The sequence below is a fragment of the Oncorhynchus gorbuscha genome, linkage group LG05, assembly GCF_021184085.1.
Source record: "Oncorhynchus gorbuscha isolate QuinsamMale2020 ecotype Even-year linkage group LG05, OgorEven_v1.0, whole genome shotgun sequence".
NCBI classification, from domain to species: domain Eukaryota; kingdom Metazoa; phylum Chordata; class Actinopteri; order Salmoniformes; family Salmonidae; genus Oncorhynchus; species Oncorhynchus gorbuscha.
This window is the reverse complement of record NC_060177.1, coordinates 17,396,258-17,468,346: the sequence shown is the minus strand read 5'-3', so window position 1 is coordinate 17,468,346 and position 72,089 is coordinate 17,396,258. Positions and strand designations below refer to the sequence as shown.

Here is a 72,089-nt window from a genome sequence, read left to right as displayed (position 1 = left end):
GTGTAGAGTGTCTCCCCCTTTGAAGAGGGGGATGACCGCGGCAGCTTTCCAATCTTTGGGGATCTCAGACGATACGAAAGAGAGCTTGAGCAGGCTAGTAATAGGGGTTGCAACAATTGCAGCGGGTAATTTTAGATAGAGAGGGTTCAGATTTCCTAGCCCAGCTGATTTACAGGGGTCCAGCTTTTGTAGCTCTTTCAGAACATCAGCTATCTGGATTTGGGTGAAGGAGAAATGGGGGAGTTTTGGGCAAGTTGCTGTGGGGGGTGCAGAGCTGTTGACCTGGGTAGGGGTAGCCAGGTGGAAACCAAGCCCAGCCTTAGAAAAATGCTTATTGATATTCTCGATAATCATAGATTTATTGAAGGTGACAGTGTTTCCTAGCCTCAGTGCAGTGGGCAGCTGGGAGGCGGTGCTCTTATTCTCCATGGACTTTTTTTGGAGTTTGTGCTACAGGATGCAAATTTCTGTTTGAAAAAGCTAGCCTTGCTTTCTTAACTGCATGTATATATTGGTTCCTAACTTCCCTGAAAAGTTGCATATCGCGGGGGCCATTCAATGCTAATTCAGTACACCACAGGAGGTTTTTGTGCTGGTCAAGGGCAGTCAGGTCTGAAGTGAACCAAGGGCTATATCTGTTCCTGGTTCTACATTTTTTGATCGGGGTATGCTTATTTAAGATGGTGAGGAAAGCAATTTTAAAGAATAACCAGGCATCCTCTACTGACGGAATTAGGTCAATATCTTTCCAGGATACCTGAGCCAGATCGATTAGAAAGGCCTGCTCGCTGAAGTGTTTAAGGGAGCGTTTGACTGTGATGAGGGGTGGTCGTTTGACCGCGGACCCAATACTGACGCAGGCAATGAGGCAGTGATCGCTGAGATCCTGGAGGAAGACAGCAGAGGTGTATTTAGAGGGCAGGTTGGTCAGGATGAAATCTATGAGGGTGCCCGAGTTTACGGATTTGGGTTTGTACCTGATAGGTTCCATGATCATTTGGGTGAGATTGAGGGCATCTAGCTTAGGATTGTAGGACGGCCGAGGTGTTAAGTATGTTCCAGTTTAGGTCACCTAACATTACAAACTCTGAATATAAATGGGGGGCAATTAATTCACATATGGTGTCCAGGGTGCAGCTGGGGGCTGAGGGGGGTCTGTAACAAGTGGCAACTTATTTCTGGAAAGGTGGATTTTTAAAAGTAGAAGCTGGATAGCATGACAGAACTCTGCAGGCTGTCTCTGCAGTAGATTGGGCACAGACCTGGATAGCATGACAGAACTCTGCGGGCTGTCTCTGCAGTAGATTGGGCACAGACCTGGATAGCATGACAGAACTCTGCAGGCTGTCTCTGCAGTAGATTGGGCACAGACCTGGATAGCATGACAGAACTCTGCAGGCTGTCTCTGCAGTAGATTGCACCCTCTTTGGCAGTTATGTCTTGGCGGAAAATGTATACACATACATAAAGGCATTTTTCAGCTATGATTTTACCACTCAGAATCCAGAATGGATGTGACAATGGGGCCAGCACAGGATGTAATACACCCTTACAACAATCACCTTTTTGTTCTTCTTGACTTGTTATCTGGTAAACTGCTACTTTGTGTCAAGAAAAGAGCCTCAATTAGGGGTTAGTGTACTCCAGTAAAAAAAGGGCTGGTTTATTTGAAAAACTATTGCCCTGTGTCCCTGTTCATATATGGGCATGAGAGACTCGTCAGTGGTAGAATTAAGTTGGCACTTTATTGGCCCAAACACCCATAGACCCACAAGGTCAGTAATTAGTCATACATTTTTTTTGCATTGATGAATTTTATCTTCTAACTGTCCAAGAATAAGATCCAAAGTGTTAGGAAATATTTGTTCCCATAAATACAAAGGAGGATGTCTCTCCTCATACCTCACTTTAGTCAGACTGCCAGACTGTGCACCACAGAGCCAATCAGGAGAGAATACATACAGGTCAACGGTGCCAATTGAAAATCAAGGGGTGTCTGTGCCTTTTGGATTACTCTCTCTTGACAGAGAACCCCTGTGGTTCAAGTCTGCCCTGCACATGTCTGAAAGTGACAGAGCCAGCAGCCAAGAGAGTTTATCACAGTATGGAATAAAAAAGTATTACACTTATGAATGTATGTAAAATGCTAATATGTATTAGATCCAGTACAATGGAATAACTAAGACCTGAATTTGAACGCAGCGTGTTCCGATTCCTCCTTCTCTTTCTGTCCAGCAGGGTCAACCAAAAGCACTTATACTGGGGAAGCAACATAGAAATGTATTGATCCCTTAAATGATTTTACTTTTAAATGACCCATATTACAACCCTCATACCTCTTCACAAAAATGTACCTAAATCAATTTTGGAAAAAGGATTTTACTTACAAAAGATGTAGGAATTTATTTTCCCAGTTAGAAACAGTAGGCCATGCATCAAATAACTATTTTCATCAGAAAAAACGAACCCTCAAATGCAATATTGCATTTTGTAAGTTGTCTGCAGGTGGCTTGCTGTGAATGCACTCAAATATCAAGTCATTATCAGGTTATGTAAACTGCATTCTAATACTCAACGTAGAAGGATTTGTCTTAATGTACAGTATGTGAAAGTGATGCTATAAAAAGGAATCTTTCACGTTTTTCACTGACAAATCACTGCCTATTACTGTGATTAAAAAGAGCATATGAAACATAGTTTTTCATGAGGCCTGCCTGTACACCTTCCTTTAAGCACCTCTGTTCGAACACCTCTCCTGTCCTTGATCCATTCCACATACAGCCATTTGCAGATCTTTTCAGTGTCCATGGCAAAGATAGTTATTGTGAGGATGGAACATTTGTTTACTTAAAGTTTTTTTTAAACACCCATGTAAAATGAAGGCCTGCAAAGCTTACAGGTTTACGTCTAATAGCATGAGATGAAAGTACAAACATCATAGTGTGCAATGTGTAGACCTACTGAGTGGACATTCTGAACCTTGTTTGAAATTACCAGGTCACACGACCAAGGAGCTATTGAAACTTTACATTTGGAAAAATTCATGTAAAATCTTGTGAGATGACAATTGACAAACTAAAGGGTGTGCAATATAGAAGGGTAGTCAGTGGACATTCTGAACCTTGTTTGAAGTAAGTGTGTCACATGACCAAGGAGCTATTGAAATTTGAATGTAAAAAAGGTTTGTACTTTGTTCACGCTCTAACTAATTCAACTAGGAATACAAGAGCTGCTCACATTTCTACATGTTTATTAGCTTTGGAAAGCAAATGAGTCTCTAAATCATGAAAACAAGACCTGTGCAATGTTGTGCGCAATTTTTCCAACATCATGACACTTATTTGGAGTCTGTGGCTCAAGTGGTTTGAAAACGTGAATATCTGTTGAATATCGAACTTGAAACTGTCTTTACCTCGGTCTGAAATCTGTTTTTGGATTACTTCCTTACTTGTATCGCTCATGCAAATGAATAATGGAGGCTGTTAGGTGCGTGATAGCCTAACCTTGCCTGAAACCGGAGACCTATGGTTTAGCTCAGCAGGCTAACACATTCTTGTCAAATTGGTGGCGTGACCCAGATTTTTTTATTTTTTTATTTTAATTTTATTAACAACAAATCAATACATAAAGCACACGAGGGAACACAAGCATACATAGATAACAAACAATGGACAATCGAGCTAGGGGGTACAATATCACATTACAATTACACAAGGACCTTAAAGGACATGCATATAGGGACATTACAATTCTAACAGCTTTTTTGTTAGTAGAGCATTTAACCTTCTTAAAATACAGTTCAATTTATTTTTGTAGGGTACGAAAATGTGGTTTTCTGTTTGTAAATTTACATTTGTGTATATGAAATTTGGCCAAAAGAATAATGAAATGAATTACATAAAAATGTTTCAGCTTATTTCTATTGTATGTAAAGAATCCAAACAGTACATCTCTCCACAATAGTGTACAATCTTCATAAATGTGTTCAATTATAAACCTACTGATGTCTTGCCACAGTTTTCTTACATGCATACAATGCCAAAAAAGATGCAACACTGTTTCTGGGTGGTCATTACAAAAGGAGCCATTTGAGTTGATGTTTTCCTTAAACTTCTTCATATAGTGGTTGGCAGGATAATATTTATGAATCATTTTAAAGGAAACGTCCTTAAATTTATTAACAAGTAGTTATGTGTGTGGCAATATCCAAACTTTTTTCCAAGAGATATTATCAATAAATTCATTCCAATAAGGCATGACATACAACATCCTGCTGAAACAAGGTTCGTATCGCTCTGTTGTTGAATGGACCAAAAGAGAAACAAATCTTTCCTACTGATGAGTCAACAGGGTCAATAGAAGGTAGGCTCTGAGGGTCAGGTCTTGACACGTTCCTGAATAACATAGCAACACCTGAGGGAATGGCATCTAAAACAATTGCAAAATCTTTAGGTGTTACAGGGACCTTGTAAAGTGATAAGAATTCCTTATAACTGAGTAAAAGACCCTCTGCATTTTCCAGTTGGCTCACCAATAGGATATTATTTCGGAACCAATATTCTAAAAACAAAGAAGTATTTTTAAACAATATATCCCGATTATTCCATATATAATATATGTGTGTAGAAAAATTGTGTTTATAAATTAAGAACCATGACAAGAAAACCTGCCGATGAAAAGCAAAAAGTTTCACTGGAACTTTGTCAATATTATAATTGCAAAACAACATGAAGTTAAGGCCACCAAAAGTAGAGAAGACATGATGAGGAATAAAATTCCAGATAGAAGTGGGTCTTCTTAGGAATTGTTTTATCCAATTGATCTTAAAAGTATTCTTTAAAGTAGTAAAGTCCAGAAAATTCAGTCCCAGAAACTTTTTTGGCATTGTATACATGTAAGAAAACTGTGGCAAGACATCAGTAGGTTTATAATTGAACACATTTATGAAGATTTTACACTATTGTGGAGAGATGTACTGTTTGGATTCTTTACATACAATATAAATAAGCGGAATCATTTTTATGTAATTAATTTAATTATTCTTTTGGCCAAATGTCATATACACAAATGTAAATTTACAAACAGAAAACCACATTTTCGTACCCTACAAAAATAAATTGAACTGTATTTTAAGACGGTTAAATGCTCTACTAACAAAAAAAAACGGTTAGAATTGTAAGTATATGCATGTCCCTTAAGGTCCTTGTGTAATTGTAATGTGATATTGTACCCCGTAGCTCGATTGTCTATTGTTTGTAATCTATGTATGCTTGTGTTCCCTCATGTGCTTTATGTATTGATTTGTTAATTTAAAAAATAAATATATATATATATATACAAAAAACCTTGCCTGAGACTTGATAACAGGTAGCGTTAACCTAAGACCTAGGCTTTAGCTCCGGGGATAACAGTATAGTGGAATGCAGAGTAGAAGACATCTAAAAAGTCGATTAGGCAGAAGTTGGATTTTCAGTACTAACCAAATGAACAATAATGATCTATTCCATTCTATTCTATTTCATTTCATATTATACCGGTTATTCTACAAGAGGAACCTTTAATTTCTAGGGTTGTTGGTGGAATGTCTTATATTGAGACAGGATGTGGCGTAACCGAGTTAGACGTGGTGTCGTTTCCATAGAAACGATGGCCGTTGCCAGGGAAGTGAGTGCTGTGTCAGTGTCATGATGAGCCATTTTTACATTTTAAAAGATTAAACATTGACGTTAAACAACCATCAAAACTGTTTAGTTAGCCACATTATAGCAAGCTGACTGGCTAGCAACATGGTAACACTAGCAAAAATGCGGCCACAAATACAACAGACCAACAACAATACAGCCATTATAGGAAGGTGTCTTTCTCCCACGGTAAGAACGACGTGTCCACAATAAATAATCTTTACTTCCTCTCTGTCTTTATAAGGCAAGAGTTAGCAAGCTAGCTAGCTTATCCAGAAAGCGAATGCAACTCTGTAACAGTCACATAAATGATCAAGATTGCTATCTATCTAGCTAAAGTTACAGGGGCTGGGTTGCATGTTGTTGCTCCACAAATGAATGAATATTATCAAGTGGTCTTGGCTTTGTTGTTGTCACCCTATTGTTACAATTGCCAGTCTTAAGTTGCCTCATCCTTATCTGTCATTCCCCACAGGTCAACAGCTATAAACTGCACTTTACAGCAGTGAACTCTCAAATAGAGAGAAATGTTCAGAGACCAGTGAGTTTGCGTTTGTAGGGAGATCCAGAGTGAGGAGTTGTATTTATACTCATGTCCCCATTCCCCAAATGATATTTTTAATGAGACAATGCATGAACATGGAAAGCATGACATCGTGTCTTGAGTGCCCTTTAATTATCATCATTATATATTTCTAAGTCATCAAATGTTTTATTTGACAGCTGGACGTCCGATGGTCTAAAGACTTTACAAAAGAGATAAACATGGACACCATGAAAATGATTCCACCAAGACAAGGTACCACCTGACTAAATTACAAGACACTGTGACCTGTCTCTGTCTTACTATTTACTTTTCTCTCCAGACAGCAGGCCTAATGCACACAGTGGCCGTGGCAGGCCCTGTGCCAGCGTTTGTCAGTGAGTTTACGGGCCCTGAGCGTCCCCTCCTACCCCCAGCTGCTGCTCTACCCAGTGGGCTGACTGGGGACCCGGGGCCACAGCCACACAGAGTGAAGCCTAGGAGAGCAACCCACAGTGCAGGGGCCATCTACTCCCACAGTACCTCACCCCTCACCCTGCCAACTGGTGAGTGGCCGCCCTCAGGATCCTCCCCCTCTCTTCAGCAGTGCCAGCCCCCCTGCTTTTTTTCATGGATCAAAGGCAGTCTAATGGAACATTCTGCTCTGTGCTCAAGTTAAACATTTCTGGACATGTAAATCCTGATTATTATGAAAAATGCTTTTCTGAACAAATGTGTCTTTGTAACAGGACCAGGTGATGCCATAACATTGAGTGAGAATTCTCTCTCTGGTTTTCCAATTGCCTTTTGTTCCTTTGATGATTGTGCTTTGAGTCCTGAGGGAATAGAATTGGACAGGTAGGCTAAAACACTCATGGCTTTGTTTGTTCAGTGGTCTTTGTTGAGTTTCTCAGTACACTGTCATGCAATAGAATGCTACTTTTGCAATTGCTTGGATTAACCAGTAGGGTGCAGCAAAGTCCCTCATAAAGATGATCCTGCCCTCTGATAAGTGCATGTCAACATTGCAGGCATAAAAGAAACACCTGAAACTAGATCCTCTACATACTGGTCTTGATGAGAAGAAGAAAAACTGTCGGGGGAAGTTCTCTTCTGCACTATTCAAGCAATCCAGTAAATTTGGAGGAGGAGTTAAGATGGCGTGTGGCTGGGCACGTTCAGCAGGATTGAATGTTTTAGAACATTCAGATAGAAATAGGCTATGTAGATCAAACTTGCATCTCTGATATGTAGAATAAGGAATCACATCAGCTCTATTCATGGCATTTCTATCTGCAACGTTCGAGAACGTTTGGCAACTGAACAAGTCCTGTCACAGGCTCTCTTTCCAATTCCCCTGAAAACCGGATCATCCGTTTGTTGGGGACTCGGCAGAGACTAGTCAACAATAAACCATATCCATAGCCTCATCCACTTAGAATAATGAGATATCCTGAACCCTGCGTGCCAGTGTTGGCAGACAGTGTGGTATCAAGTGGCATGTACCTTCTTTACTGTGAGCCCTCTCTCCTCTGCATCATAACAAGATAATACAGGTTCATCCTCTCACAGAGTGGTGTTGTTGACAATGCTTTTGTGTTTTGAGTGTCAGGCGTTGTCTGGAGGAGTGTCCCCTGCTGGAGGGCATGGGTAGGCTGCGGCTGCTTAACTTTCAGAACAACCTCATCACGCACTTCCACAATCTGTCTCATCTGCGGCACCTGGCCTTCCTAGACCTGTATGACAACCACATCTCCCAGATGTCTGGCATCTCTCAGAGTGCTTATGCTGGGTAAGAACAGGTTTGTGTTACGTCTCTCCAGCATACAAACAGAACAATAGGATAGGAGCTCCCACTCATTTCAGTGCTTTTACAGTGCATGGTTTGAAGTACAGTTTGAAGGACAGATGAGAAAAATTACTTTTACCCCTTTTTCTCCCCAAATTTGTGATATCCAATTGGTATTTACAGTCTTGTCCCATTGCTCCAAATCCCATACGGACTCCGGAAAGGCGAAGGTCGAGAGCCATGCGTCCTCCGAAACACAACCCCAACCAAGCCGCAATGATTCTTGACACAATGCCTGCTTAACCCGGAAGCCAGCCACATCAATGTGGCGGAGGAAACACCTTACACCTGGCGACCGTGTCAGTGTGCATGCGCCCGGCCCGCCACAGGAATCGCTAGAGCGAGGTTGGACAAGGACATCCCTGCCAGCCAAACCCTCTCCCTAACCCAGACGATGCTGGGCCAATTGTGCTCCGCCCCATGGGTCTCCCAGTCGCGGCCAGCTCAGATGAAAAACTTTTTATGCTGTTTTTTTTAATAAAGGCCTTACCGTAGGGATATGCACATCCTGCTTTTTGGATTAAGTGATACTGTATGACCGCCACAGCACAGCTAACCTATATATCAACCTCCATTGAAAAGTACTTTCCTGCAGGTGCCCAATTTCAGTACAAAACCCTAGCCACTGCTCTCTTTGTGAATCTTACATCTAATATCACCTTACTTTAGAACTAAAGGTCAGGAGGGAGGAAGATTAAAGCCACAAATCATGGCAAATGCCACTGGGATCCCATTGCTGAGGTCTGGTTTTGTTCCAGAATCTGTAAAACCTGACATTTGTCTTTTTAGAACCCACTTTCAGAACAGTCCACGGTACCTTTCAAGCAAAGCATACCACAGATTTAGGTTTCTGATAGAATTTCCAGGGGACTGTAACCTAACTTCCCTAAGTTACGGTTTGGTCTGTATAGACAATTCTGGACGACAGGACAGTGGAAAACAGTCAACTTCCCATCAGTAGAAAATAAATTCCTACCACTCTTTGACAATCCCATTTCCTGTGCCTGGTAACCATTCAGTTAGCAGATGGGATACTAGCTCTTTGTCATAGTAGCATTGTGTTATAGGAGAGCTATCTTGTATAGAATACTAGAGAGGGTGATGTTAATATTATTGTCTGTTTAATGTTTTGCAGAATCCAGAGGATATGCAGTCTGGATAACCTTACTAAACTAGATATTCTGGACTTGCATGGCAATCAGGTACCATGTTTCAAACCTTAGAAAATTATAACTTCACTTACATTCCTTTTTGTTCTCTAAATATACACCCACATGCATTTATTGTCTGTAATGTTGTTTGCAATACTGTGACCATTGGGGGACTGTGATATCTATCTGTGAGGTTCAGTAAGAGCAGAGAGGCACTACCACCTCCCCCATACTGCCGGTTGGTTACTACGTCACTGACTCTGGGCCCCTACAGTTAAGCTCAAGCAGGCTTGGCTGCAGGAAAGCAAACGCATTAGTTCCTGTTGTGAGGCTTTTGAGTACATTCTATATTCAGTCGTGTGAAGGCAGTGAGTTATATTTGTACTTTTAGTTGAAACTCAGTGCTCTCTCAGCCATTGTTACTTGAGTACTTTACCAAATTAAAACATATTTAGGAGCTTACTCCCACACATCCCAGTCTTGCTCTGGGTTACCTTACAGTTCTTCTTCAATTACTGCAATTTCTCTAACAGGCAAGGCTATTTCTGTTCCTTTTACAATGAAGGAAAACTTGATAAAGCTGTTCTGCAACTCATGAATGGTAAGTTGAGTGAAGGCCGATTTGATGAGCTTTTCTCCTTAGATCGGCCTACAGTATGATCTGGCTGCTGTCACAACGTATTAAAAGCCTGTGAAGAGAGGGGATCACAGTAATGCTGGTGTCAAATCAGGATTTTGCCAGCACCTGTAAAAAGAGGATAGGATTGAAAAGTAATCTGTCCGCAGTGCTGGTTGTTTGAAAGGTGCTGCCAGTATATCGCCCACATTGCTCCAGTGAAAGTCAATCCAGAGTCCCTGTGAGACTCCTCTCTCTGACTCCGGCTGCTCTTTTTCATGTGTCTCATCCTCTCATTCCCAATTAAACATTGGTTTCTGTTAATCTACCCAGCAGCCGTTGTTTTCCAGTGACTTCTGACTACGAAACATACCGTGTCTTCCTCTTTCCCTTACCACATTTGTACTTCCCAAAGCACAGCAGTGTTTAAGTCACCTATGTATGACCACAAGTAAGGGACCATTTCTGCCCTTATTTCAAATTACCCCTGCCTGGCCTCTCATTTTACCCAGAAGGGAGATGTGCTCTGGGGATAGGAAGTTGTCGTATTTCCAGTTTGTTGGAAATGTTCAAGAGGAATATCCTCTTTGGGAAGGAAGGACATTCAAGCCCATTGACCAGGTCCTGGAGTGAGAGGATGACATCGTATTGTTAAATAATCTGTCCTTCCATTGGTTGAGTGATGGATTGTGCTCACAATATGATCCTCTGTATCTAGTTGACACTAGCGATAACGGCTGCTATTCAATGAGGACAAGGCTACAACATTTTTAATCCCTTGAGAGTTTTTGAATCGCACTACATTTATTGTATCAGGAATGCAAGTAGTACCAGTATATGATGTCTACAATGAATTACATTAGAAATTCAAAATCATTAATCAAACAGACAATATTTAACTTCATTATGAAACTATTTGAAACTTACAATGCACTTTGCCATTTTTATTTTAAGACATATAAAGGACAGATGTGTCCCTGCCTGCAGAGCAAATGTCCCTATAGGACATTAAGACTTCAACAGTGCCCTGACCTCTCATGTTCCTCCTCTTTGAAATGAGCGTGGAACCACTGTAACATATTTTGGATGTGTGATCCACCCCAACAGAAAGCAGTTCTACAGTTATCTGTAACACAACCCAGTTAAATATTTTCAGATGAGATGATCTAATCTGCCCTGACGAGAGATGTAAAATTACTGTTCAGTGAAAGATACAGCCAGTGTGGAGTGGACCCTCTGGGTTTTTTAGCTTTGCAGAGGATGATGTCCCAGTCCCAGCCAGGGCTGAGATGAGTTTAGCCATGTGCTGACTTGTGTTAAAAGTGGACTTGAGACAGAGAGAATGCTTTTCATTGGAGCCATGGTGGAACTGTGAATCAAAGAGAACACCACTGGGAAGCCTCAGTTGGAATGGAACATTACCTCACTCTGTTGTATTTGTCAGCAGTCATAACAAAAGTTGTTTCAATCTCAACGTCTCTTGCCTTTCTCTCTGGTCTCTGTCCAATAACAACAGTATTATAAGAGGCATTTGGGGGACTTAATACACCTGGGCCTATTGTCAGAACTCCATAACTGAGATACCACCTCTACTATTCACTACTAGCAGCTGGACAACATACGGTACAAATAGACAGCTATAATAAAATGTATTTATAATCAATCAAATGTATTTATAAATCCCTTCTTACATCAGCTGATGTCACAAAGTGCTGTACAGAAACCCAGCCTAAAACCCCAAACAGCAAGCAACGCAGGTGTAGAAGCACGGTGGCTAGGAAAAACTCCCTAGAAAGGCCGGAACATAAGAAGAAACCTAGAGAGGAACCAGGCTATGAGGGGTGGCCAGTCCTCTTCTGGCTGTGCCTTCCAAATAATATAAAACATGGAAAATTAACAAATGTACAGAAAGATCAGTGCGAAGGCCAAATTACAGAGGAATAACTTTTTGAGGCTATTAAATCCTTTCAGTCTGGAAAAACCCCAGGGCTTGATGGCATACCGGTAGACGTACAGTGCCTTGCGAAAGTATTCGGCCCCCTTGAACTTTGCGACCTTTTGACACATTTCAGGCTTCAAACATAAAGATATAAAACTGTATTTCTTTGTGAAGAATCAACAACAAGTGGGACACAATCATGAAGTGGAACGACATTTATTGGATATTTCAAACTTTTTTAACAAATCAAAAACAGAAAAATTGGGCGTGCAAAATGATTCAGCCCCCTTAAGTTAATACTTTGTAGCGCCACCTTTTGCTGCGATTACAGCTGTAAGTCGCTTGGGGTATGTCTCTATCAGTTTTGCACATCGAGAGACTGAATTTTTTCCCCATTCCTCCTTGCAAAACAGCTCGAGCTCAGTGAGGTTGGATGGAGAGCATTTGTGAACAGCAGTTTTCAGTTCTTTCCACAGATTCTCGATTGGATTCAGGTCTGGACTTTGACTTGGCCATTCTAACACCTGGATATGTTTATTTTTTAACCATTCCATTGTAGATTTTGCTTTATGTTTTCGATCATTGTCTTGTTGGAAGACAAATCTCCGTCCCAGTCTCAGGTCTTTTGCAGACTCCATCAGGTTTTCTTCCAGAATGGTCCTGTATTTGGCTCCATCCATCTTCCCATCAATTTTAACCATCTTCCCTGTCCCTGCTGAAGAAAAGCAGGCCCAAAATGCTGCCACCACCATGTTTGACAGTGGGGATGGTGTGTTCAGGGTGATGAGCTGTGTTGCTTTTACACCAAACATAACGTTTTGCATTGTTGCCAAAAAGTTCCATTTTGGTTTCATCTGACCAGAGCACCTTCTTCCACATGTTTGGTGTGTCTCCCAGGTGGCTTGTGGCAAACTTTAAACGACACTTTTTATGGATATCTTTAAGAAATGGCTTTCTTCTTGCCACTCTTCCATAAAGGCCAGATTTGTGCAATATACGACTGATTGTTGTCCTATGGACAGAGTCTCCCAACTCAGCTGTAGATCTCTGCAGTTCATCCAGAATGATCATGGGCCTCTTGGCTGCATTTCTGATCAGTCTTCTCCTTATATGAGCTGAAAGTTTAGAGGGACGGCAGGTCTTGGAAGATTTTCAGTGGTCTGATACTCCTTCCATTTCAATATTATCGCTTGCACAGTGCTCCCTGGGATGTTTAAAGCTTGGGAAATCTTTTTGTATCAAAATGCGGCTTTAAACTTCTTCACAACAGTATCTCGGACCTGCCTGGTGTGTTTCTTGTTCTTCATGATGCTCTCTGCGCTTTTAACGGACCTCTGAGACTATTACAGTGCAGGTGCATTTATACGGAGACTTGATTACACACAGGTGGATTGTATTTATCATCATTAGTCATTTAGGTCAACATTGGATCATTCAGAGATCCTCACTGAACTTCTGGAGAGAGTTTTCTGCGCTGAAAGTAAAGGGGCTGAATAATTTTGCACGCCCAATTTTTCAGTTTTTGATTTGTTAAAAAAGTTTGAAATATCCAATAAATGTCGTTCCACTTCATGATTGTGTCCCACTTGTTAATTCTTCACAAAAAAAATACAGTTTTATATCTTTATGTTTGAAGCCTGAAATGTGGCAAAAGGTCGCAAAGTTCAAGGAGGCCGAATACTTTCGCAAGGCACTGTATATCATGTATTTTTTGATATACTAAAAGCTCCATTGTTAGATTGTTTTAACTACTCCTTTAGAAATGGTAGTCTATCAGGTACCCAGCAGGAAGGTCTGATTTCTCTATTATTAAAACAAGACCCAGATGGCAAATATAAAGATCCAGTCTATCTAAAAAAAAACTGGAGGCCCCTTACACCTCAATGTTGTGATCCAAAAATACTAGCAAAATGCATAGCACTCAGAATTAAATGGGTTTTACCAGGTATTGTTCATCCTGATCAGACAGGTTTTTTACATAGATGACACATTGGAGATAATATACGACAACTAATAGAAGTAATAGAATATCATGAAACGTATAAGAAGCCAGGAATGGTATTTATAGCAGATTTTGAAAAGGCATTTGATTAAGTAAGACTGGATTTTATTTATACAAATCAATTTCGGTAATTCTCTTATAAAATGGGTAAAAATAATGTATAGCAACCCCAGGTGTAATATAGCAAATAACGGCTACTTCTCAGAGAGTTTTGAATTGTCAAGAGGAGTTAAACAAGGGTGTCCACTGTCACCATATCTATTCGTTATGGCCATCAAAATGCTAGCTATTAAAATCAGATCCAATAACAACATTAGAGGATTAGAAATCCAAGGCTTAAAAACAAAGGCGTCCGTGTGTGCCGATGATCCAAGTTTTATATTAAGTCCGCAAGCTAGATCCCTGCAATGTCTCATTGAAGATCTAGATAACTTTTGTGTACTCTCTGGACTAAAACCTAATTATGATTAGTGTACAATATTACGTATTGGATCTTTAAAAAATAACACTTTTACATTACCCTGCAGTTTACCTATAAAATGGGCTGATGGTGAAGTAGCCATACTCAGTATTCATATCACAACAGCTATAAATAAGCTCTCCACAATGAATTTCAATAGAAAACTTGTAAAAATAGACAAGATCCTGCAACCATGGAGAGGTAAATACCTGTCTATTTATGGAAAAAATGCCTTGATTAACTCCTTAGTCATATCTCAGTTTACTCACTTACTTATGGCGCTTTCTACTCCTGATGATTAGTTTTTCAAATCATATGAGCCAAAAATATTTTGCTTTATCTGGGACGCTAAACCAGACAAAATAAAACGTGCCGATCTATATAATGAATATGAATTGGGTGGGTTGAGATTATTAAATATAAAAATACTAAACCTCTCTCTAAAAGCTTCACTAATTCAAAAGTTTTATTTGAACCCTAAATGGTTCTCAAGTAGATTACTAAGAAAAGCTCATCCATTGTTTAAAAATTGCCTTTTTGCCTTTGAGCTGATTGTCATGTTTCATTTTCGATTAATTGAAATTATACTTTTTTCAAAGTATCTCTCTTTTTCAATCAAGCATTGCAGAGCTGGCTACAATTTTAATTTAATCCCCCTGAAAAGACATGACAAATATTACAACAAATATTATGGATGAACTCTAATGTGCTGGTTGATAAAATACCTGTATTTATGCGAAAGATGTTTGAAAAGGGTATTTTGTTCTTAAATTATATTGTAAATTGGAATGGTAGAGTTATGTCCTTCATGGAGTTATCAGAATTGTACGGAAAGGTATGCTCAATCCAAGAGTACAACCAATTGATTACAGCATTGCCCCAAAAATGGAGGAGGCAGGTGGCAGCAGGAGCAGGTAGGGAACTTGTCTGTCTGCCTAATATAAAGGATCAAAACTAGAAGGATTAAAAATAGAATAAATAGGAAAGTATACCAGTTTCATTTGAGGACCAGGATGTTGACAACTGTGCCAAACAGATTGCAAAATAGTTGGGAAGATATTTTTGACGTACTGATTCCATGGTATGAGTTGATATATAAAACAATGCAATATTCAAGACTTTGTGCTTTTCAGCTAAAATGATTATATAGAATTCTTGCCACCCACAAAATGTTGAATATTTGGGGCATAAAATCATCGAAGCTCTGCAGATTTTGTTGTGAGGATACAGAATCAATAGACCATTTATTTTGGTATTGCTCTCAGGTAGCCTGTTTCTGGTCTCAGGTTCAGGAATGGCTGAAAATGCATAGCATTGATCTAGAAATAGTACTAATAGTACTAATAGTTAGGAGATCTGGAGAGACCGGGTCAGTCAATTACTAATATACTGATACTCTTAGTAAATGTATGTATCTTCAACTCGCAGGCTGTGGATTCTATTTGATTAGATAGATTGAAATTGTATGTTAAACATCACAGCATATTTGAAAGATATGTGTTGCTTAGAAACCCGAAGTGGGTGGCCAGCAGAGATAGATGGGATGGGCTGAGGGTGACCAGCAGAGATGGATGGGATGGGCTGAGGGTGGCCAGCAGAGATAGATGGGATGGGCTGAGGGTGGCCAGCAGAGATAGATGGGATGGGCTGAGGGTGGCTAGCAGAGATAGATGGGATGGGCTGAGGGTGACCAGCAGAGATGGATGGGATGGGCTGAGGGTGGCCAGCAGAGATAGATGGGATGGGCTGAGGGTGGCCAGCAGAGATAGATGGGATGGGCTGAGGGTGGCCAGCAGAGATAGATGGGATGGGTTGAGGGAAGCTGAGGGTTGGAATGTGGAATTGGAGACAACTGGGGGTGGAGTTGCTGTGTGAGAGATAGAATGATGGTCAAAGATAAAAGTTAAGTGGCAGTGTTTTTACAACTAATGCCGGTTTGCCTGAGGCTGATGCCGTGCAGGTGTTTATACACATGCATATACACACACTCCCATTCAAATAAACACATAGAAGAACACACACATACATGTAATAGTGCCAGACATGCACACAAACATACAGTTGGCATTGCTGTTATGATTTTAGTTGTCCTTGATGTCCTTTGTTTTAAATACTTTTTTTTGCATTGTTTTTTGCTGTTTTCTTCTGTCTTCTCCTTTTTTCTCTTTAGGTCATTCTCTTGGTTGTTGGTTCATTGGGGGGTTCTTGGGGGTGGGGATTGGAATTCATTTTATTTTTTATTTTTCTTCCTGGGGGGGACTGGGAGGGGTCTCGAATGGTTGAGGGACAGCTATTGGGGATCTTGGAGGGGTCGGATTCACGTTTTTTGGCCTGGTGGTAGATTGGTCAACATGCCCTTGAGCAGGGCATTGACCCTGGATGCTTCTGTGTGTCGCTCTGAATGGGAATTTGTTGGATGACTGGTATGATGTAGTTGTTGAGTGGCTTCACTGCAAGTATATTGTATATTTCGAATATTCAATAAATAAAATGTTTTAAAAGATGTTTTTAAATGGAGCACTATAGGAGAAAGCCCTGCCTCCAGCTGTTTGCTTAGAAATTCTAGGGACAATTAGGAGGCCTGCGTCTTGTGACCGTAACGTATGTGTAGGTATGTACGGCAGGACCAAATCGGAAAGATAGTTAGGAGCAAACCCATGTAATGCTTTGTTGGTTAGCAGTAAAACCTTTAAATCAGCCCTTGCCTTAACAGGAAGCCAGTATAGAGAGGGTAGCACTGGAGTAATATGATCAAATTTTTTGGTTCTAGTCAAGATTCTAGCAGCCGTGTTTAGCACTAACTGAAGTTTATTTAGTGCTTTATCCAGGCTTTATCCGGGTAGCCAGAAAGTAGAGCATTGCAGTAGTCTAACCTGGAAGTGGCAAAAGCATGGATGAATTCTTCTGCATCATTTTTGGATAGAAAGTTTAAGATTTTTGCAATGTTACGTAGATGGAAAAACATAGCATAGCACTGTTACACGAAGAGTGCTTCGGCTATGAAAGCACTGTCTGGTCAAGCTATGAATGAGGAGAGTCAGAGAGAAGAGTGTGCCTCAGTATCACTCATGAAAGAGCTTTAGATGTGGAGAGCAGGCTGTCACCCCCTTCCCTCCCGTAAATGGAAGGGAAAAGTAGAGGCCCTTTTAGCTAGAGCTCTATGCAGCTTCTGTCCTTTAAATGATGTTCACTGTTCATTTAAAGATTCTGCCCTAAGCTAACAACCATACTCAGTCTGTCTTGATTCATGTCTACTTGCATCAAGCTCACTGCAGGAGCCTTTCAACCTTTGACCCCGGAGTAACATGCAGTGTATCATCATCATCAAGGGAAAGGGAACCCCCACAGCCAGCCCCTCAGTAGTAGTTATTTCTGGCTTGTATCCCAAATGGCATCCTATTCCCTATGTAGTGCACTACTTTTGACAAGTGCCATATGAGCCCTTGTCAAAGGTAGTGCATTACATAGGGAATAGGGTGCCATTTGGGAAGCATCCCTGACCTCTTCCTGAAATGGAGAGGACACAGGTCTGAGTGGCACACACCTCACAGCCCCACACTCAGACTGACAGACAGGCAGCAACCGGGGAATCCCCTGGGCCCTGAAGTAGTTTGTTTCATTTTGACATGAGGCCCTACAGGTTCCCCTCAACCAGAATGAGGCCAGGGCCACATTTCACTACTACTGACCCTTTTGGATTTTGGATGCCTTTTGGACTAATGGTTCAAAGAGAATACCGACTTTGTTTTCACATCGAAATTGAGGGTTGAGGGTTGAATTGGATGGTAACATTGTATGTTAAAAAATCAAAGATGTTATCTCCAACTCTTTTGAAGGTATAATTTATTTTGGGCTGTTTTTAGCAAAGAATATGGAATGGCCTTAGGCTAGTAAATCAGGGTACACAGGTGTCTGCTCTACTCCGCTGATCTCAAGTTTTATTTTGCACAACAAACAGAACTGGCATGTCTCATCATTTGATTTAGACAACACAGAGCATATTCTCAACACTGAAAATCACCCTTATGGCCCCTATCACCGCCCCAATATATTTACAACAGCACAGCCTCAAGACAAGCCCCTGAAGGTGTGAGTCTAGTCTTTCATTCATCATGACTTAAGAGAACATTTCACCTGTTTATCACAGTGATGTTTCTGTCTGTGTTTCCCTGTGCCTTCAGATCTCCCAGATAGGGAACCTCTCCCACCTGTCTGAGCTGCGCGTGTTGAACTTGGCAGGGAACTGCATCTCCAGGGTAGACAACCTGCAGGGCCTGGACTCACTGACCGAGATCAACCTGAGACACAACTGCATCTCCACTGTGGTGAGGGGTTAGGAGAGGTGGGGACTTTTTTATTTATTGCCGAGGCCAATGGGGACAGCTAGTCTTACTTGGAAAAATAAATTGCAGACAAAATACTTTACAATTTACACTACTGTTCAAAAGTTTGGGGTCACTTAGAAATATCCTTGTTTTCCATGAAAGCATGCATGAAATGAGTTGCAAAATTAATAGGAAATATAGTCAAGACATTGACAAGGTTATAAATAATGATTTTTAACTGAAATAATAATTGTGTTCTTCAAACTTTGCTTTCGTCAAAGAATCCTCCATTTGCAGCAATTACAGCCTTGCAGACCTTTGGCATTCTAGTTATCACTTTGTTGAGGTAATCTGAAGAGATTTCACCCCATACTTGCGTGTACTATTTAATGAAGCTGCCAGTTGAGGACTTGTGAGGCATCTGTTTCTCAAACTAGACACTCTAAACTACTTGTCCTCTTGCTCAGTTGTGCACCGGGGCCTCCCACTCCTCTTTCTATTCTGGTTAGCGCCAGTTTGCGCTGTTCTGTGAAGGGAGTAGTACACAGCTTGGTACGAGATCTTCAGTTTCTTCATTTCTCAGAACAAGACTGACGAGTTTCAGAAGAAAGTGCTTTGTTTCTGGCAATTTTGAGCCTGTAATCGGTCACACAAATGCTGATGCTCCAGTAGTTTAAGCTAGTCTAAAGAAGGACAGTTTTAATGCTTCTTTAACCAGGACAACAGTTTTTGCTGTACTAACATAATTGCAAAAGGGTTTTCTAATGATCAATTAGCCTTTTAAAATGATAAACTTGGATTAGCTAACACAACGTGCCATTGGAACTGTCATGACTTCCGCCAAAGTCGGTTCCTCTCCTTGTTCAGGCGGCGGTCTTCTAGCCATCGCCGATCCACCTTTCATTTTCCATTTGTTTTGTCTTGTTTTCCCGCATACTTGGTTTACATTCCCTCATTACTTGACGTGTATATAACCCTCTGTTCCCCCCATGTCTGTGTGTGGAATTGTTTCTTGTAAAGTGTATGTGCACTTCAGACTGGTTTGCTACGGCTTATTTCAACCTGTATTTTGTTGTTCTGAGTGCAGTTTGTTTTGCTCATTAAACTGCTCCGGTTGTTACCCAGTTCTGCTCTACTGCGCTTGACTACCCTGCAGCCAGTTACACACCTCTTACAGGAACACAGGAGTGGTGGTTGCTGATAATGGGCCTCTGTACGCCTATGTAGATATTCCATTAAAAATCAGCCATTTCCAGCTACAATAGTCATTTACAACATTAACAATGTCTACACTGTATTTCTGATCAATTTAATGTTATTTTAATGGACAAAAAATGTGCTTTTCTTTCAAAAACAAGTACATTTCTAAGTGACTCAACTTTTGAACGGTAGTGTACATATATTTAAAAACATTAACGTGTGTGTTTGTGTGTACATCTATCAGTTACACATACATGTCAGTATATACACACAACATAGCATACATACTGAGAGCTGCTGGGTTTTGAAATCTGAGGGGCCACAGGCTGGGGTTGGTGGAGGGACTGCAGGCATGACATACTGAGGGGGCTACTGACTGGCTGATGGTAGAGCAGAGCCCTGGCTGTTCTGAACTGAAGCAGCTGGATCGTGTCTAATCCTTTGGGCTCATACTAATGCACTGTGCAGATGTAATGGCTCAGGCCTATAGTGATTCAGATCTGTGCTAAGATCGCAAACAGCTTGGCCCTTCTATCATCACAGTAATGGTTGAAGATGGTTCCCCCCACTCTGCAATATACTGTGCAAGAACAGTATGCTGCTGTGTTGCTAATGCTGCCAATTAAACAGATGCACACATCCAACTGTCGTGGTATGATATTTACACACTCATTGGTATACAGCTGATGGCTTAAGCTAGTCCTCAAGGTGTTGCCAGTGTCTGCCCCCCTACCTTCTCACACATTGAGATTATGATTTTCTTCTTAGATGATGTTAGCTGCAGATCTTTTTTCATCTTATCATCATCCCCCGCTGCTGGCACAAGCCTTTGCATGCTTTCCTTATTTTGATGTTTGTCTTGGTATCACATTTAGAATAATTTCTGTTTCATGTCTCACCAAGAAAAAACACAAAGTGAAGTAGCATACTTTTCCTCCTGTCATGCATTTACGGTGGTTACCAAGGGGAAATAGCAAGCTCATTAACACCTCCTCATGCTGACTCCAGTGGAAATTAAATAGGATATTTTTGAAACAGAAATTCCCTCCCCCTAAGTTTCTATAGTATAGTATTTCTGATCAACAGAGGAGCACAAACAGGCCTAAACAGGTCCTTCATTTGTATACAAGTCTGACATCTCCAAACCCTTCCCTCACTTGGTATGTTGGAAAATTCAACAAGCTCTCAGTCTCACGTCAGAATTAGATGTTCATTCATGTTTCTCAAACATCAAATTTCAAAGTGTTTAGGTTAAGTTTAGGCATTAACTCTGAATTTTTAAAGTTAGGGTTAAGTTTAGGCATTAACTCTGGAATCGTATGGTTAGGTATTAACTCTGAATGGTTAAGGCAGTGGTTCCCAAACTGTGAGGCACGGCCCCGAGCACAGGGATCAAAAATATACATATGCACTACCGGTCCAACGTTTTAGAACCACTACTCATTAAATAATTTGTATTTATTTGTACTATTTTCTACATTGTAGGGAGGGGGGGACTGTTCCCCAATACTGGAGGGGGCCCCGAGTTAATTTTGGGGGGGATTAAGGTTTATATAATTGGATTTAAACATTCAACCTACTTTTGTACCTGAGGCAGATGTTTACTCCCATCTCCCATCCCTGTCCACAACGCCTTAGCAAAACCGAAACCTTGAAGGTAACAGCACTCATGGTTGCCTCTAGTGGCCAGTTTCTATGTCATCTCCCGACATCATCAGACATGGATGGATGTGTAATCCTGACTTGTATCACGTGACCAGGCTGGAAAAATTGTTTAAAAAAACAGAAATGTCACATCTTATCAACTACAGCTTCTGTTTACTCACTTAGAAGTTTTGCTGAAATTACTTTTAATAATCAGATATGTTTTATTGGCCTCACTGGAAAAAATTCTACCCTCCAGCATTTTTCTCAAGGGTCTTTCATTATCCGGATTGCAGGCGCAAACTAAACACAGATACTTTCAGGTGTCTTAAAATGTTTTCCTTTTCATTCTAGAGAGGAATAGAGTGGATATTTGGAAAGGACTTGAAGGGAAAGACAAATACATTGAAGTGCACTTTTCCAAAAAGGTTTAAACCTACACTTAAACATTGGGCTCAGTTACATGGAAGGCCAGTATTTTAGACATTCTGTATGTATAACCATTTGGGTACTGTGCTACATAGAGTACATGTCTGAAAGGTTTGTTTACCCTAGAAACCCATCCTAAATGACACCTAAAATGGAACAGTTTGGAGATGATGGTAACAGAGTAACACTCTGTTTGTGATGAATGGGTGAGATACTGTTCTGTATGGTTTTAGTCTGTATATTGTATGCACTCTCTATAAGACAAGTAATTTAAGCAACCTCAGCCATTGAATGACCAGGTCACCAGTAGCACTTACTAAGGATCTCTCTCTCTCTCTCTCACACACACACACACGTTTGTTGGCGCTTCTCTTTGTAGTGTTGTTGCGTGCAGCAGAGACAGAGGTTATGAGAGGCTGTGTTGGCACAGTAATGGTTTTAGGGGAGCTCCTCAGTGAGTGAGAAAATCTAACATACGTCAGCTGTCAGCATAGCTGGGGTGGAGCTGAGCTGTCGAGGTGAAGCCCAGGACACGCAGGAGAGAGACGGACACCAGGTTCAGACACACCTCCTCGTCTCTGGTCCCCTGCTGTTAGAAGATGAGATAGACAGTGGTGGACAGACAGTGGGCTTTTTTATGCACCACATCAGCCCAGTGATGACATCACTCTGTCTGAGACTGTCTAAATATAGACTCAGCCACGGTTGGAGCTGGAAGTGCTGTTGCACTGACGGAGAAGCAGAGGTGAATATTCAGTCTGGGAAGCAGGTGTATGTGTGGTAGACTATGTGCTCATACTGTGGTATGAATTGCATTTCCAGCATGCAGAAATGTATGTTATAAAGATTCATTTCAGCGTTCTCCTCAAAGCCTACTATGTGACACAGACACTGTGAGTGGGAGCGCACAGTCATCTAATGTCTTTATTTTAGGAGCAGAGCGTTCCTGTCACTATGGGGATGCAGCAGCAGACAGTACTGTTAATGTGTGTTCTCAAGTAGCAGTAGAGAAATGTTCCTATAAAAGCAGTGTTGCAAATGGCAGAGATTACAGCCTCCCTCGCACCTGTCTCTCTCAATTTATGCAGTGATTGATTTTACAGCAACCCTGCGGAGGCAGCATCCCTGTAATACTGTTAGTGTTAGAGACAGTAAGCTATAAAAACAAAGAGTCACACACCATATGTATAAACTCCTAGTCATTTATTGTGTAAAACGTTTGTGCCTTCTTCAGAGTAATGTCATGAATGCTTGAACCAGGTTATGTAGACAATTAGTGAAACAAATGACAATAGTGAGGGGTATCATAATTATTAGGTTGATTATAAGGAATTGAGTGAAACTGCTAAAAGACAATAGTTTACAGCATATTGAATACTTTAGGGTATTGCTAGCATTAATCATCAACATATATTACTGTTTAATTTAATTTCACATATATATTTAATTGTTTCCAATTTCATAAAATGTTTTTACATATAATCTTTTGGGTCAACCAAAATGCATAATAAGTATAATCAACAAGGATAACATTTTGGGTGTACTCTGATAAACTGTAGAAGACAGCACATTAAAAGTGTTGTTTAATGGTGCCTGAACGGCATGAAATGAATGCACTCCTCTTCTCCTTAGTTGTTTATACAGTAATTGTGTTAGAGCAGCCCACCATTAAAGTCCCCCTAACTAAGTCACTGAGTGGTGTGGTGGGTTGACCGTACTGTATGCATGCAGTAGCCTTCTTTTGTTTATGCCTAAAGCAGGCTATGGCTTTATTTTGTAACCCATTGCACACTGCCACTGACATGCACATACAGTGCATTCGGAAAGTATTCAGACCCATTGACTTTTTCCCAAATTTGTTACGTTACAGGGATTGAATAAATATAAATCCTCATCATTTGTAGACAGTACTGTTAATGTGTGTTCTCAAGTAGCAGTAGAGAAATGTTCCTATAAAAGCAGTGTTGCAAATGGCAGAGATTACAGCCTCCCTCGCACCTGTCTCTGCAGCAGTCTTCATCAACCTGGCCAAGGCTTTCGACTCTGTCAATCACCGTATTCTTATCGGCAGACTCGACAGCCTTGGTTTCTCAAATGACTGCCTCGCCTGGTTCACCAACTACATCTCAGACAGAGTTCAGTGTGTCAAATCGGAGGGCCTGTTGACCGGACATCTGGCAGTCTCTATGGGGGTGCCACAGGGTTAAATTCTTAGGCTGACTCTTTTCTCTGTATACATCGATGATGTCGCTCTTGCTGCGGGTGATTCTTTAATCCACCTCTACACAGACGACACCATTCTGTATACATCTGGTCCTTCTTTGGACACTATGTTAACAAAGCCCCAAACGAGCTTCAATGCCATTCAACACTCCTTCTGTGGCCTCCAACTGCTCTTAAATGCTAGTAAAACTAAATGCATGATCTTCAACCGATTGCTGCCCGCACCCTCCTGCCCGTCTAGCATCACTACTCTGGACGGTTCTGACTTAGAGTATGTGGACAACTATAAATACCTAGGTGTTTGGCTAGACTGTAAACTCTCATTCCAGACTCATATCATCTCCAATCCAAAATTAAATCTAGAATCAGCTTCCTATTTCCTTCACTCATGCTGCCAAACATACCTTCGTAAAACTGACTACCCTGCCGATCATTGACTTTGGCGATGTCATTTACAAAATAGCCTCCAACACTCTACTCAGCAAATTGGATGCAGTCTATCACAGGGCCATCCGTTTTGTCACCAAAGCCCCATATACTACCCACCATTGTGACCTGTATGCTCTCGTTGGCTGATCCTCGCTACATATTCGTCGCCAAACCCACTGGCTCCAGGTCATCTATACGTTTTTGCTAGGTAAAGCTTTGCCTTCTCAGCTCACTGGTCACCATAGCACACACCCGTAGCACGCGCTCCAGCAGGTATATTTCACTGGTCATCCCCAAAGCCAACACCTCTTTGGCCGCCTTTCCTTCCAGTTCTCTGCTGCCAATGACTGGAACGAATTGCAAAAATCACTGAAGTTGGAGACATATCTCTCACTAACTTCAAGCATCAGCTGTCAGAGCAGCTTACCGATCGCTGCAGCTGTACACAGCCAACCTGTAAATAGCCCATCCAACCAACTACCTACCTCATCCCCTTATTGAAAAAAATCAATTTCTGCTCTTTTGCACACCAGTATTTCTACTTGTGCAGATGAGGATGTGCATCTATCACTCCAGTGTTAATTGCTAAATTGTAATTACTTCGCCACTATGGCCTATTTATTGCCTTACCTCCTTACTTCATTTGCACACACTGTATACAGACTTTCTATTGTGTTATTGACTATGTTTGTTTATCCCATGGGTAACTCTGTGTTGCTGTTTTTGTCGCACTGCTTTGCTTTATCTTGGCCAGGCCGGAGTTGTAAATGAGAACTTGTTCTCAACTGGCCTACCTGGTTAAATAAAGGTGAAATAAAATAAATAAATAAATAAATAGCAAATAATTCTACACACAATACCCCATAATGACAATGCCAAAACAGGTTTTTAGAAATGTTTGCAAATTTAGTCAAAATAAAAACAAATAGCTTATTTACATAAGTATTCAGACCCTTTGCTATGAGACTCGAAATTCAGCTCAGGTGCATCCTGTTTCCATTGATCATCCTTGAGATTTTCTACAACTTGATTGGAGTCCACCTGTGGCAAATTCAATTGATTGGACATGATTTGGAAAGGCTCACACCTGTCTATATAAGGTCCCACAGTTGACAGTGAATGTCAGAGCAAAAACCAAGCCATGAGGTCGAGGGAATTGTCCGTAGAGCTCTGAGAAAACATTTTGTCGAGCCACAGATCTAGGGAAGGGTAACAAAAGATGTCTGCAGCATTGAAGGTCCCTAAGAACACAGTGGCCTCCATCAGTCTTTTTTTTAACCTTTATTTAACTAGACAAGTCAGTTAATAACAAATTCTTATTTTCAATGACAGCCTAGAAACAGTGGGTTAACTGCCTGTTCAGGGGCAGAACGACTTGTACCTTGTCAGCTCAGGGATTTGAACTTGCAACCTTCAGGTTTGGAAGGTTGCAAGTAGTTTGGAACCACCAAGACTTCCTAGAGCTGGCCGCCCGGCCAAACTGAGCAATCGGGGGAGAAGGACCTTGGTCAAGGAGGTGACCAAGAACCAGATGGTAACTCTGCTGACAGAGCTCCAGAGTTCTTCTGTGGAGATGCGAGAACCTTCCAGAAGGACAACCATCTCTGCAGCACTCCACCAATCAGGCATTTATGGAATAGTGACCAGACGGAAGCCACTCAGTAAAAGGCACATGACAGCCCGCTTGGAGTTTGCCAAAAGGCACCTAAAGGACTCAGACCATGAGAAACAAGATTGATCTCTTTGGCCTGAATGCCAAGCGTCACGTCTGGAAGAAACCTGGCACCATCCCTACAGTGAAGCATGCGGCAGGGACTGGGAGACTAGTCAGGATCGAGGGAAAGATGAATGGAGCAAAGTACAGAGAGATCCAGTGCAGTGTCTATCTCATGGGCTTCTAATGTACTTTACTATCTGGGTCATATGCTTACAGCATGATCTATTCATAAGTAATATTGATCTATGAGAACTCAGCTGCCTTAACATACTGGACAAATTATTTAGACTAATTCAGTACTGTATATTATTTAGTGTATTATACATTTTGTAGTGAATCCATATATTTTATTGGTGTGGTCAGTACTAGTTTTGTCTGTTTATTGTACCAGGCACACATTTGAATCTAACATGCACTATTAATGTTATTTTTTCTAAGCTGTGCCCTTGGATCTGGTCCAGTGTTCTGGTTGCAGGCAGCTAGCCTGACAGTTAGCTGTTGGGCTGCTACTAGTGATGGTGAAGGAAATCATTGTGTTATGGGATTTCAATACTGATGTCTGCAAAAGGATAGACCAACCCACAATGTATTGATGCACTTCTGTAGATCACTTGCTCTGACCCAAATGATAAAAGATCCCACCAGGGTATGTGAAACAGTGCAAAGTACGATTGACTTCAATATTAGTGTTTGATAAGTTCTAAATATTGCAGAGTGGAGTAATAGTCTATGGAATCAGTGATAATTTTATTACATTTTGCACAAGTATTATTTTAAAAAGATATATTTAAGTGTCACAACTGTTAGAATCAGAGGACTCAAAAAAATACTGTGTTGAACTGTTTAGGGAGCAAGTTGGTAAAATTGACTGGTCACCTGTGCTCGATAGTGTAGGTGTAGACAGTGCCTGGGAAGCCTTTAAATGTAGATTCCTTGATGTTCACCACATGTGATGGCTCCCATTAGACATCTGAGTAAAGCAGAGAATAAGGCCTTTAAGAAATGTAAGAACTCTCAAGAGCAACCTGATTTTGTCCTATATAAACACCACAGAAATGAAGCACATAGCAGGATGGATGAAGCTAAGAGGGGTTACTTTGCTGATAAAAATCATTGAGAACAAATAACCCTAAAAATCTTTGGAAATCATTTAAGGAATTAGGCTGTAGTAGTACTACTAAAAACAAGCTAAACAGTATTGGACTGAACATCAGGGGGGAGATGGTATATGCAGAGGCTGCCAATTAATTTGTCACGCTGGTGTAAAGGATTTGGAGACAGGCGCAGGAATACATCATTCGGGTCTTTAATACACCCAAAACAAACACGTATACAAAACACTGGGATGTACCCAAACAAAAGAGCGAGGGTAAAGCTCATAGAACGACACGGGTAATGCACAAAACACAGGCTAAGACAACACATAGGTACTCACACAACCAACGGCTATAGGAACAATAATCGACAGCCCAATGGGGAAACAAAGGGCACATTTATACAAACACAATCAGTGAGGAATTGGAACCAGGTGTGCGTAATGACACAGTTCAGTACAGCCTAGAAGGCCATTGACGTCGACCTCCGGAACTGGTGAACAGAATGAGCAGCACTACCGGGGGGATCCGTGACATAATTAGACTCTTTTTTTTTTTATACTTCTGTTGCCAGCAAGCTAGTTAGCAAGCTGCCCACCAGTTTGAATGGAAACAACCAAGTCAAGAAGTATTATTCCGAGTTAGGGGTTCAACCAAACTCTTTTCTTATTTTGCAAATGTAGCAACATACAAAATAGCCAGTATACTAGCAGAGCTTAAATACTCCAAAGCTACAGGCCTGGATAATATTCCTGCAAGGTTTCTTAGAGATTCTGCTGAGCCTATTTGTCAAGTAGAGAGAAGGTAGTAGAGGTTAATAGTTTGCTGTCTCAGGCAAAACGAATGAGTTGTGGTGTTCCGCAGGGGAGCGTGCTTGGGCTCTACTGTTTTACTGTATATAAACGATATGAAAGATGCTTGTTCTTGCCGTTTTTTCCTTTATGCGAATGACTCTACACCTCTGTTGTCTCACAAAAGTAAAACAATGTTGGAGAGCATACTTAGCACAGCGCTTACTAGCATTAGCAAATAGCTTGGAGATAATAAGCTATCTCTGCACTTAGGTAAAACTGAGGCAATTATTTTGGGGTCCAGACCAAAATTGTGTTGATCCTCTGAAATCAGAGTGGAGTTAGGGCGTGAGGTCCTGACTACTAAAACCTCTGTTAGCTACCTGGGATGGAAGCTTGGGAGGTGTGAACATGGCCACTAAAGTGCTAGGGAAGGTTAATGCCAAGACTAAGTTTTTGGCTAGAATGTCTAAGCTGCTTGATAAGGACTCCATGAGAGTGCTAGACACTGCCCCCATTCAATGCAGTTTTGACTATGCGAGTACTTCCTGGTTTGGGGGCTTATCTAAGCTTATGAAGGGGAGGCTCCAAATAGCCCACAATACGCTGATCAGGATAGTATTGAATGTGAGTCCACATATTCACATAGGCAGGAGCTGCATTCAGGAACTCAACTGTCTGCCTGTTGAGGCTAAGGTGTCCCAGATTAGAATGGTTTTGGTTTACAGGAGTATTTATGGTTCTGCACCCAGATATCTAAATGACTACTTTTCCCATGTTAGGGATGCACACAATCACAGCACCAGATCAGGTGTTGCTAATGTGTGCTTATACAGATTCAGGAGTAATGCTGGGAAAGGTACTTTCTTGTATACTGGAGCCTGAGAGTGGACTGAGTTGTCTCTGCCCATAAAACAAGGTCCTCTCTGGGCAGCTTTGAAAAATAAAGTAAAAAACTGTTTGATGTCTTCTGTGCCCAGTTACGTTGTAACTGCAATGATGAGATGGATGTTATTCTTCTTTGTTTTTATGTTTTATTATCTTGCTGTCATACTTTGTTCAACCGTGTTCGATCTTGCCTAGTCATCTTGTTTCAAGAGGACCACAATGAAAATAAGTCCCAGACTTTATTGTGTGTTATCCTCCATGATTTTACTCATGTGCATGTGTGGGTTTTTCAAGTTTTGTGTGTACTTGTTTTTTAAATGGTCAAATTAATAAACTAAACTAAATGACCAAGCCCCACAAATCTGATTCATGTAACAGAGAACATGGATATGGCTTTAGAGGTCAGCATGGCCATTACACAATGTTGTGCTCTAGTCCAGTGGCTGACCAGTTGGCCCTCGGCATAGTGAGAGCTGTAGTAGACGACCGGGTATAGTAGACTGATCAGAGGGAATCCACCATAACTGGGCATCACATGAGCGTGTGTGGATGAGTATTGTGGTAGTGTAGTGGGAATTTATGTGGATGAGTATTGTAGTAGTGTAGAGGGAGTAGATGTGGATGAGTATTGTACTGTAGAGGGAGTTTATGTGGATGAGTATTGTAGTAGTGTAGAGGGAGTTTATGTGGATGAGTATTGTAGTAGTGTAGATGGAGTTTATGTGGATGAGTATTGTGGTAGTGTAGATGGAGTTTATGTGGACGAGTATTGTGGTAGTGTAGAGGGTGTGTATGTGGATGAGTATTGTGGTAGTGTAGAGGGAGTTTATGTGGATGGCTGCTAGGTTAAGCTCTTGTTGTCTGAGGAATGGCAGAGATACAGGCATTGCTGGTGGAGGCTGTACAGTAGCTGCATGTGAGGTATTGTGTGTCTGCAGTATGGGCTGACAGCGCTTTAAGTCCCTCCTGGCAGTGTCCACACACACGCACACACACACGCATCCCAGCGCAGATCATTCATCCTCAGAGACACACTACAGCAGTGCAGGAGAAGGCTTCGAAAGTTGCAGCTAATGAGGTTGCCCTGCCCTACTGCGAGGCTGAACACGTCATCCCCACTGCCATCCCCCTGTCCTACCCTCTGTAGCTGGCTGTGACATTGCCTGTGCCTCTGTTTCCTCATCAGCCAGCCAGCCTGCTGGTCCTCCTCACATCCTCCCATCCTCCCCCAGACTCCCTCCTCCATTGATCCTGAAACAGCCTGATGGTGAAACAGATTCCATGACAACGGCACCACTGGAGACTTTAATCTATTCCTGTTGAATTCATAATTTGCCCATATCGCTGTCGCCTTCCCTTTGTTCTTCTGCTGCTGCTGGGCTGTGTCTCTGTGTGTCTCTGTGTGTTTCTGTATGCCAGTAGCCCCCTTTTTCTCTCTCTTTCTCTCTTCTATAAGCAGAGTGAGTGAGCGAGTTCCTGCAGCAGGGGATCACTGCATTAGCGCACTCTCCTGTTCTCTCCCTCCCCTTCTCCTTGCTCTCCCCCTCCCCTTCCTGTGCAGCTGCGGCAGTGTGCCTGCGCGCGCAGGGCGGATGGGGCTGTATGCCGGAGCTGGGAGCTGCAAGGTGACTGAGGGAATGGAGAGGGATGGGAAGATCTGAGCCACGCTGTGACTGTACAGTGCCCCACCGCTACCACAACGCAAGACCCTCTAGAGCACCCTCTCCTCTCTTCATCCCCCTCTTTCTCTCCCTCTATTTGTCTAGACAGAGGTAGACTGCTGCCCTGCCTCCAGCGCCTCTTTCTCAGCTGCAACAGCATCACCAGGTAAGATCTGCTGCTACTGCTGCTACTGCTTAACCCCCTCCTCTCCACAGAGCACAGTTTCTGGCAGGTTCCCCTCCCAGCCAGCTCCCTATAGCTCAGGGCTAGGTCTGGCCTCTGCTGCAGAGGAGGACCCATACTGCCTGGTCTCTCTCTCTCTGAGCACACACTGAATGACTGCTGAGGTGGGCAGTCTCTCCCTTCCCAAGTGGCTAGTAACCTATTGTACTGCTGGGGTGGGCAGTCTCTCCCTACCCCAGTGACTAACAAACTACTATACTGCTGGGTTGCTAAGAGATGGTGTGTCGGCATGTCTCATGAATGGAAAGTCTGTTTTGTTACTGTAGAGAGAGTTTTCAAACCCCTGTTCTTTTTTCCTTGTGTGGTTTGTGGCTCTGCCTTTTACCTCCCTTAGCCTTCTATAAATAGTGGAGTTGTCATTGAGTTCATTCAGGAGGACAGGGGCTGAATGCTGAAGTAGCACTGTCTCTGCCTGTGAAAACGGTCCTGTGAAGTCCTGATTTAATAAGACAGTGTTGCCAGTCCAGAGGGCCACAGTTGACTCCTGATGTGATTAATTTCTCATGGCAGCTCTTGCTAGCCCACTCTGTTTTAGGCAGGTAATAAATCATTTAAAGCCTGCCTTACCCAAACATAAAGCTTATATAAATCAATAATGATGGCAAAATACAACATCTAGTCTAATCTGGCTTGCATTTGAGCCTCTGTCAGAGCCTTTTGATTTAAATCGTCTGAGAAATGTAGGCTACTATAATCATCGCACAGTGAAGTCCTGGTGGATAACACGTGCCTTTATTTGACGTCTGCATAGCTGTAGCTGAGGGAGAAGCCATCCCAGGCTCAGCAAAGCCTTTGGTTGAAGCGATCATTATCACAATTAGGCCAATCAGAAGTTCTCTGTGCAAACAGTGCCGAGAACGCTATTTATATTCACATGGTGAACCAACTGTACTGTTTACATTACATTTCCATATTTGTCATTGAGCAGACATTCTTATTCAGAGTGATTTACAGGAGCAATTAGGATTAGGTGTCTTGCTCAAAGGGACAGCGACCGATTATTTTCAACTAGTCAGCTCAGGGATTTGAACCAGCGACCATTTGTTCAGTGGCTCAACGCTCCTAACCGCTAGGTCACCTACCACCCTGTTTAGCCTAGTTATTCTCTTCCCATCTAAAACCAGCCCCAGGCCATGTCTGTTACTTTCAATGCCTTCTTCCACTGCCAGCCCCAGGCCCAATTAGCACGTTTCCATGTTTTATTTTTGTTGAGTTCTGGGCCCTGGGTATTCAAAAAGGGTCTTAGGGTAGGAGAGCTAATATTGGATCCATTTTGCCATAATAAGATTATATGGACTAGGGGGACCTGATCCTAGATCAGCATTCCTAATCTGAGACGCTTTGTGAATACGGGCCCTTTTCCCTGGTGGTATTGTCGACCTATGGATTATAAGGTTAATTCAACAAAAATAGAGGTTGGGGGAGCTTTTCTAAGTGAATTACTCATCATATTAACATATAGTTGCATCAGTGCCTGGTATGGCAACAGCTCGGTATCCGACCGTAAGGCTTACAGCCCAGTACATCACTGTGGCCAAGCTTCCTGCCATCCAGGACACATACATACATACATACATACATACATACATACATACATACATACATACATACATACATACATACATACATACATACATACATACATACATACATACATACATACATACATACATACATACATACATACATACATACATACATACATACATACATACATACTATATGTATATATACTATATATACTATAACTATATATATAGTTGAAGTCGGATGTTTACATACACCTTAGCCATATACATTTTCACAATTCCTGACATTTAATCCTAGTAAAAATTCCCTTTCTTAGGTCAGTTAGGATCACCACTTTATTCACCACTCCAATACCTTGACTTTGTTGTCCTTAAGCCATTTTGCCACAACTTTGGAAGTATGCCTGGGGTCATTGTCCATTTGGAAGACCCATTTGGAAAACCCATTTGTGACCAAGCTTTAACTTCTTGACTGATGTCTTGAGATGTTGGTTCAATATATCCACATAATTTTCCTTCTCATGATGCCATCTATTTTGTGAAGTGCACCAGTCCCTCCTGCAGCAACACACCCCCACAACATGATGCTGCCACCCCCGTGCTTCATGGTTGGGATGGAGTTCTTCGGCTTGCAAGCATCCCCCTTTTTCCTTCAAGCATAACGATGGTCATTATGTCCAAACAGTTCTATTTTTGGACATTTCTCCAAAAAGTACGATCTTTGTCCCCATGTGCAGTTGCAAAGCGTAGTCTGGCTTTTTTATGGCGGTTTTGGAGCAGTGGCTTCTTCCTTGCTGAGTGGATGTCGATATAGGACTTATTTTATTGTGGATATAGATACTTTTGTGCCTGTTTCCTCCAGCATCTTCACAAGGTCCTTTGCTGTTGTTCTGGGATTGATTTGCACTTTTCGCACCAAAGTACGTTCATCTCTAGGAGACAGAACGCGTCTCCTTCCTGAGTGGTATGACGGCTGCGTGGTCCCATGGTGTTTATACTTGCGTACTATTGTTTGTGCAGATGCACTTTTTACCTTCAGGCGTTTGGAAATTGCTCCCAAGGATGAAACAGACTTGTGGAGGCCTACCATTTTTTTCTGAGGTCTTGGCTGATTTATTTTTATTTCCAATGATGTCAAGCAAAGAGGCACTGAGTTTGAAGGTAGGCCTTGAAATACATCCACATGTACACCTCCAATTGACTCAAATTATGTCAATTAGCCTATCAGAAGCTTCTAAAGCCATGACATAATTTTCTGGAATTGTCCAAGCTGTTTAAAGACACAGTCAACTTTAAACTTCTGACCCACTGGAATTGTGATACAGTGAATTATAAGTGAAATAATCTTTCTGTAAACAATTTTTTGAAAAAATGACTTGTGTCATGCACAAAGTAGATGTCCTAACCGACTTGCCAAAACTATAGTTTGTTAAAAATAAATTTGTGGAGTGCTTGAAAAATGAGTTTTAGTGACTCCAACCTAAATGTATGTAAACTTCCGACTTCAACTGTATATAACCTACTGTTCAAAAGTTTGTGGTCTTTTTGAAAGAGAAGCACATTTTTGGTCCATTAACATAACATCAAATTGATCAGAAATACAGTGCAGACATTGTTAATGTTGTAAACGACTATTGTAGTTGGAAACGGTCAGATTTTTTAATGGAATATCTACATAGGCGTACAGAGGCCAATTGTCAGCAAACATCACTCCTGTGTTCCAATGGCACGTTATGTTAGCTAATTCAAGTGTCACGCCTTGGTCTTTGTATTTTGTGTTTTCTTTAATTATTTGGTCAGGCCAGGGTGTGACATGGGTTTATGTTGTTGTATTTCGTATTGGGGTTTTCTGTATTTGGGATCGCGGCTGATTAGGGGTGTTGTATAGGTTTGGCTGCCTGAGGCGGTTCTTAATCAGAGTCAGGTGATTCTTGTTGTCTCTGATTGGGAACCGTATTTAGGTAGCCTGGTTTCGCTTTGTATTTCGTGGGTGATTGTTCCTGTCTCTGTGTAGTTTCACCAGATAGGCTGTAATTAGGTTTCACGTTCCGTTTGTTGTTTTGTATTTTGTATCGTTATTTCATGTGTCACTTTTTCTATTAAAGTCATGAGTAAACACTACGCTGCATTTCGGTCCAACTCTCTTTCTACAAACGAAGGCCGCCGTTACAGAATCACCCACCACACTCGGACCGAGCAGCGTGTTAACAGGCAGCGACAGCTTGAACAGCGAAGGGAGGACGTTATGGATAGCAGAGGCATGGAGTATACGACGTGGGAAGAAATCGACAGGTGGGCGGCCGACCCAGAAAGAGTGCAGGTGCCCGCCTGGGATTCGCTGGAGCAATGCGAAGAGGGCTATAGGCGAATGGAGTCAAAAAGAAAGATACGTCGGCGCAGAGCGAAAACCGAAAGTAACCCCCAAATATTTATTGGGGAGGGGGGGGCTCAGGGAGAGAGTAGCAGAGTCAGGAGTCAGACCTGAGCCTACTCTCCCTGTTAATCGTGAAGAGCAGCTGCAGTGGGAGAGGCTGCACCACCTGGAGAAATGGACATGGGAGGAAGAACTGGACGGTAAAGGACCCTGGGCTCAGCCTGGAGAATATCGCCGCCTCAAGGAAGAACTGGAGGCGCCGAAAGCTGAGAGGCGCAGATATGAGGAGGCAGCACGGCGTAGCGGATGGAAGCCTGAGAACCAGCCCCAAAAATGTATTGGGGGGCGGCTCAGGGAGAGTATGGCTGAGTCAGGAGATAGAGCTGAGTCAACTCTCCTTGTTTATCGTGAGGAGCCAAGGAGGAGACCAGAACCAGAGCCGGTGTTAGAGGTGAGCGAAGCAGAGACTGTGAAGGAGTTAATGGGGAAAGTGGAGGAGAGAGTAATGAGGGAGTTGCAAGCTTGGTGCTTTAGGTACAAGATTCGTCCGACGGAGCGTGTCAGAGATTTGATGGCACCTGGGTCAGCGCTCCATACTCGTCCTGAGGTGCGTGTTAGTCGGCTGGTGAAAAATGTGCCAGCCTCACGCACTAAGCCTCCTGTGCACATCCCTAGCCTTGCACGTCCTGTGCCAACACTGCTCTCAAGATCTCCAGTACGCCTTCACGGTCTAGCCCATCCTGTGCCACCTCCACACTCCAGTCCTCCGGTAGCAGCTCCACGCACCAGGCTGCCTGTGCGTGTCCTCGATCCAGTACCACCAGTTCCAGCACCACGCACCAGGCCTTCAGTGCGCCTCGCCTGTTCAGCGCAGCCAGCGCCTTTCTCCTCTACTGCACTGCCGGAGTCTCCCGCCTGCCCAGCGCCGCTAGTGCTGCCAGTCTGCCCAGCGCCGCCAGTGCCGCCAGTCTGCCCAGCGCCGCCAGTGCTCCCCAGCGCCGCCAGTCTGCCCAGCGCCACCAGTCTGCCCAGCGCCGCCAGTCTCCCCAGCGCCGCCAGTCTGCCCAGCGCCGCCAGTCTGCCCAGCGCCGCCTGTCTGCCCAGCGCCGCCAGTCTGTCAGGATCAGTTAGATCCACCAGTCAGCCTGGATCCACCAGTCAGCCAGGATCCGCCAGAAGTGCCAGTCAGCCAGGATCCGCCAGAAGTGCCAGTCAGCCAGGATCCGCCAGAAGTGCCAGTCGGCCAGGATCTGCCAGTCGGCCAGGATCTGCCAGTCGGCCAGGATCTGCCAGTCGGCCAGGATCTGTCAGTCTGCATGACGCAGCCAGAGCTGTCAGTCTGCAAGGAGCTGTCAGTCTGCATAGAGCAGCTAGATCCGCCAGTCAGCCATGATCTTCTAGATCTGCCAGTCAACCAGATTCTTCCAGATCTGCCAGTCAACCAGTCTCTTCCAGATCTGCCAGTCAACCAGTCTCTTCCAGATCTGCCAGTCAACCAGTCTCTTCCAGATCTGCTAGTCAACCAGAATCTTCCAGATCCGCCAGCCAGCCAGGATCTACCGGAGCCTACTACCTACCTGAGCTTCATCTCAGTACTGGGCTTCCTCTCAGTACTGGGCTGCCCCTCAGTTCCGGGCTACCCCTCAGTTCCAGGCTGCCCCTCAGTTCCGGGCTGCCCCTCAGTCTCGAGCTGCCCCTCAGTCCCGAGCTGCCCCTCAGTCCCGAGCTGCCCCTCAAGTCCCGAGCTGCCCCTCAGTACCGAGCTGCCCCTCAGCCCGAGCTTCCCCTCAGCCCCGAGCTTCCCCTCAGTCCCGAGCTGCCCCTCAGTCCCGAGCTGTCCCTCAGTCCCGAGATGCCCCTCAGTCACGAGCAGCTCCTCAGTTGAGTGGGGTCCTGGGTGAGGACTATTAGGCCATGGTCGGCGGCGAGGGTGGATTATCCCAGGACGCGAAGGGGAGGAACTAGGACATTTATGGAGTGGGGTCCACGTCCCGAGCCGGAACCGCCACCATGGACAGACGCCCACCCGGACCCTCCCTATGGTTTTGAGGTGCGCCCGGGAGTCCGCACCTTAGGGGAGGGGGGGTTCTGTCACGCCTTGGTCTTTGTATTTTGTGTTTTCTTTAATTATTTGGTCAAGCCAGGGTGTGACATGGGTTTATGTTGTTGTATTTCGTATTGGTGTTTTTTGTATTTGGGATCGCGGCTGATTAGGGGTGTTGTATAGGTTTGGCTGCCTGAGGCGGTTCTTAATCAGAGTCAGGTGATTCTTGTTGTCTCTGATTGGGAACCGTATTTAGGTAGCCTGGTTTCGCTTTGTATTTCGTGGGTGATTGTTCCTGTCTCTGTGTAGTTTCACCAGATAGGCTGTAATTAGGTTTCACGTTCCGTTTGTTTTGTATTTTGTATCGTTATTTCATGTGTCACTTTTTCTATTAAAGTCATGAGTAACCACTACGCTGCATTTCGGTCCGACTCTCTTTCTACAAACGAAGAACGCCGTTACATCAAGTTTATAATTTTAAAAGTCTAATTGATCATTAGAAAACCCTTTTGCAATTATGTTAGCACAGCTAAAAATTACTGTGCTAATTAATGAAGCAATTAAACTGGCCTTTAGACTAGTTGAGTATCTGGAGCATCAGCATTTGTGGGTTCGATTACAGGCTCAAAAATGGCCAGAAACAAACAACTTTCTTCTGAAACTCGTCAGTCTATTCTTGTTCTAAGAAATGAAGGCTATTCCATCTTCAAGAAACTGAAGATCTCGTACAACACGGTGTATTCCCTTCACAATTACAGCGCAAACTGTCTCTAACCAGAATAGAAATAGGAGTGGGAGGCCCCAGTGCACAACTGAGCAAGAGTACAAGTACATTAGAGTGTCTAGTTTGAGAAACAGAAACAGACGCCTCACAAGTCCTCAACTGGCAGCTTCATTAAATAGTACCCACAAAACACCAGTCTCAACGTCAACAGTGAAGAGTCACTCCGGGATTCTGGCCTTCTAGGCAGAGTTCGTCTGTCCGGTGTCTGTGTTCTTTTGCCCATCTTAATCTTTTATTTTTCTTGGCCAGTCTATGATATGGCTTTTTCTTTGCAACTCTGCCTAGAAAAGCCAGCATCCATCTTCACTGTTGACGTTGCGGGTACCATTTAATGAAGCTGCCTGTTGAGGACTTGTGAGGCATCTGTTTCTCAAACTAGACACTCTAATGTACTTGTCCTCTTGCTCAGTTGTGCACCAGGGTTAACTAACACAATGTGCCGTTGGAACACAGGAGTGATAGTCACTGATAATGGGCCTCTGTATGCCTATGTAGATATTCCATAAAAAATCAGCGGTTTCCAGCAAAAATTGTAATTTACAACATTAACAATGTCTACACTATTTCTGATCAATTTCATGTTTTTTTAATGGACAAAAAATGCTTTTCTTTGCTTTTCTTTCAAAAACAAGGACATTTCTTAGTGACCACAAACTTTTGAACGGTAGTGTATATACATTGTTTTACTTAACCTTTATTTAATTAGGCAAGTCAGTTAAGAACAAATTATTATTTATAATGGCGGCCTACACCAGCCAAACCCGGACGATGCTGGGCCAATTGTGCGCCGCCCTATGGGACTCCCAATCACGGCCGGTTGCGATCCAGCCTGAATTCAAACCAGGGTGTCTGTATTGACGCCTCAAGCACTGAGATGTAGTGCCTTAGACCTCTGTGCCACTCGGGAACCCAAAAACTATACTAGGCGGTGTTAGAGGAATGCCTAAAAAATTGTCAAAGACTCCAGTCACCCAAGTCATAGACTGTTCTTTCTGCTACCACACGGCAAGAGGTACTGGAGTGCCAAGTCTAGGTCCAAAAGGCTCCTTAATAGCTTCTACCTCCAAGCCACAAGACTGCTGAACAATTAATTAAATGGCCACCCGGACTATTTTCTTGACACACCCCCTTTGTTTTTACACTGCTGCTACTCGCTGTTTATTATCAATGCATAGTCACTTTACTCCTACGTACACATACAAATTAACTTACATTTACATTTACATTTAAGTCATTTAGCAGACGCTCTTATCCAGAGCGACTTACAAATTGGTGCATTCACCTTATGACATCCAGTGGAACAGCCACTTTACAATAGTGCATCTAAATATTTTAAGGGGGGAGGGGGTGAGAAGGATTACTTTATCCTATCCTAAGTATTCCTTAAAGAGGTGGGGTTTCAGGTGTCTCCGGAAGGTGGTGATTGACTCCGCTGTCCTGGCGTCGTGAGGGAGTTTGTTCCACCATTGGGGAGCCAGAGCAGCGAACAGTTTTGACTGGGCTGAGCGGGAACTGTACTTCCTCAGTGGTAGGGAGACGAGCAGGCCAGAGGTGGATGAACGCAGTGCCCTTATTTGGGTGTAGGGCCTGATCAGAGCCTGGAGGTACTGAGGTGCCGTTCCCCTCACAGCTCCGTAGGCAAGCACCATGGTCTTGTAGCGGATGCGAGCTTCAACTGGAAGCCAGTGGAGAGAGCGGAGGAGCGGGGTGACGTGAGAGAACTTGGGAAGGTTGAACACTAGACGGGCTGCGGCGTTCTGGATGAGTTGTAGGGGTTTAATGGCACAGGCAGGGAGCCCAGCCAACAGCGAGTTGCAGTAATCCAGACGGGAGATGACAAGTGCCTGGATTAGGACCTGCGCCGCTTCCTGTGTGAGGCAAGGTCGTACTCTGCGGATGTTGTAGAGCATGAACCTACAGGAACGGGCCACCGCCTTGATGTTAGTTGAGAACGACAGGGTGTTGTCCAGGATCACGCCAAGGTTCTTAGCACTCTGGGAGGAGGACACAATGGAGTTGTCAACCGTGATGGCGAGATCATGGAACGGGCAGTCCTTCCCCGGGAGGAAGAGCAGCTCCGTCTTGCCGAAGTTCAGCTTGAGATGGTGATCCGTCATCCACACTGATATGTCTGCTAGACATGCAGAGATGCGATTCGCCACCTGGTCATCAGAAGGGGGAAAGGATAAGATTAATTGTGTGTCGTCTGCATAGCAATGATAGGAGAGACCATGTGAGGTTATGACAGAGCCAAGTGACTTGGTGTATAGCGAGAATAGGAGAGGGCCTAGAACAGAGCCCTGGGGACACCAGTGGTGAGAGCGCGTGGTGAGGAGACAGATTCTCGCCACGCCACCTGGTAGGAGCGACCTGTCAGGTAGGACGCAATCCAAGCGTGGGCCGCGCCAGAGATGCCCAACTCGGAGAGGGTGGAGAGGAGGATCTGATGGTTCACAGTATCGAAGGCAGCCGATAGGTCTAGAAGGATGAGAGCAGAGGAGAGAGAGTTAGCTTTAGCGGTGCGGAGCGCCTCCGTGATACAGAGAAGAGCAGTCTCAGTTGAATGACTAGTCTTGAAACCTGACTGATTTGGATCAAGAAGGTCATTCTGAGAGAGATAGCGGGAGAGCTGACCAAGGACGGCACGTTCAAGAGTTTTGGAGAGAAAAGAAAGAAGGGATACTGGTCTGTAGTTGTTAACATCGGAGGGATCGATTGTAGGTTTTTTCAGAAGGGGTGCAACTCTCGCTCTCTTGAAGACGGAAGGGACGTAGCCAGCGGTCAGGGATAAGTTGATGAGCGAGGTGAGGTAAGGGAGAAGGTCTCCGGAAATGGTCTGGAGAAGAGAGGAGGGGATAGGGTCGAGCGGGCAGGTTGTTGGGCGGCCGGCCGTCACAAGACGCGAGATTTCATCTGGAGAGAGAGAGGGGAGAAAGAGGTCAGAGCACAGGGTAGGGCAGTGTGAGCAGAACCAGCAGTGTCGTTTGACTTAGCAAACGAGGATCGGATGTCGTCGACCTTCTTTTCAAAATTTGACTAACATGTGCCCCCGCACATTAACTCGGTACTGGTACCCTGTGTATATATAGCCTCATTGTTGTTATTTTATTGTTACTTTAAAAAAAAGTTTACTTTAGTTTATTTAGTAAATATTTTCTTAACTCTATTTTCTTAAAACTGCATTGTTTGTTAAGTGCTTGTAAGTAAGCATTTCACGGTAAAGTCTACACCTGTTGTATTCGGCGCATGTGACAAATAAAATTGGATTTGATATTGTATTTATCCCATTGATAGTTGTTAATGACCTTTGTGGTGTGTGTTTTCTCTCTCTGTGTGTAGTTTTGATGAGCTAGCCTGCCTGGGAGAGTCCTGCTCCCTTTCTGAGCTCACCCTGGATGGGAACCCAGTAGCCCTGGAGACATGGTACAAGCAGGCCGCCCTGCGCTGTGTGCTTCAACTCAGACAGCTGGACATGAAACGTGTCACGGTAAGACATACGCTCGGTGCAACACTTTACAGAATCCTTGAAACTACCACATGCTTGATATCCATAGGGATAAAAGCTGAATTGTCCGTCAAACATGATGTCATTGTATTCACACTACATACGAGGCACTTGAGTTCAGAGGTTCATGCATTTGAAAGCTGTTAAGCAGGCAGGCAACACCCAGGTCTGAGCTTGTAGGCTACATGAACCCTGAAGTACCACACACACACCTTACCCTTAGAATATGGAGGTAATGGCCTGCAGCCAATAGGATGGACAAGTCCTCCTGAGATCAGAATCTGATTTGCACAACTTTCCACAGATGAGCACTCGCTCTATGTGACTGGTAGTAACATAGTTTGAGATATAACATACTTGCTGTCAGTGCCAAGGCAGGCAGATATAATTTATGAGTAAAATAAGGGTTAAAGCTGGCTGCAGATGTGGAGGAGCTGAACTCCTCTTGCTTTGAGACAGAAAATAATCCATAGATGCCAGGAAACTGTTACCTTTGCTCCTTGTGGGATATCTGTGTCAATACAACAGACTGGGTTTGTTCAGGGGGAAATGAACAGTGTTAATGACAAATATTCAGCGCTATTTCACCTACTAATCTAGGCTACTAATTAGTGGGAAAGGATGACAATGCATTATTGATACTATTATAAATAGCCTAGTTGTGAGAGCACTTAAGGTCCTCTGCTCAAACTGATTTGAGCCCTTATTGCATGGAACTTCCATCTCATATTGCTCAAATAAACAGTAAACCTGGTTTTAAAAAAACAGATAAAGCAACACCTCGCGGCACAACGCCTCTCCTCTATTTGACCTAGATATTTTGTGTGTATTCATTGATATGTAGGCTACGTGTGCCTTTATATATTTTTTAATGTAGTTCTGTCCTTAAGCTGTTCTTATCTATTGATGTTCTGTATTATGGCATTCTGTATTATGTTTCATGTTTTGTGTGGATCTCAGGAAGAGTAGCTGCTGCTTTTGCAACAGCTAATGCGGATTCTAATAAAATACAAAAATACAACATTTCACATACTGATTTTGTCATGCAGGTGAAAGAGGACCCAAAAGCGACTTGGCGAAAACAGAGTCTTTAATCCAGTAAAGTAAATACAAACAAAAAACACAACTTTCACTCGAAATGACGAGGACAAACTGGAGACTCGATCTTGAACAGCAGGTGAACAGCAGGTTGCCTCGGGAAGGCACTTGAACCAGACAGACTCAGACACCTGCTCACCACGCAGCATCTGAGGAAAACACGACACGACAGGGCGATACACAATCACAGCACGGTGAATTCTAAACAAGGAACCGACAGGACAGGAACGGAACACAAAGGAAGAAATAGGGACTCTAATCAGGGAAAGGATCGGGAACAGGTGTGGGAAGACTAAATGATTGATTAGGGGAATAGGAACAGCTGGGAGCAGGAACGGAACGATAGAGAGAAGAGAGAGCGAGAGAGTGAAAGAGGGAGGGGAGAGAGAGGGATAGAAAGAGGGAAAGAACCTAATAAGACCAGCAGAGGGAAACGAATAGAATGGGAAGCACAGGGACAAGACAAGATAATAAATGACAAAACATGACAGTACCCCCCACTCACCGAGCGCCTCCTGGCGCACTCGAGGAGGAATCCTGGCGGCAACGGAGGAAATCATCAATGAGTGAACGGTCCAGCACGTCCCGAGACGGAACCCAACTCCTCTCCTCAGGACCGTAACCCTCCCAATCCACTAAGTATTGGTGACCCCGTCCCCGAGAACGCATGTCCATGATCTTATGTACCTTGTAAATAGGTGCGCTCTCGACAAGGACGGGAGGGGGAGGGAAGACGAACGGGGTGCGAAGAAAGGGCTTAACACAGGAGACATGGAAGACAGGATGGACGCGACGAAGATGTCGCGGAAGAAGCAGTCGCACAGCGACAGGATTGACGACCTGGGAAACACGGAACGGACCAATGAACCGCGGAGTCAACTTACGAGAAGCTGTCGTAAGAGGAAGGTTGCGAGTGGAAAGCCACACTCTCTGGCCGCAACAATACCTTGGACTCTTAATCCTGCGTTTATTGGCGGCTCTCACAGTCTGTGCCCTGTAACGGCAAAGTGCAGACCTCACCCTCCTCCAGGTGCGCTCACAACGTTGGACAAACGCTTGAGCGGAGGGAACGCTGGACTCGGCAAGCTGGGATGAGAACAGAGGAGGCTGGTAACCCAGACTACTCTGAAACGGAGATAACCCGGTAGCAGACGAAGGAAGCGAATTGTGAGCGTATTCTGCCCAGGGGAGCTGTTCTGCCCAAGACGCAGGGTTTCTGAAAGAAAGGCTGCGTAGTATGCGACCAATCGTCTGATTGGCCCTCTCTGCTTGACCGTTAGACTGGGGATGAAACCCGGAAGAGAGACTGACGGACGCACCAATCAAACGACAGAACTCCCTCCAAAACTGTGACGTGAATTGCGGGCCTCTGTCTGAAACGGCGTCTAACGGGAGGCCATGAATTCTGAATACATTCTCGATAATGATTTGTGCCGTCTCCTTAGCGGAAGGAAGTTTAGCGAGGGGAATGAAATGTGCCGCCTTAGAGAACCTATCGACAACCGTAAGAATCACAGTCTTCCCCGCAGACAAAGGCAGACCGGTAATGAAGTCTAGGGCGATGTGAGACCATGGTCGAGAAGGAATGGGGAGCGGTCTGAGACGACCGGCAGGAGGAGAGTTACCCGACTTAGTCTGCGCGCAGTCCGAACAAGCAGCCACGAAACGGCGCGTGTCACGCTCCTGAGTCGGCCACCAAAAGCGCTGGCGAATAGACGCAAGAGTGCCTCGAACACCGGGATGACCAGCTAACTTGGCAGAGTGAGCCCACTGAAGAACAGCCAGACGAGTGGAAACAGGAACGAAAAGGAGGTTACTAGGACAAGCGCGCGGCGACGCAGTGTGCGTGAGTGCTTGCTTAACCTGTCTTTCAATTCCCCAGACTGTTAACCCGACAACACGCCCATAAGGAAGAATCCCCTCGGGATCAGTAGAAGCCACAGAAGAACTAAACAGACGGGATAAGGCATCAGGCTTGGTGTTCTTGCAACCCGGACGGTAAGAAATCACAAACTCGAAACGAGCGAAAAACAACGCCCAACGAGCTTGACGGGCATTAAGTCGTTTGGCAGAACGGATGTACTCAAGGTTCTTATGGTCTGTCCAAACGACAAAAGGAACGGTCGCCCCCTCCAACCACTGTCGCCATTCGCCTAGGGCTGAGCGGATGGCGAGCAGTTCACGGTTACCCACATCATAGTTGCGCTCAGATGGCGACAGGCGATGAGAAAAATAAGCGCAAGGATGAACCTTATCGTCAGACTGGAAGCGCTGGGATAGAATGGCTCCCACGCCTACCTCTGAAGCGTCAACCTCGACAATGAATTGTCTAGTGACGTCAGGAGTAACGAGGATAGGAGCGGACGTAAAACGTTCTTTTAGAAGATCAAAAGCTCCCTGGGCGGAACCGGACCACTTAAAACACGTCTTGACAGAAGTAAGAGCTGTGAGAGGGGCAGCAACTTGACCGAAATTACGAATGAAACGCCGATAGAAATTAGCGAAACCTAAAAAGCGCTGCAACTCGACACGTGACCTTGGAACGGGCCAATCACTGACAGCTTGGACCTTAGCGGAATCCATCTGAATGCCTTCAGCGGAAATAACGGAACCGAGAAAAGTAACGGAGGAGACATGAAAAGAGCACTTCTCAGCCTTTACGTAGAGACAATTCTCTAAAAGGCGCTGTAGAACACGTCGAACGTGCTGAACATGAATCTCGAGTGACGGAGAAAAAATCAGGATATCGTCAAGATAGACAAAAACAAAGATGTTCAGCATGTCTCTCAGAACATCATTAACTAATGCCTGAAAAACAGCTGGCGCATTGGCGAGACCGAACGGCAGAACCCGGTACTCAAAATGCCCTAACGGAGTGTTAAACGCCGTTTTCCACTCGTCCCCCTCTCTGATGCGCACGAGATGGTAAGCGTTACGAAGGTCCAACTTAGTAAAGCACCTGGCTCCCTGCAGAATCTCGAAGGCTGATGACATAAGGGAAGCGGATAACGATTCTTAACCGTTATGTCATTCAGCCCTCGATAATCCACGCAGGGCGCAGAGTACCGTCCTTCTTCTTAACAAAAAAGAACCCCGCCCCGGCCGGAGAGGAAGAAGGCACTATGGTACCGGCGTCAAGAGACACAGACAAATAATCCTCGAGAGCCTTACGTTCGGGAGCCGACAGAGAGTATAGTCTACCCCGAGGAGGAGTGGTCCCCGGAAGGAGATCAATACTACAATCATACGACCGGTGAGGAGGAAGGGAGTTGGCTCGGGACCGACTGAAGACCGTGCGCAGATCATGATATTCCTCCGGCACTCCTGTCAAATCGCCAGGTTCCTCCTGAGAAGTAGGGACAGAAGAAACGGGAGGGATGGCAGACATTAAACACTTCACATGACAAGAAACGTTCCAGGATAGGATAGAATTACTAGACCAATTAATAGAAGGATTATGACATACTAGCCAGGGATGACCCAAAACAACAGGTGTAAACGGTGAACGGAAAATCAAAAAAGAAATAGTCTCACTGTGGTTACCAGATACTGTGAGGGTTAAAGGTAGTGTCTCAAATCTGATACTGGGAAGATGACTACCATCTAAGGCGAACATGGGCGTAGGCTTCTCTAACTCTCTGAAAGGAATGTCATGTTTCCGAACCCATGCTTCGTCCATGAAACAACCCTCAGCCCCAGAGTCTATCATGGCACTACATGTAGCACCCGAACCGGTCCAGCGTAGATGGACCGACAAAGTAGTACAGGATTTTGATGGAGAGACTTGAGTAGTTGCGCTCACCTGTAGCCCTCCGCTTACAGATGAGCTCTGGCTTTTACTGGACATGAATTAACAAAATGTCCAGCAACTCCGCAATAGAGGCACAGGCGGTTGGTGATCCTCCGTTCCCTCTCCTTAGTCGAGATGCGAATCCCTCCCAGCTGCATGGGCTCAGTCTCTGAGCCAGAGGAGGAGATGGTTGCGATGCGGAGCAGGGAAACACCGTTGATGCGAGCTCTCTTCCACGAGCCCGGTGACGAAGATCTACCCGTCGTTCTATGCGGATGGCGAGAGCAATCAAAGAGTCCACATCTGAAGGAACCTCCCGGGAGAGAATCTCATCCTTAACCACTGCGTGGAGTCCCTCCAGAAAACGAGCGAGCAGCGCCGGCTCGTTCCACTCACTAGAGGCAGCAAGAGTGCGAAACTCAATAGAATAATCCGTTATGGACCGTTCACCTTGGCATAAGGAAGCCAGGGCCCTAGAAGCCTCCCTACCAAAAACTGAACGGTCAAAAACCCGAATCATCTCCTCTTTAAAGTTCTGGAACTTGTTAGAGCAATCAGCCCTTGCCTCCCAGATAGCTGTGCCCCATTCTCGAGCCCGGCCAGTAAGGAGTGAAATGACGTAAGCAACCCGAGCTCTCTCTCTAGAGTATGTGTTGGGTTGGAGAGAGAACACAATCTCACACTGCGTGAGAAAGGAGCGGCACTCAGTGGGCTGCCCGGAGTAGCAAGGTGGGTTATTAACCCTAGGTTCTGGAGGCTCGGCAGACCAGGAGGTAACAGGTGGCACGAGACGTAGACTCTGGAACTGTCCAGAGAGGTCGGAAACCTGAGCGGCCAGGTTCTCCACGGCATGGCGAGCAGCAGACAATTCCTGCTCGTGTCTGCCGAGCATGGCTCCTTGGATCTCGACGGCAGTGTAACGAGCGTCTGAAGTCGCTGGGTCCATTCCTTGGTCGGTTCCTTCTGTCATGCAGGTGAAAGAGGACCCAAAAGCGACTTGGCGAAAACAGAGTCTTTAATCCAGTAAAGTAAATACAAACAAAAAACACAACTTTCACTCGAAATGACGAGGACAAACTGGAGACTCGATCTTGAACAGCAGGTGAACAGCAGGTTGCCTCGGGAAGGCACTTGAACCAGACAGACTCAGACACCTGCTCACCACGCAGCATCTGAGGAAAACACGACACGACAGGGCGATACACAATCACAGCACGGTGAATTCTAAACAAGGAACCGACAGGACAGGAACGGAACACAAAGGAAGAAATAGGGACTCTAATCAGGGGAAAGGATCGGGAACAGGTGTGGGAAGACTAAATGATTGATTAGGGGAATAGGAACAGCTGGGAGCAGGAACGGAACGATAGAGAGAAGAGAGAGCGAGAGAGTGAAAGAGGGAGGGGGAGAGAGAGGGATAGAAAGAGGGAAAGAACCTAATAAGACCAGCAGAGGGAAACGAATAGAATGGGAAGCACAGGGACAAGACAAGATAATAAATGACAAAACATGACAGATTTAACTTTTTTGTTACAAAGTATTTTTTGATAAAAAGCCTTCCCCTTATAGAAAAAAACATTATGCAAAGGGTATGAAAGATAGCACTTTGATTCTGGAGCCATGGCAGCATTTTCAGTGAACCATATCAAGGAATCCTTTCTCAGCCGAATCGTCACAGAGTAGCCAGCGCTAAACATCCCCAAGAGCTCAGCTGGCAGTCTCATATTGTCTCTGCTGGTGCATTGCATGCTGGGAGCTCTGCCTGGCACACCCAAACAGCTGGGCTCAGTTCAGATGAGGCTGCAGCTGAATATTAGAGAGACAGATAATCCTGTGATGCAGCAGGAGATGTTGTCTCTCCAACTGGTCCTTCCTGTAGAGGGAAAACCTGCAGCCAACATATCAGACATTATTCTGACTGTGCCTCCGTCTTATGTTGAATAATTCAGACTCGTCCATGAATGGAGCGACACCCTGATTGTGTTATTGACCCTCTTTTCTGCAGGAGGAGGAGAGACGTATGGCCTGCGTCACGGCCCGGAAGGAGGATGAGAAGAAGAGGGAGAGTCACAAGCAGGCCATGCACAAGGTACCTGACTTACCTTATGTTGACTCTGTACATATTTGTGTTTAACATACTGCACTATACTGTTACTATCGCATATATCTCGCCATGTTGACTGAACAATATGTTCTTCTGTTCTGACATATATACAACTGATGTTAGCTGGCTGATTGTCACATAAGAGGAAAAATTCCACAACGATAAAGTGGAATTCAAATAATGTCACAGGTCATTGATACGTACTGAGCAGACTAGCTGGTGAGAGTTTAAGTCATAAACCAAATATTTCAAATATTTTGTGGCATTTAACGTGTTATATAAGCTTTTCTACCGGATGCATGTCAACAACATAATTAAGCCATACAGATTTCATTTGTGGAAAGTGCTTATTTGGACAGTAACCAAACTCCTTGGCCCTCAATGCTGTTTGTTAAAATGTTTTTACCTCCAAAACATTTCCTGTTTATTCATATGAATAGCCAAAACTAGTCACAATATGAACATGCTTATCGTCTGCTAGCCATTAGGGTTTATTATGAGTACAATAGGATGTTAGGTGTGCTTTTGTTTAAACACATTGCACATGTAACATACACTGCATAACCCCTTGTAGACAGTGGATGACTAATGTTGTGGGAGTTACACTATAAGTGCATTATTTAGGGAGAGTGCAAGAGGGCCGTTTTTGATGTTGAACAATGTATTAAATCATTTATATCAACTTGTATGATACGCTGTCATATGTCTGTAAGCAATTTCTGTTGATGCTGAGGTCCCGGTAAGCAGTTATCTCAGATGATACCTAAAGCGCTCTGAGGGCTGCTCCTCAATGGCCACTTAATTCTTAACTACTTGAAATGCACTGTGGTGTTTGCTTGTCATGTAAAGAGGAGTCATCTGCTTTGCATTAACCGCCCAACCATGAGTTGATCAATGGGAGCATTATAGTAGGGAGAGGAAGGCTCAACCCACTATACCCCAGTAACCCTGCATTTATGTAGCTTGGCGTGGTGTCTTCTGTTTAGAAAAAAAAGTTATTTTTCCAAGAGGGCTCAAATAACAGTGACTGTAGCTACAAGTTTTTCAATCCACTTCAATAGTCATTTGTCTTTTTCCTCCATTATCTTTTCCATAAGTGTTCCTCACAATAACTGTTCTAACTACAGGGTTTCTTAGTGCTCAGTTCCTTTTGAATAATAATTTCAGTTCAAATGACCAAAACATGCTTGTTCAATCATTGTCTATCTGTACTGTACCTCTATGTGTTAGAGAATGCATACTGTACTGTATCTATACTAAACAAAAATATGAACGCAACGTGCAACAATTTCTACGATTTTACTGAGTTACAGTTCATATAAGGAAATCAGTCAATTGAAATAAATTCATTAGACTCTAATCTATGGATTTCACGACTGGGCAGGGGCGCAGCCATGGGTGGGCCTGGGAGGGCATAGGCCCACCCACAGGGGATCCAGTCCCAGCCAATCAGAATGAGTTTTTCCCTTAATAATAATGACTTTATTACAGACAGAAATACTAATCCGTTTCATTATCTGTCCGGCCGGCTGTTCTCAGCCGAATGTGGAGGTCTTGGGCTGGCGTGGTTACACGTGGTCTGCAGTTGTGAGGCCGGTTGGACGTAATGCCACATTCTCTAAAACGATGTTGGAGACAGCTTATGGAAATGAACATTTAATTCTCTGGCAACAGCTCTGGTGGACATTCCTGCAGTCAGCATGTCAAATGCATGTTCCCTCAAAACTTAAGACATCTGTGGTATTGTGTTGTGTGACAAAACTGCACATTTTACAGTGACCTTTTATTGTCCTCTAGCATAAGGTGCACCTGTATAATGATCATGTTGTTGTAATGCCCGGGGTGTAGTGGGGGAAGAAGTCAGACGCAGGAAACAGAGAGTTCAGAGTAGCGCTTCTTCTTTATTCACCACACAGGTGAAAACGACGCCACTCAAACAAATGCCCCAAAACACAGAGGAACTAAACAGTCCTGAATAACACACGTACACCGTGACTTACAGGCGGGTACACGAGTACACATAAAATAATCCTGCACACCCAGCTGGCGGGCCGGCTGGATAATAAAGCCCAACTAATTAACCAAACTAAACACAGGTGTAAGTAATAAACAGACAAGGAGGGGGAGAAAAAGATCAGTGGCAGCTAGTAGGCCGGTGATGATGACTGCAGAGTGCCACCCGAACAGGAAGGGGAGCCACCTTCGGTAGGAGTTGTGACAGTACCCCCCCCCCTGACGCGCGGCTCCCGCAGCGCGCCAACACCGGCCTCGAGGGCGACCCGGATGGCGAGGCGCAGGGCGATCCGGATGGAGGCGATGGAAATGACTCAACATTGACGGATCCAAAATGTCCCCCACCGGTACCCAGCACCTCTCCTCCGGACCGTACCCCTCCCAGTCCACGAGGTACTGCAGGCCCCTCACCCGGCGTCTCGAGTTCAGAATGGCCCGTATCGTGTATGCCGGGGACCCCTCGATGTCCAGAGGAAGAGGAGGGAACTCCGGCACCTCACCGTTCTGCAGGGGACCAGCTACCACTGGCCTGAGGAGAGACACATGAAACGAGGGGTTAATACGATAATAGGAAGGGAGTTGTAATCGATAACACACCTTGTTTATTCTCCTCAGGACTTTGAAGGGCCCTACACACTGCGGCCCCAGTTTCCGGCAGGACAAGCGGAGGGGTAGGTTTCGGGTCGAGAGCCAGACCATGTCCCCCGGTACAAATACGGGGGCCTCACTGCGGTGGTGGTCAGCACTCCTCTTCTGCCGTCCACTGGCTTGTTTGAGGGATTCCTGGATGGCCCTCCAGGTCTCCTTGGAGTGCTGCACCCACTCCTCCACCGCAGGAGCCTCGGTCTGACTCAGATGCCAAGGTGCCCGGACCGGCTGGTAGCCCAACACACACTGGAACGGAGATAGTTTTGTCGAGGAGTGACAGAGTGGGTTTTGGGCCAACTCCGCCCATGGGACATACCTAGACCGCTCGCTGGGCCGGTCCTGGCAATACGACCGCAGAAACCTACCCACCTCCTGGTTCACTCTCTCCACCTGCCCATTACTCTCGGGGTGATAACCGGAGGTCAGGCTGACCGAGACCCCCAGACGCTCCATGAACGCCCTCCATACCCGGGACGTGAACTGGGGACCCCAGAGACAATGTCCTCCGGCACACCGTAGTGCCGGAAGACGTGAGTGAATAACACCTCCGCAGTCTGTAGGGCTGTAGGGAGACCGGGCAACGGGAGGAGATGGCAGGACTTAGAGAACCGATCCACAATCACCAAAACCGTTGTGTTCCCCTGAGACGGGGGGAAAATCAACTGATAGGTGAGACCATGGCCGTTGTGGAACGGGGAGGGGTTGTAAATTCCCTCTAGGAAGGTGCCTAGGAGCCTTACTCTGGGTGCACACCGTACAGGAAGAGACATAAACCCTAACGTCCCTAGCCAAGGTGGGCCACTAATACTTCACCCGGAGGCCCCGCACTGTCCTCACCACCCCAGGGTAGCCCGAGGAGGGTAGGGTGTGAGCCCACCGAATCAGTTGGTCCCGAACACCAAGCGGCACGTACTTACGCCCAGCCGGACACTGAGGAGGCGCAGGCTCCGCCCGTAACGCCCGCTCAATGTCCGAGTCCACCTCCCAAACCACTGGTGCCATCAGTCCTGAGGCGGAAAGGATGGGAGTAGGTTCGGTGGACCTATCCTCCGTATCATAAAGGCGGGACAGTGCGTCAGCCTTTACGTTCTGGGAGCCTGGTCTATACGACAGAGTAAACCGGAATCGGGTGAAGAACATGGCCCACCTTGCCTGACGTGGATTCAGTCTCCTAGCTGCCTGAATATACACCAGATTCTGGTGGTCGGTCCAGATGAGAAAGGGGTGCTTAGCCCCCTCAAGCCAGTGTCTCCACACCCTCAGGGCCTAGATCTCCGCTAACAACTCCAAGGTCCCCCACATCAAAGTTATGCTCCGCTGGACTGAGCTTCCTCGAAAAGAAAGGGCAGGGGCGGAGTTTTGGTGGCGTACCCGAGCGCTGTGATAGCACAGCACCGTGGAACCCTGGTCTGGACTCTCCACCGATGTGGCACCGATTGAAACTCCCAGACACCTTCCAGAACACTCCTCTGACCACCCCTTGAGAACCCTCTGTCTCCACAAAATCTTGGGATTGTGACTAGCCAGCCAGGGAATCCCCAGCACCACTGGAAACGTAGGCGAATCGATAATGAAGAGACTTATATGCTCCCTATGATTCCCCTGCGATGGCGAGTCCGCAATCCATAAGGTTCCCAGCTGGACCTGAATCGACTAGTGCCTTATGCTGGGAAGAGGGGGGAAAAATAAAGGAAAGAAATAAAGACAAACAAGTGACCAACAGGGGGTTCTGGGTGAGTTTGGTGCTGACTCACCTGGGTTGACCGAGAAGCGTTCCGCCTGCCATTTCGACTCCCAGACGGGCCCCCCCCAGCACCGATCGGCCGTGTGTCCTCTCCGACCACAGCTGTTGCAGGGGGAGCCTCCTCCTCTGGTACACCTCGGCATGGCCCCTCCCAACTCCATAGGAATGGTTGGTGGAACGAATAGGACCCTCTCCGAAACGCCCGCGTGCAGCCAGCAGAATGTCCAGCCGGATAGACATGTCAATACGTTAATCTAGGGAGAGAGCGTGTCCCGACACGCTAGCTCCCTGCGGACGTCCTCCCGGAGACTACACCTGTAGTGGTCTATAAGGGCCCTGTCGTTACACCCAGGCCCAGCGGCCAAGATCCGGAACTCCAAGGTGTAATCCTGGGCGCTCCTCTTCTCCTGCCTAAGGTGGAACAGTCGCCCTCCCGCCGCTCGAACCCCTGACACCCCGCCGCCGCTCCATCATAATCCCTAGGGAGCACAAGACGGAGAGCGCTGGAGCCGGGGGATGGGGAGAGAGGAGAAGGGGAATCCTGGGCTGGGGAAACCGAAGGTGGAGAGAGGACACCACTCCTCTCCCATCAGTCCATTCTCTCCATCATCTGGTCCATCGTGGATCCGATCCGATTGATGACGGTGGTGTGGTGGAGGACACGTTCCTCCATCGATGGGAGGGGGTTGGCAGCTGCTCCTGCTGACTCCATTCAATCGGTGTGGGATTCTGTAACGTCCGGGGTGTAGTGGAGGAAGAAGTCAGACGCAGGAAACAGAGAGTTCAGAGTAGCACTACTTCTTTATTCACCACACAGGTAAAAACGACGCCACTCAAACAAATGCCCCAAAACACAGAGGAACTAAACAATCCTGAATAACACACGTAAACGAACAACCGTGACTTACAGGCATGTACACGAGTACACATAAAACAATCCCGCACACCCAGCAGGCGGGCCGGCTGGATAATAAAGCCCAACTAATTAACCTAACTAAACACCAGGTGTAAGTAATAAACAGACAAGAAGGGGGAGAAAAAGATCAGTGGCACCAGAACAGGAAGGGGAGCCACCTTCGGCAGGAGTCGTGACAGTTGTTTAATCAGCTTCTTGATATGCCACACCTGTCATGTGGATGGATTATCTAGTAAAGGAGAAATGCTCACTAACAGGGTAATGGAACATTTCTGGGATCTTTTATTTCAGATCATGAAACACTTCACATGTTGCGTTTATATTTTTGCTCATTATATACTGTATATTGATGTGTGTGTTCCTGCCTTCCTGCTGCATTGACTGATCCATACTGAGAGATCAGCAAGAGGTCTAGAGGAAGTTTAATTGCCTGTGTGTAATCCAAGCCAGCTAATTGAGCTAGTTGAGGAAATAATGATAAATGGAATGCTCCGTGAGGGTTCATGTAGTCTCAGAATGATCCACTATCAATCCTGCCAGCTGTCCTCTGTGTGTGGGAGTGGAGCATTCCATTCCATACCTGTGCGTATCAAAACTGAACTGAATAAAGGCAACAACAAAAAAATGAAATCAAGGAGAAAGCGAGAGAGAGAGCTGCATTCTTCCTTGTTGTAGGGTGGGGGTGGCACAGAAGTAATGCTGAGACAGTTGTTGAGAGATATGGGGCATATACAGTACAGCACACACAAATTGTACCTTGTTATTACAGACAGCCTTTGTAACTGTAACTGAGACTAGGTATTGGTAAGATAGGCATGTTTGTAAGTAATGTAAGCTAAGTGACAGTCTATCAGTTAGAATAACATTTGAAGTTTTACTTTTTTGAAGATAAACAGTACATGTATATTTGTGTTCATAGAGTCCTGCACATGTTGCGCCTCAGCAGTTCTACACTCAACTTGGACTCAAGTCTCAGGACTCCTCAGTGACAAGCAAGGCAGGTGGAATGTCTTTGTCTGTAGGCTGAAGCAGGAGAGAGATTTCAGTTTCATAATATCATCCTGTCCTCTGTGTGCCCTGCTGAGGACCAATGCCAACTGAACCCTGCTCTGTTCCTTGTGTGTGCGCGCATGTTTGTGCATGCATGTGTGCATGTGTGTGTGCGTGTGATCGTGTGTGGGCCTGTCTGCGTGCGTTTATGTGTATGTGCAGGAGAAGCGGCGTCTGGCCATCCGTAATGCAGCACTGCAGTGGGAGGGGGTCAGGGCCTGCCTGGAGCACCCGGCTCAGAACGGAGCCAAGGAGGAAGTCAGCCCTGAAGCAAGCCCCGCCCACAGTCCCGCCCAGACCAATGGCCTTGCACTGGAACCTTCTCCGGATGAGCAGCTCAGGTAACGTTAGGGGGGAGGGGCCGTGCATAGGGGTGGCACTTTGGCCTCTGGAAGACAGTAGTTATAGTTGCAGGACTGTTACAGAGGTAAACATAATATGTTTTCTGTTCTGCCAGACGGGTGAGTCCGGTGTCGGCTCCGGACAGGCCAACAGGGGGCAGTGAGACCCGGATACGCTCCACCAGTCGCCCCAACAGTCCTCGAGACCCCAAGTTAGTACTACACCACACCCAGGAATACATACACATCACAGGAGGTTGGTGGCAACTTAATTGGGGAGGACTGGCTTGTGGTCATGGCGTGAGCGGCATAGGTGGAATGGTACCAAATACATCAATCACATGGTTTCCATGTGTTTGATGCCATTCCATTTGCTGCGTTCCAGCCATTATTATGAGCCGTCCTCCCCTTAGCAGCCTCCACTGATACGCGTACTCACAAGGGATAGGATATTGGAATGTAAACATTCTTCCAATGCAATAAAACATGGTCCCGTTATAATTGTTCACACATTATAATTATTTCAAGTTTAGCCAATAAAACTGTATGGTTGGAGCACATTTGAGGATTTCGTTTCATTCTTCTGGGTTTCATATGTGTCAGATGACTGGTGTCTACCACAGGTGGCTTGTGGCACCTTAACTGGGGAGGACGGTTCATTGTAATGGCTGGAATGAAATTAATGGAATAATATCAAACACATGGTTTCGATATGTTTTAATACCTTTCCATTCCAGCCATTATTATGAGCCGTCCTCCCTTCACCAGCCTCCTGTTGACTGTCTACACTATACACTAGCATACAAAAGGATATCCCTCATCTATAATGGTTCCCTGCATAAAGACATTGTTCCCTCTGCTTTACACACTCAACATTTCACCCTCTAACACTCGTTAGTCGTTACACTTATGATTTTCCCAAAACTGCACAGGGCCCCATTACTTAGTTAGCTAACTTTATTGTGGGGTTTAGAGGGTGAGACCTTGTTCTCCATATGGCCATTCCCCCAGCCTGGCCTGACCAGGCTTAGCCCCCGTGTTGCAGGCCCTAACTCCTTCTGGAGGGACTGTATACCAGTCCTGTGAGTTATAAGGGGTCAGGCTGAGATGGATGCTGTGGCAGTGTCAACCACTATTATTACATGTTGCTTTCTTCCTCCAGGATATGAAAATGTCCCGGAAGCGCAATCCTTCATGGCCCTAATTCACTTATAGGATCTCTTATAACAGTTTGTGTCGCGAAAGGGGCCAAGGCTAGGGCTCAAGTGATTCACCATACGGTGTGATGTGGTCTACTTATCTGTAACGTTAACCATTTTTTTATTGTTGTGTGCAATTGTCCAATGGGATAAAAGAGAAGAACCATTTTATGATGTTTTACATCTATAACCTCTTACTGTCCTTTGTCTAAGTGCAGTTTGTCAGCTCTCTGTCTGTTTCATGTAGTTGATGTATGTTTGTGATGCTTGGTATTCACTCCTTTGGGTGTCTTACAGTAAATATGCCCATGGGAATGTTCCTATTCCTGAATGTATAAAACAGGAGATGATGGACTGAGCAGTGATTTATAGATGTGATGTTCTACAGGTATGACCCTCTGTCATCTCATGGTAAGAATGATTTGCTTTATCTCCGGATTGATAGTATGTCCTGGGCCAGCATATTCCTCCTTAATCCTTAAAAGACAGACAGGGTTCTTCATTCCCACAAGCTGGGCAGAGCTGCAGAGCTGGGCCTGTCTCTCTCTGTCCTCCACATCTGGTTCTGCTCTGGGACTGGGGAGGGGGGTAGGGGGAGCAGGGGGACCCCCTGGTGTGGAAGGTTTTCCTCTCTGAGAGATGGAGGGCCTGGAGGCTGCCCTCTGCTCAGTCCCCACATTGCTTCTGAGAAAGAATAACCGCTGGCGTCCGCATAATTAGATCCATTAGTTCTGGATATGCTATTTGTTGCTCCCTGGGTGTGACCGGCAATGTTCACATTCATCACAGAAAAATCAGCGTGTGACAGTTCACACGTTACTGCTGCTGCCATATGAAGACACATGGATCATCGTCTTTATAAGAGCATGTGAGAGAGTGCCAGCTAAAGTCCTGCTGAATAATTAACAACCACATAAAGATAAATAGATGCGATGCAGGTTTAGTTGAATCGTTTGATTTTACTTCCCTTGAGAAACTAGCTTAAAGGAATGTGCCCAGTGAAAGTCATGCACCTCATAACTTCAGAACACTTGTCACTGCAAAATGGTGATGTTTGGCACACACAGAGGCATGAACCTTGGCTAACCTTGTGCAATTATACCTAGTTGGCTAGAATTGGTGTATTAATGCTATAAGTGTTTATCAGTATAGTCAATGGCCTTTTCAAGCTCCCCTTTCCACACCAAGCTGGAGTGGTAAATGATATGGGTTGACTGAAATGGGCCCCTGCCCCTCAGCAGGTAAAAGGAAACATATGTTGTCATCTCTGTTTGGCATTAGCAGCCCGACCTGAGCTGGAGAAGAATTAAGACAGGAGCAAATGTTGACAGTGCGTTTAGAATGGAGGAAGGAGGGAACCCCTTTTAGTGTGTCAGGATGAGAGATGGATTAGGAGAATGGTTGTCTCTGTGAGTGCTTAGCAAATTTTGTGTGTGTGTGAATGTCTGTTCGTGAGTGTGTGTGTTAGCGTGTGCGCATGCAGAAACGTGTGTGTGTGTGTGTCTCATGTCATTTTCAAAGGTTCTTCTCACATCATGACAAGCCAAATAACCATGTTCCTTATGTGGTGCTATCATAGCTAGACACATGTAGGCTCATGGCAGACATCGTTTTGAAGCTCCTGCTGGATTAGGTCCAGATAATTGAAATGCTAAACACATCAGGAACGCGCGGGTGTGCCCGTGCCTGTCCGACTGCTGGATAGTAGCCTCTGTTTTATATTCCTTTGTGAACAGACTGGAGGAACATTTATTCGTTCTCGGTTCCCTTGAGATATGACAGGAGGGAAGAGTTATTACCTAGAAATCCAATATTGGGGCTGGCCAGAGAGTTAGAGAGGAGACATCAGTGCCCACATGCTATGTATATATTCATTAATACAGCGGCACGCTGGGTCTCCAAGCAGGTGGAGGGGCAAGCACATCAATCTTTAAGTTCTACTTATGATGAGAGAAGGAAGTGTGGGAATGAGCGAGAGAAGAGAGAAGTGATGAGAGAAGTGTGGGAATGAGCGAGAGAAGAGAGAAGTGATGAGAGAAGTGTGGGAATGAGCGAGAGAATCTGATGTCACCACCACTCAGAAACACTTCAATAAACCATAACACTTTATTCAATAAATGTTACATCTACATCATGCCAAAGATATACAGAAATAGCGTAGTTCCAGATCTTACTCTACATCATGCCAGGAGAGACATACAGAAATAGCCTGGTTCCAGATCTTACATCTACATCATGCCGAAGATATACAGAAATAGCGTAGTTCCAGATCTTACTCTACATCATGTTGAAGATATACAGAAATAGCGTAGTTCCAGATCTTACTCTACATCATGCCAGGAGAGACATACAGAAATAGCCTGGTTCCAGATCTTACTCTACATCATGCCAGGAGAGACATACAGAAATAGCCTATTTTCCAGATCGTACTCTACATCACGCCAGGAGAGACATACAGAAATAGCCTGGTTCCAGATCTTACTCTACATCATGCCAGGAGAGACATACAGAAATAGCCTTGTTCCAGATCTTACTCTACATCATGCCAGGAGAGACATACAGAAATAGCCTGGTTCCAGATCTGTGTCTACATCATGCCAGGAGAGACATACAGAAATAGCCTGGTTCCAGATCTTACTCTACATCATGCCAGGAGAGACATACAGAAATAGCCTGGTTCCAGATCTGTGTCTACATCATGCCAGGAGAGACATACAGAAATAGCCTGGTTCCAGATCTGTGTCTACATCATGCCAGGAGAGACATACAGAAATAGCCTGGTTCCAGATCTGTGTCTACATCATGCCAGGAGAGACATACAGAAATAGCCTGGTTCCAGATCTGTGTCTACATCATGCCAGGAGAGACATACAGAAATAGCCTGGTTCCAGATCTGTGTCTACATCATGCCAGGAGAGACATACAGAAATAGCCTGGTTCCAGATCTGTGTCAGCTCTAGCCAACTCCTCTGACTATCATTTTCATGCTTTATTGCAGACACTGTACAGACCTGCTACCATGCTAATAGAGAAATTGCTTGAACAATTACATTTTTCTTTCAGTTTAGAACATTTTCAAAGGTTCTTCTCACATCATGACAAGCTAAATAACCATGTTCCTTATGTGGTGCTATCATAGCTAGACACATGTAGGCTCATGGCAGACATTGTTTTGAAGCTCCTGCTGGATTAGGTCCAGATAATTGAAATGCTGAACACATCAGGAAATGTTTTCCACAGTTAGACTTTCCTCAGTTTGATCATCTTTATGTCTCATCTTCCTCTTAAGTGTTTCAGGAGGGGATTTGGAGGCACCTGGCAGTCTATCAAGAGTGATTACCAGGAACAATACATGACACAGTGCAGAGTGGGCTGATGGCATGCTTCCAGACTTCCCCAGAAAGGGATGAAAAGTTACCATCACTCTTCTTTACTCTATCTACATATTACCCAGTCTCCTTTCTCTCGCTCTCTCTCTGTCTGTCTTTCTTTCTTTCTTTCTCTCTCGCTCTCGTCTCTGTCTCTCTCTCTATCTCACTATCCCTCTCTGTCTGTCTCTGTCTGTCTGTCCAACTGCTTTTGATTTAGTACCTTTGGCAAAGCCACCTCTAAGAGGTGTGGCGTGTCCCGAAGATTAGCACCGTCTTTCACTTGTCTGGTCTATCGCTGGCCCAGACTTCCGCTCTGCTCCGTGAGGCCTGGGTCTCCCAGTGTGTGTGTGTGCGTGTGTCTGTGCATGAGGAGACCTCCAGCTAGTAGCTCCCTGGACGAGATACTTTCCTCCGTGTGGCCAGTAGTACCCCCTTGCTCTTACATCACCAGTCATCACCCCTCACGTTCCTCGCCTGCCCCTCGGTGTCAGACACGGCGCTTCCTTGAAACGCGACACTGTTTGATTAAGATTGGGTTTTTCACCCACCGCATGGTGGGTCGTCTTAGATTAGCAACACGGCCTGCTAGGAAAATTGTTCTCCATGATTGAGTCAGACGCTAGTCTGTCAGTCACTGCTGGATTTTTGGAATCGGCTCGTACTGAATGTTAGGATTATCTGGAGGTTAATTAGCTAATGTAATTCCTGGGTTGTTTTGTTAAGGTTGGGTTTTCTCCCAGGTTATTAAAACTCTGAGGGAAAATGGACTATTACAGCAGGTGTTAATGACTGAACTGAGGCAGCCATGGGCAGTTTACTGACTCTCATTCACTCACACACACACACACACGCACGCTTGCATGCATACACACACACACACACACACACACACACACACACACACACACACACACACACACACACACACACACACACACACACACACACACACACACACACACACACACACACACACACACACACACACACACACACACACACACACACACACACACACACACACACACACACACACACACACACACACACACACACACACAGGTGGTCCTATAGAGACACAGTAGTCATGGTGGCCAATACATAGCTTAGCTTCACTGTAGCTATGTGACCTTTAAACCTGGTGTCCTGAATCCCTCTGGCTCACATTCACCTTTCTTTCTCCTAGGGCTGGAGTCAACTCTAGACCTGTAACCCTGCAGCTTGTTAACAAACTGCTCTCTTCTGTCCCTCTACAACCACAGCCTTGATAGTGGTCTTTAGAATGTCCTGTCATGGTTATTACATGATAATCACAAGTCAATCAACATTTTAATTTGTACCAGAATCTTCCCACTTCAGCCCTCTCTTTCTGGGTCAGCACACCTGTCTGACCATCTTTGTATCATCTCTTCTTCCTGTTCTTGCTCACAGTACAAAGCCTTTCTCACAGGTTCTCAGATCACTCTCCTTGATTCCTCTCTGTTCTTTGTCTCTGCTTACCTGGACAGCATCTTGCCAGGTCTTAGATGCACTAAAAGGTGCAGCAGACAGAGATATGAGAGGAGGAAAAGGTGTCGGTCCTCAGTCCTCTAGAGAGAGAGAAGTGACCTCCAGGGGATCAGGTTTGGTGTGTGACAACAGCGATGGCTTTTTAAAGAAGCCTTGTTTCACTCCCCTGACTCTGTAACAATCAGCCCAACAAGACTTGGCCTATAGGATTACAGCTCCAATAGTGTCAGGATTAGTCCTCCCTTGTGTTTTCTTTTCCCATGATCAGCGGCATTACATTCTAATGGGGTGTGAAATATGAATAAACTGATTAGGTTGTTGGTGGGTGAACTCTAATGGCTGGTGTGGACTGCTGGTCCGTGGAGCATTATGATCCTCTGGTATGCAGCAGGTCCCCTGAGTGTCAGCAGACTGGGAGGCAGGGAGAGAAGGCAGAGAGACCCAGGGCAGCTAGTGAGGTTCCAACAGGGACAGAGAGATCATGTCTCCCTGAGACTCATCCTGATTCTCTACTCTCACGACTCCTTATCAGGGAAGGGCACTTCAACTGTTGTGACAGAGAATAGAGAGCAATTAGTCAGCATTGAAGACAAATGTTACATTCACTTAAATCTGATAACCCCTCTCACTGCTGTTTCTTTCCCCTCCACTGATTGGCCCACTTCTTCAGACACATGTAAACTGAGATATCTTTTTCTTAATGATAGTCCAGAGGATCCTGGAAACTTGTGACTGTGCCAGGTGGGTAGAGAGTTGGCCAGGTGGGTATTACTTAATGTACCTAGGGAGCCACCATCATGTTTCAAATTACCGGGGGGGGGGGAGCTAGGTGGGACTGGGTACCCTCCTTAACAAATCATCCTCACAGGTGTGTGTGCTGACTGTCTGTTTCTCTGTGTGTTCCAGGCTCCTTGAGGCAGGGGGTGCCAGCCTGCAGAGCCTCTCCCTGTCAGACAGCCACCTGGCGGAGCTGGATGGGGAAACCCTGCGCCTGTTCGGCCTCGGGGCCCTGGAGGCCCTGGAGAGAGGCTGGGGGGTCCAGACTGCAGGGGCCGTCACTGTCATAGCCTTCCGCTACATCCACTTTGATGCGATCGTGCCAACACTGCCACGCATAAGGGTCAAGTTCCCCAACCTATCTGTGAGAACACATTTACTACAAATTACATACTGTTCAATAAAGAGTCTTCTCATTGGCTAGTCATATTCTCACCATGGTAACACATGGTCTCTGTTGGAGTTCTAAACTGAGGGTTCTCAATAGCCAATAGGATACTGATATGGCCACTCATTGACTGGTTTCCTGACTTATTATGGTATCCTCCATACAGCACCTGATTTTCCTGGAGACCAACGTCTGCCGTCTTCCCCAGCTGGCTGCTCTGGCCCAGGTGAGACGTCTGGACCAGCTGACCATCCACCCAGAGGGGAACCCTGTAGTCAGCCTTTCCCTGTGGAGATCCTTCCTCATCTACCGCCTGCACCACTTCAACCTGCACAAGATCAACAACCTGGAGGTCAGGTCCACCTACACACTCAGAAAAAATCTAACATGTTTTGTCTTTCAGCATCTTTGTGCTATAATGTTCTGAACAACGTGTTAGCTGATGCCCTTTTTATTTTCTCTTGTGTGTGCGCATGTGTGTGTATGTGTGTGTATTTATATTGGGTGTGTGTGTGCATCAGGTGACCATGAATGAAGTGATCTCTGCAGAGCGTCTGTTTGGAACGCTGGGTCATATTGCTGCCACCGAGACACCACGCTGCCGCCTGCTAGTACTGCTGGAGGAGTCCAGGTGAGCTCCCTACCCACAGTGCATGGTAACTGGCACTGACTGACACACACAGGCCGTGTCTGAATTTTATATATATATATATTTGTTCACCTTTATTTAACCAGGTAGGCCAGTTGAGAACAAGTTCTCATTTACAACTGTGACCTGGCCATGATAAAGCAAAGTGATAGATGTGCAGATGATGATGTGCAAGTAGAGATACTGGGGTGTAAAAGGGTAAGTAATAATATGGGGATGAGGTAGTCGGGTGTGCTATTTACAGATTGGCTATGTACAGGTACAGTGATCGGTAAGCTGCTCTGACAGCTGATGCTTAACGTTAGATAGGGAGATATAAGACTCCAGCTTCAGAGATTTTTCAAATTTGTTCCAGTCATTGGCAGCAGAGTACTGGAAGGAAAGGCGGCCAAAGGAAGTGTTGGCTTTGGGGATGACAAGTGCAATATTCCTGCTGGAGGGCATGCTACGGGTGGGTGTTGCTATGGTGACCAGTGAGTTGAGATAAGGCGGGGCTTTACCTAGCAAAGACTTATAGATGACCTGGAGCCAGTGGGTTTGTGGACGGATATGCAGTGAGGGCCAGCCAACGAGATCATACAGGTCGCAATGGTGGGTAGCATATGGGGCTTTGGTGACTAAACAGATGGCCCTGTGATAGACTACATCCAGTTTGCTGAGTAGAGTGTTAGGGGTTATTTTGTAAATGACATCGCCGAAGTCAAGGATTAGTAGGATAGTCAGTTTTACGAAGGTATGTTTGGCAGCACGAGTGAAGGAGGCTTTGTTGCGAAATAGGAAGCTGATTCTAGATTTAATTTTGAATTGCAGATGCTTAATGTGAGTCTGGAAGGAGAGTTTACAGTCTAACCAGACACCTAGGTATTTGTAGATGTCAGAACTGTCCAGTGTAGTGATGCTAGTCGGGCGGGAGGGTGCGGGCAGCAATCATTTGAAGATCATGCACTTAGTTTTACTTGCATTTAAAAGCAGTTGGAGGCCATGGAAGGAGTGTTGTATGGTGTTGAAGCTCGTTTGGAGGTTTGTTAACACAGTGTCCAAAGAAGGGCCAGATGTATACAGAATGGTGTCGTTAGAGGTGGATCAGAGAATCACCTGCAACAAGAGTGACATCATTGATATATACAGAGAAAAGAATCAGCCCGAGAATTGAGCCCTGTGGCACACCCATAGAGACTGCCAGATATCCGGACAACAGGCCCTCCGATTTGACACACTGAGCTCTATTTGAGAAGTAGTTGGTGAACCAGGCGATGCAGTGATTTGAGAAGCCAAGGCTATTGAGTCTGCCGATAAGAATGTGGTGATTGACAGAGTCGAAAGCCTTGGCCAGGTAGATGAAGACGGCTGCACAGTACTGTCTTTTATCGATGGCGGTTATGATATCGTTGAGGACCTTGAGTGTGGCTAAGGTGCACCCTTGACCAGCTTGTGCAAGGTGCTGCATACCCATACTTGCATCCTAAATAGTAGGCCGTTAGAGTATGCAAAAAAATAAAAAGTATACGTCATTTTGAAAATCGAGTATACTTTAAATGCCCGGATGCCATGCTCTTTTCAGCTTTAACAACAGCTAATCAATTAGATATGGGGAAATGCTACCGAAATCAATGAATAACGGGAAACAACGCAATCCTCATGTCGCGGTCTCAGTATGCGAAAATAGAGTATGTGAATTTCCAAAAATCTATTATGGTTTAAATGCCAGGATGTTATACTTCTTTTGGTTCTTCATCTAGTAGAATTAGATTTTTCACTTTTCCATAATGCATTGGAAGAGGTGGGCTGGGGGTGATGCCCTAGTTCTCTTCAAGTAGCCAAACAACAAGACTAGGCTACTTAATTGGGAAGATGCCGAATAGCGAAACTTCTGCAGTGTTGTTCAAATGTAAGCTAAGTCATTTTTCTTCTCCTTAAAATTAGTATTGCATACATCTTTGAAAACAGAAGTAGTTTTTTAATTTTTTAAGTGGCTTTCTGTTTTTTCATTGAAAAGTGTTTATTGTTCTCTTGGCCTTCGTCAGAGCTTTTAAACTAAATATTAAACCATCTTTTGATTTGTTAATGTGTCGGCACCGTGGACTCAGGATGTGGCTGCGGTATTGATGTCATATTAGTCAGGCCTTTTGATTAAACACTTGAATGGTTTTAGTTTTGTAGGCGTGGCTACCTATTTAATTATTTCATTTATGGATCATTCCCAATGATAAGTGCTTTAGTTTATTATGCTGCTGTCCAACGGTTCTGAATTTGCGACGCACCCAACGGTTTTCTGTGCAATAGTCTTTTGATTTGAACATTTGAAAAGTTTCTGTGTGTGTACTAAGCTATTTAATTTAACTTATATATGTTACAGCACTTTAGTTTCACTAATAAATATGTTGAAATTTAACCAAATTATCTGTTTCTGTCTTCTTTTTAAATAGGATAGATGGGCTATAAGGACTACAGTAGAGGTCCAATTTGATAGTCTGCCTGTAACCAGCCTGAGTAGGCCTATAACTCCATTCATATTCTACAGTACATGCTAAATAGTATCCAATGATGAGTACATAGTATGCAGTTTAAGTATGTAGTATGTAAGTATGAGTATTTGGATATGGCCACAGTTTGATACCTGGTACACCTGGTACCTGGCACTGACTAACACACAGCGCTCACTCAGGTTACCAAACAAAAATATTACTTTAATTACGTGTGTTCACTGTAACCTAGAGAACCTGTCTGAGTGTGTTTATGAGTTTGTGTACTGTGTGGGTGTGTGCTTGTGTGTGTGTCTGTGTGTACGTATGTTAATGAGTCTGCGTGTGAAGGATAGATAAAGCATGACATCAAGGAGCCTTAGGGAGTTGGTTGGAAGCAGGGTCCCGGTGGTAGGGTGGGTAGCTGGCATCTTCCTCACGTTCCCATTCCTCTCCCCAGCCAACAGCTCTTAAACTATATCACTTGGTCACTGAAACACCGCCAAGCAAAGCAAAACATGCCATTGAACTGAAGGGATCACGCCTCCTCAGCCCTGCTGTAGTGGCGTCTCTCTCAGTGCCCCGAGCAGAGACCTGTCTGTCAGGAGAATACTATAAAAAGTTAATTGGCAAACAAAAGGCCAACTGCCATTCTGCTGGCTTCCAGTTCCTCTTTAATAACTCACACTCACTGACGCCCGATATAGAAAACACAATAATATATGCCATTTAGCCAATGCTTTAATCCAAAACAAAACAATTGATGTGATGGCCACTCCATGGAGATCAAACATGTAGCCTAAGGTTATTCATATCATAAGTCTCCCTACTTCCCTGTTGGCTTGAATTAATTCCACTCTATGAATCACAATACACTTGGTACACTGCAAAATAGGTTCTGAGAAGTTGAATGAGTGCCAGAGCATTTTGTGTGTAATGTGTATCTGACTAATATATTAGTCTTTGAATGTCTTTGAATGTGTATTTATGTATGCATGTGTGTGTGCCGCAGGTAAGTGTAATGTACTGTAAATGTACTGTATATCTCTGTCTGTGTGAAGCCTTGAGATGACAGGCCAGTGCTTGTCTGTCCCTAGCAGCTGCCATTTTTAGCGTTTGCTGTGAGAAATGGACGAGCATGGCAGTTAGTTCACTTCCCTAGTCTGTCCCTTCAGGTTCACTCTGTATGATTACCCACAACACCCCTGGGCCTTCTAGAGCAGAGCATGGAAGAAATGTCTGAGTATCAAACAATACTTTACCTTGAGCTGCCTTATGGAATTCATCCTTTTCCCCCCAACTGAGCCCACTGACCTACTCTGCAAAAGCCCTAACCTTTTAAGTCCAGTAATATGTCTGTATTTGATTAAGGTTTAACCCTCCATATAAAATCATGTCTAAACTTTCCCCTCTCAGCCTCTGCACAGTGCTCTCACACTACTTCCTGTAGTTTGGTCCTTCCAGTGTATTCCTGTAATAATTAAGATGGGAGTTCACTACAGTCATCAGTGAATGGTTTCAGATCCAGTACAGACATGTATAACCCCGAGCTATACATTATACAGTCATAGTTAGGTTTGGACAATCCATGAGGGAACACATATGGTCATGGGTAGGGCAGATATTGCTGTGAAGGTAGCCAGAGCAAAGGCTATGATGGCTATAATGCTTTTGGTGTATTGCGGTTGAGGACCAAGTCATAATCAAAAGTCGTTGAACATGGGTGAAGGCTAAAAGGCCTCTGAAGATAGGCAATTTTTGGGGAGGACAGCTTGTCCTGTTGTATGAACCATGATGTGATAGTTTTGACATTCATGTCTGTGATACAATACTAATTACTGGAGGCCAGAAAGGAGTCCTGAACCCAATGTAGGAGTGGTTCATCCTTCTTCTCAGTGAATTAAGTTGATGGTGTTGGCTGTTATACTGGGCTGTTTGTGTTCAACCTCCACTCTACTGTACAGTATCATTATACAGTAGAGTACATGCTCAGCTATGCTGAATGGGGCCTGTTTGATAGATACACACCACTCAGTTGATCCTCTGCCCACCTATACATACAGTGTTCAGGCTCTCTGTCTCCGACACAAGCACTCACACTTATCCCAGTAGGTATTTTAGCCTGCAGCCTCCTTCTCAATGACTATTCCAGAGTTCTGGCACCCGCGTTTGGAACATGTTGGTGCAGTGCTGAATTTCATGAGATGAATAATGATGGACAGGGACGTTTGATGTAGCTAACATCCTTTATTAATGTTCTCATCCTGGTTACATCTGTACCAATCCTGCTGCTGAAAACTATACGACTGACAAAGAACTGATTTAAAAAATCCCAATTCATTGTTCGTAAAGTAATTGTTTGTCTTGGCTTCCATGGAATTCATGTCGGCACGACTGTAATAGTATCTGATACCAGTCTTGACAGATGTGTTAATGCGGAGCACTGAGTGAATGTCATTACTATTTGTCGAAACGTGTATTGTGATACTTTGTTATTCCCTTCTTTGACGATGGCACTGTCCCTGGCAGTGGATGCCCCTATTGGATGCCCTGATGCCCCAGACATGTCTAACTCACCTGTCCCCTTTGCATAGCCGCTGGAAGTAGGGGTGCTGCAGCACCCCCTGAAAAATCTGATTTTAAAAAACAAACATTAATTAAGAAAAACTATTTTTTGAACAAACATTTTTTTCACAGAAGTAGTGCACTGGGCCTTTACTAGTATTAGCGGACCGATATAGACATCTGTAGCGTGGGCAAAAACATTTTTTCAGCACTTCCGCTTTGGCAAATAAGGTAGTATAATTAAAAACAGTATCTTGCAGGATTCAATAGTTGGAATTGTAAGACTTGTTGCCCTTTCCCTTTCTCTATGATGTCATTCTAATAGAATCCAGAATGAACAAAACACTGTCCTCAAACATTTACATCAAATGGTGAAAGGTTATGGGTAAGGACACAAAACATCCACATCAAATTAAAGATTTTGTACATTACTGTATAGTACATAGGCTGGTCATCTAGGTTTGTACCTGTAGACTTTCCATCACCATGAAGAAGAACAATGCACAATACAGTAATTGAGTACATTGACACATCAAGTGGTTTGTGATGATATGATGTGATGATGTGGCTCAGTTGGTAGCGCGTGGTGCTTGCAATGCTAGGATTGTGGGTTTGATTCCCACGGGACTAGTATGAAAAAATATGTACATGTATATATTTGCAAAGTATTTCAAGAAACTGGAAAACATATATCAACCATGTATTTTTATATTCCACAAGCATTTTCAGATGAACTGTTTTGTACAGATAATCATCAGACTCAAGTTACAAATGCTGGTAAACACTCAAATACATTTAGGGTAAAAAATGACACAAAAGGAGTGTGCTGGGCCTTTGCTGGTCTTGTATTAGCGGACCGATATGGACGTAAAATACAACACAGCACCCCCACCCCCAAAACTACTTCTGCCTTGTCTCAATCTCTCTCTCTCCCCCTCTTTCTCTCTCTCTCTCTCTTTCTCTCCCTCCTTCCCTGCCTCTCTCTCTCTAGGAAGCGTCAGCTGCAGTTTCTGTTAGAGGGGCGTGGGCGCCGTGCAGGCTTGAGCCCAGAGGAGCTGCGTGACAACGGCAAGCTGCTGGGAGAGGGCCTGAGCAGAGCCCTGTTCAACTACCCCAGTAGAGACTGCTGCAGTGTGGGAGCGGAGAGCCCAGAGGTCAGCACTCTCAGACTATCACTCTGTCTGTAGCCTGGTCCCAGTGGTGATGATTGCAGTAGCAGAGTGGAAGCAGCCAGTCTAGCCTGGTGGTCCCAGATCTTTTCCATCACAAAGAGATCTGGGACCAGGATAGACTGGCTGCACTCACTCTGCTACTGTAGACATCACCACTACCTGTCAATGTATACCTGATGCTTCATACTGTAGCAGCTTTATTGAGGGCATGTTTCATACATTTACAGCTGTGATCCTTGAGCCGTGAAACACCTGATTTAGCCAATAAAAGTATTGAAGACAGTGGCTCTCCTGGAGAAGGATTGAGGATCACTGATTTACAATGTAACATGATTACTATCCAATAGGATGATCAATGGAGACTTCCTCTCATCAGTGGCAAAGCTAACAGTCCTCTGTTCCCTGGATCTCCTCAGGAGGGTGCTATGGAGTCGTCATCGGAGTGCGGAGCCGTGATGGAACAGTACATACAGGCTCAGGTCCAGAGGGCATCTGACACCAACCTGAAGAGGGAGTCCCTCCACAAACTGTGGCCCCCCATGTTCATGGAGATGGTGAGAGACTATGTGCTGGAGATGAGGGACCGACCAACCTTCCGTCAGGCCTGCCTCAACAGGCTCTCCACACAGGGAAAGTGAGAGGGTGAGGGGTATAGACCTGGTAAACCTCCATAAGACCTACAGTACAGCAAACCGGACACATACTGGAAACAGGTACAGCGTACTGGACACATACTAGAAACAGGTACAGCATATTGGACACATACTAGAAACAGGTACAGCATACTGGACACATACTAGAAACAGGTACAACATACTAGAAACAGGTACAGCATACTGGAAACAGCTACAGCATACTGGACACATACTAGAAACAGGTACAGCATACTGGACATATACTAGAAACAGGTACAGCATACTGGACACATACTAGAAACAGGTACAGCATATTGGACACATACTAGAAACAGGTACAGCATATTGGACACATACTAGAAACAGGTACAACATACTAGAAACAGGTACAGCATACTGGAAACAGCTGCAGCATACTGGACACATACTAGAAACAGGTACAGCATACTGGACATATACTAGAAACAGGTACAGCATACTGGACACATACTAGAAACAGCTACAGCATACTGGACACATACTAGAAACAGCTACAGCATACTGGACACATACTAGAAACAGGTACAGCATATTGGACACATACTAGAAACAGGTACAGCATATTGGACACATACTAGAAACAGGTACAGCATATTGGACACATACTAGAAACAGGTACAACATACTAGAAACAGGTACAGCATACTGGAAACAGCTACAGCATACTGGACACATACTAGAAACAGTTACAGCATACTGGACATATACTAGAAACAGGTACAGCATACTGGACACATACTAGAAACAGGTACAGCATACTGGACACATACTAGAAACAGCTACAGCATACTGGACACATACTAGAAACAGCTACAGCATACTGGACACATACTAGAAACAGGTACAGCATACTGGACACATACTGGAAACAGGTACAGCATACTGGACACACTGGAAACAGCTACATCATACTGGACACATACTAGAAACAGCTACAGCATACTGGACACATTACTGGAAACAGCAACAGCATACTGGACACATACTAGAAACAGGTACAGCATACTGGACACACTGGAAACAGGTCAGCATACTGGACACATACTGGAAACAGGTACAGCATACTGGACACACTGGAAACAGGTCAGCATACTGGACACATACTGGAAACAGGTACAGCATACTGGACACATACTGGAAACAGGTACAGCATACTGGACACATACTAGAAACAGGTACAGCATACTGGACACATACTGGAAACAGGTACAGCATACTGGACACATACTAGAAACAGGTACAGCAGAATGGAAACAGGTACAGCATACTGGAAGATGGATGTGGATTTTTTATTTTAAAGGCAACTTTGGGGGGGGGGGTTCTCACCAGCTGGGCCTCATAGACTTGAATGCACATTATCATGGAAAAGACAATATTGATGTTTGTTCTATACTCTGTTCTTCCTATTCAACTTGATTCCAGGATGCACGGAGCTATAGAGCTATATACTTGAGAAAGTCATTGTGAGCGTGCATTGTCATCCCTAAAGAGAAACATGCTTTGCACTTTAAAGCCTTCATAAAGATCCTGTTCTGGAGCCTTCATCTCCAGCTGAAGATTACAATGAGTGTGTCTCATAGAGCCTAGAATGATTGTGTCATGATAATCCTCTTCTTAATGTTACTCTCTCTCTGCCTGGCGTGATGACAAGGGCACAAAATACACGTTTTCTTTTCGGACCACTAATTTTCTGTATTGTACTTAAATAAAATATTCCCTAACACTTCACTGTTCCATGTTTATTGCTCCTGTAGTGTCTCTGTTGATCAATAAACCATGCTGCAGGAAATGTATTCTCCATCCATCAATCATCAAATTACTCAGAGCTAATATTTTGACTGAATCAGACAGACAATTTTGCACAAAAACATATAATCAAAAGTTTTTGTTTTGTTATATTTATATCTTTTGAGCATTAAACCCTCAGTATGTTATACTATATTATACCATCTCTGGCTCCTCTGATCTCTGACTATTAACTGAATTGTTTTGAAGAACAGCACTATATCCAGCCACCTCCTAATACATTAGACTGAGCCGTTTGCTAATGCTGTTCCACAGTACCTCAGTGTCCCTCCCTGTGCATGCTCTACCCTGCACTGGGACATCCAGGGGCAATGGAGAGGGTCATCTCTCTCCTGTTGAACTCAGAAAGGAATGTTCTTGCAGGCTTCGATAGAGCAGACTGGTTGACTACCAGCTGTTCCTGGTCCCCTCACTCACTACAACTACTCTGTAGGGAGGCTGGGCTCTCCACGCTGCCTGTGCTGTCAATGGTTTACAGTCAAGGCTTTCCAAAGTCAACTCCAGAAACGTGTGTCACTAAACAGGATTGGTGAAAAGGGAAACGGGAGCTTTGCCGGAGTGGGAGATTTCAGAATTGAAGATATCAGAAATGTTTTTCTGAATTGAATGTTCGATGTGCAACTGAATAAACAGAAGCATCTTGGGGAGAGGCAACTGTGTTTCAAGTGTAAGTACTACTGCTCTCAGACAGTGTAATGTCCTACTGCTCTC

General features: G+C 44.6%; 2 protein-coding genes across 2 annotated transcripts; both read left to right on the top strand.

The window, feature by feature from the left end:
- The first annotated feature begins 5,630 nt into the window (after positions 1-5,630).
- Positions 5,631-18,710, top strand: LOC124035584 (leucine-rich repeat-containing protein 49-like). The gene is made up of 7 exons (XM_046349085.1): positions 5,631-5,870; positions 6,405-6,480; positions 6,548-6,770; positions 6,954-7,062; positions 7,236-7,996; positions 9,189-9,255; positions 18,403-18,710. Exons 5-7 carry the CDS (start codon positions 7,851-7,853, stop codon positions 18,556-18,558), a joined length of 369 nt encoding a protein of 122 aa, XP_046205041.1. The 5' UTR covers positions 5,631-5,870; positions 6,405-6,480; positions 6,548-6,770; positions 6,954-7,062; positions 7,236-7,850; the 3' UTR covers positions 18,559-18,710.
- Positions 18,711-28,484: 9,774 nt separating this feature from the next.
- LOC124035421 (leucine-rich repeat-containing protein 49-like) lies at positions 28,485-71,292 on the top strand. Its single transcript, XM_046348870.1, has 13 exons — positions 28,485-28,614; positions 30,596-30,788; positions 40,937-41,084; positions 47,996-48,079; positions 54,335-54,412; positions 54,628-54,806; positions 54,923-55,018; positions 61,792-62,026; positions 62,217-62,402; positions 62,572-62,681; positions 68,718-68,880; positions 69,315-69,899; positions 70,002-71,292. The coding sequence occupies exons 1-12, from the start codon at positions 28,485-28,487 to the stop codon at positions 69,534-69,536; spliced, it is 1,824 nt and encodes a 607-aa protein (XP_046204826.1). The 3' UTR covers positions 69,537-69,899; positions 70,002-71,292.
- The last annotated feature ends 797 nt before the right edge of the window (positions 71,293-72,089 follow it).

What these genes read in the sequence shown, in the direction of transcription:
- LOC124035421 (XM_046348870.1), top strand. Translation starts at nt 28,485, where the DNA reads ATGGCCACTAAAGTGCTAGGGAAGGTTAATGCCAAGACTAAGTTTTTG. An exon ending in TGGACATGAAACGTGTCACG is followed by an intron (nt 41,085 to 47,995) that starts GTAAGACATACG and finishes TCTTTTCTGCAG; the next exon opens with GAGGAGGAGAGACGTATGGC. An exon ending in AACAGTCCTCGAGACCCCAA is followed by an intron (nt 55,019 to 61,791) that starts GTTAGTACTACA and finishes TGTGTGTTCCAG; the next exon opens with GCTCCTTGAGGCAGGGGGTG.
- LOC124035584 (XM_046349085.1), top strand. Translation starts at nt 7,851, where the DNA reads ATGGGTAGGCTGCGGCTGCTTAACTTTCAGAACAACCTCATCACGCAC. An exon ending in TCTCAGAGTGCTTATGCTGG is followed by an intron (nt 7,997 to 9,188) that starts GTAAGAACAGGT and finishes AATGTTTTGCAG; the next exon opens with AATCCAGAGGATATGCAGTC. An exon ending in TGGACTTGCATGGCAATCAG is followed by an intron (nt 9,256 to 18,402) that starts GTACCATGTTTC and finishes CTGTGCCTTCAG; the next exon opens with ATCTCCCAGATAGGGAACCT.